Here is a 72,089-nt window from a genome sequence, read left to right as displayed (position 1 = left end):
ATGAAATATGCACATCACCAAACACTTCATTACCATGACAAATCTACATATCGTATGCACAATGTATGCAGCCCAGACCTAAACAGGTGCACACACACATTGACAAAGAAATGGACACACCTAGGAGCTGTTGCACAGAGACACACAATGCAAACACACACACAAAAATGCACATGATTTCCATGATAATTAAAGCGGCTGTGTTGAATGCAGGAGAGTGTTTGCACAGCAGGAGGCTAATGCAGATCCCTGCATGCTTGGCCAGGTGGCTACATCCTCCCCCTCTGCCACCCACACTGTGTGAGGGAGAGACGGGCAGGGTGGGGGGTTTATCAAAACAGTTGTCATTGTCTTTGAGCGGTGCAGTGATAACTATAGACAGTATGATAAGCGGCCTGAGCATGCAGAGTCTGACAAAGTGGCTGCAAACAGAAGTCTTCTTGTCTGTAAAGTTATGAGAAAATGACTCTACTTCTCACTTGATTTATTTCCTTAGTTAGCATTTTCCAAATGAGTTTATGGTCTCCATTGCTAGTCACAAGTCTTCTTCAATACAAAATGGTCCCATTTAGAGAAGAATAGAGGATAAAGCAGGGTATTCTAATTCCTTAGGTTCTCAGTCAGATCCAATCAGCTCCTCCCTCTCATCCACATATGGTCACTTCTGGCTCCATAAAACCATGTGATGGCTATAATGCTGAATTTAAGGCTTCAAAATGGTAGTCCACAATGGCTGATGTCACAGTGGCTCCTTCCCCTATTTAATATACAGTCTATGATGACAACTAGCACCAAGGCATTTAACTCAGGTCATTAAAAGCATCTTAATGTGATGTACATATTTAACAGTGAAACACAATTTTTGGACAGGGTGTAATTAACAGAGGGTTTTGAACCACCAGACATAGTGTTATAAGAGAATGTTCCAAGGGTTGAATTTCAGTAATTGGCCTTATTACAAATATCAATGTGACATTGAATGAAGTTTTCTAACTTCTGGAACAGAGCCCAGAAGTTCTCATTCTGGGCCAGTTAGCTTTGCTGTCGTACCCTCTTCTTTTTGCCAATGTTCATGTTTGTTGTTGTTCTTCTTCATCTTCCTACTAAAAAATGTGCCTTCTCATGCTGGAACACAAAGAAAAATTTGCACACAGGTCCAGTCCTTCGCCAAACTTCCACAAGTGACATTATGGGCTAATAATTGTGATGGTGGCACTACAGCAACCATCTGAAGTTTAAAACTGAAAATTCATAACAAATCAGTTGTCATGCTGCCAGTTTGCAATTTGCTTGGAATAATGGTTTGCTGGTTGGAATTATGAAGGTAACGCTCTCAAAAACTGTTGAAATAATTTTCACATTTCACATTTTCAGCTGAACTGACACCAAACTTGTTACACTGCATCTCAGGGTCAGCTGTAATTTACGGAGCATTCAAGCTTTGAAAAAAAAAATGCAGACATCTCAATGTTGTCTAGATAAAGCAAAGAAATTCTCAGAATTGTAGCGTGAATCAATGTGGACGTTGATGAACATTTGGCATCCTTTATCGATGAAAGAATTAAACCTCCTTGAAGTCGTCGTCAAGATTCACAGATTTGAACACAGGAATGCTGAGCTGCAGTGGAGGGGAGAACCTAAACCAGTTTATTAGTTTATTGCCTGCTTTCCTAGATCAGTCCTGGCACAGATCTACAACTGACCCTTTTAAGAGCCAATTTTCCAGGATCTGGACATCATCAGGGTCTCACACAGGGAACAAAGGACAAAGAAATTGACTTTGCAATGCAGGGCTACATTCAAGATTCAAGATTTCTTTATTGTCATTGAGCATGACATGTCAATGAAATTTGCATTGCAACCCCCATGTTAGAAACAAGATAAGAAAGATTCTAAAATAAAATGACAGTACTAGAATAAAATAAACCAACATGCAATAAAATTATTCGTAAATGCAATTAAAAATATCATAGAAATGAAAATATACTAAGACAAAAAAATATACTCAACAATAAACAATGAAATATACCAGTGAAATGTACCAACAGAATAAAATATACCAGTGAAATGTACCAACAGCAGCTGAAATATACTAAAATGTATATAAACACTAAACAATAAAATATACCCATGAAATGAAATGTGCCAATATACTAAAATGTATGTAATTTAGTTAAGTGTGTGTGTACTTAAATGTTAAGTACACAGAAGGTGCAGGTGGAGGTGAAGGTGTAAAAGTGCGGTGTGCAGTGGCTCATAGTTCTAATGTACATCAACTAGTGCAAAAAAAAAAATAAAAAAGCCCTTTGGCCCCAGGAAGCTCTAGACAACAGGTCAATCAGTCATTCATTAATTGTTCATCTCTGTTGTCTTAGCTGTGTGTGTGGTCACCAGTTTGTGTGTGTGTGTGTGTGTGTATTACAGTCACTGTACATGAGTGAAGAACTCCGTAGCGACCTTCAGACTGAGACTGAATTAATTAATTGGCCATCAGTGGAAGTGAGTAAAAATCTGTTACATCCTCTTAAGAACCTCAAGTTCTTCTCTATAATAATTTAATATCCTTCGAGGTAAAATATGCTACAGAATTTTGTCTTAATAACTGATGGAGTCTCTGACCACTTGAACCATTCACCCATAAATTAAACTGCATCTCAACAATATGTCTGCTGCAGCTCTTATGTTCACTTATCCTTTCTTGTAAGGTGTGTGTGCTTTTACTCGCAAGAATCTTATGACAGGGACAGCTTACTAAATAGACCAAACCATGCAAAACATGATCAGAATGTGCCATTGGTGCCAAGGGGTGTGAGTTCAAGACCCAGGTCTGCAAAACTCTTCTCTGTTCTCTGGCGACTCGGCCTCTTCGCAGATGGGGATGATGGGAGTACAGAGAGAGACTGCTTCCAGATCAATGCAGGGAAAACCAACGAGTGTGTGTGCATGCATTCATACGTTCAGCATGCATTTGTGTATGTGCCATGGGGGGAAAGGAAGTCATGAGCACTGGATTTCAAATTTATTTTTCTGACCAATAGCCTAATATTGGCAGTTTTTTCCAGTGGGACAGAGTTATATCAAGGTGTCTGATTAAAACACTGTATTCACTGGGATCTGGCATTATTCCAATTCAAGACCTGCCTATTGCTATCAGAACAATTTATATGCTTATGGGTGCAGGCAAAATGATTTTTGGGAGTTATTCCAGTAAGCACTGTGCGTGACCCACCGTTTCACTCAGCAGCTGGAGTTTCTGTGGATCATTCAGTCCTTCTAGATGCTCCATTGCCCTCTGATCTCATAGAGAACAGTGAAGTGGAACCCAGGGGCCTCACAGCTGAGTGATAAACCTTCCTACAACAACTCATCTCATCCTGCCACATTTTAGCATTCCAGCAGAGTACCAGGCCCACTTTATCCGCTGTATGCCAAAGCCATCCAAGGCCACTACCAGGAAGTGGACCAAATACACTTTTGACATCCCTTTTGCTCATGTAATTTCCCTGCTGCAGAATTAATAAAGTATTAATTTATCTTTTTTACTATAATATAGATCATACATACATCCATTTATCATCATCATCATTTCAAAATGTTAAGCACCACCAACCTTAGACAGATTTCATCACATTTTAAAAGAATGGCTTCACATTTTGTGTTAATTTCTGATGACTTTACATGATTCATGTTTTTTCTTTGTTTCACCACTTACATTCTGCATAATAATAATGCTACAACTTCACTTTTCATTCAAAGAGTTCTTGTTCTCTGTTGAATGCAACCTCCATAGCCCTCTTCCCCTGCAGTGATAGTGGCAGTTTATCTTGTGTATCATGTGATTGGAAAACAGAAGAATTATGTTGACTGAAGTCAGCTCAAGGCCCAGCAGATAGGAAGATTTCCTCATATAAGAGGAAATTTTAACTTTGAGGACACATACATTTCTTTGACAGTGCAGACTGTTGAGGGTCAGCAGAATCCACAACAAATTAAGCCAGTTGCTCTGTTGCACCAACTACTGTCATATAATCCTCATCTGTATAGTACAGTATAAACTGGACACAAAAGACATATGGTTTGTAGTCAATGACATTCAATAGCCATAAGACTCGGAAGCTCCATCCACTATTTATACAAATACATAAGAAGTACAAAAATATTCTCTAGACAGAAAGTACTTTTCAGCGATAAAAGAAAATAGCACTGAATAGTCGACTAACACATCCTTTCCAGTGGTCCCTGAACGCAACACACATTAGGGGTTATCATGCCAGTGCATCATGGTGACTGTCAAGAAAATGTAGATGTGGAGCATGACGCTCTCCATGATAAATGGAAAGGAAAAGGAAAACCAGAGTGCCTAAGTTGGGCTGCAGGCCAATCCTGAGCATCGTTACAACTCGAAACGGCAAACTGGAGCTGCAAGGACAAATGAGCTTGGATAAAGTTAGCACTCTTCAGCAGAGTTTGGGTGCAGCTTTCACAAGACCACATTCTGACAGAGAAAGTCTTATGCAGGCAAGTATTGCGATGCCAAACTAATAGATAACAAGCTGAAACTTCATTCAGAAGGAGCATTTATGAAGGAGTGCCTTGCTGCTGCTGCAGAATTACCCTCCAGTACAGCGGGTGGCAGTAGTACAACATTAACTGTAACATCTGTTGTTGAGGAGTCATTCACTGAAATGGCAATGAAACAAGAAGAAGAAGGGTGAAATAAATAAATATATATATATATTTATCACACAGAGGGAAAAGCGAGTGAGCCCAACCCTTGTTTCTCTGATATTTTACCACCTCTGATGTGGACGTAAGGGTGGTGGGATAGCCCAAGGCGGGGCATTTCCCTCATCTTTAAATCTTTGTCGACAGGATTGTTGTGCTGCAAAGCAACAACCTACTGGCTGTTCTTTTCAAAACTGACTCTGGCAGAGACTTGGTTCTGCTGAAGACTGACTGACCCAAAACATGGTTGGTGGGAAGCTGCTGAGCCTGTTCCATCACCTATGGTGCAAACACCAAAAGTCCCCCGGTGCTCCAAACTGTGCGTCATGGCAGACTCAGTCAGCTGATAGGGCCACTAACTGCACAGCCTACTGAGATAACTAGCAAATGGCATAGTCGCTACAGCCATAGATAGCTTTGGCAAAGAGTATATTGAGCAACAGTTAGCAGCTACCCTGGAGATATGTTGCCCCCTATTTGTAATCTACTTTATTGAGTACAACATTATCATATCCTTCATTAATGATGGCCTGGGACTATGCAAATAAGACCCCAGGTCCCTTATAGTTCACTTATTAAGCTACTCTCAAACCTTGTATGCAGTATATGCAGGTTATGGTCAAGAATGAACAAAACATTGATAAACCTTTATCCTTTAGCAAATTAATCTGTGTCAAACATTTTGAAGTAAATAAAGTACAAAATCTGTAGGATCCAGTTTGTGACATCTGTTTGATTTAACTGCAGCTGGTTGTTGTGAATTTTGTATTTGCTCCAACATCAAACTTGTCTTTGCTATATGACATTTTGCTGCTGCATATGAGCTAATTTCCTCACAGGGATCACTGAGGCTAGATTGTGTCTAACAGCATAAGGTAAGAGCACTGAGCGTTTGGCTTATCATCTCCAGCTAGCCTTCCTCAGGACTCTGGATGTTGACTCACTGTCTGTGTTGCTGAATAAGCAGTGATCTAATGAGCTGAACATCCCTGCAGCTTCCTAGCAGGCCCATGATTCATTTCCTGCTCACTCTGTGTCATTTTAGACTCATACTTCAGAAGTACAACTGGAATTACTGGGCTGGGATTGACCCAGCTGGAGCTGAATGAACCTGAATACTGGATGGGACAACAGATGAGATGTACCTGAGTGAACTCGAGGATCTTGTGAATCTGACAGGAACGAAATAAACCAACACAAATGTATTGTATAAGCCAATGGGGGTGTACCGCACTGCTCTGCTAAATACGAAGTCACAAATTTGGGGAAAACACAGGATCAGAATAATACATTTAATTTCATGTGTTGATGGCAAATTCTTGGTGCCTATCCAAGGCAGACCCAAAATAAATTGAAAGCTGCACTTGAACCATGTGGAGTACACGCATGATTTTGGTCTCAATTGAAATGCAACACAACAATTTTATCCCCAGCAGTCAGAATCACTGTAAGTGCTACCAACATCGAGTAATAAAAGTTTCCACACACTTAAGTAGAAGGTTTTTATTTCTACCTACATATTTTGCTTTTGCAAATAAATGCCTGCAGATCACTACCAGGGTCTTATTAGCTGGAAAACACAATGAGACCACAGCATGAAGCCTTACTCTAGTCTAAGTCCAATAAAAAGTGATAGCAATACCACAGAAATGAATACTTACGTAACTGAGCCAGTCCTCCGGCAGTGTGGTTCCAACGCAGCGGGGGTCACCCGACGAAAAAGTTTAAACTACCTCAACATTTGCCACGCTGTTGTGTGGAAATGTGTTGCATTGCCTAAGGCAGTGTTTTGCCGTTGGACAAGCCTTTAAACACGTTAATCTGCTAGTCCAAAAATCAATTTCCTGGATCATATTTCGCACACAGCCTCCTGTGTAGTCAACGCCAGGCGCTTAAACCATTGTTGCTCCTGAGACACAACAATCATGGTTCAGTTCAAAGTTCAGTTCTGACAGTGGAAGTGGGGAAAATAAGGTCAGTTTTGTAGCTTTTCCTGATCTTGCGGTCATATAATATGATCATCAGCAGATTTGCTAGTTGTAGATGTTCAAATTTCTATTTTTTCTTTTTCCTAGCGCTTTGAGGACTTCTCCATGTGGACTATCATGACAATATGACAGCTGATGAAGATCATGCGACATGATCAAGAGCCATTATTAGGTTAACAACATCAGAGAAGTTTATCTATATAACCTCTTTCAAGATTGAACGTATGGCGTTATTGCTATAGTCACCACAATAATGTATCATTTTATTGCCTTAGTATATTTTCATATATTTTTAATTGCATTTACAAATATTTTTATTGCACATTGCTTTATTTTAGTGTAATTATCTTAATTTTATTCTTTCTAATCTTTCTTATCTTTCTTATTATCTTGTTTCTAACATGGGGGTTGCAATGTAAATTTCATTGACATCTACAATAAAGAATCCTGAATCTTGAATCTTGATTTAGAACAAAGAGTTAACGGCAAGAATTGCTGTCTTTGGAAAGAAAAATTCTCAACACTCTTAAAAACCCATATGTGGACACTAATGGTTCTTTCTCTAATGGTCGGGATGTGGGGGATGGATTGAGGAGAGCGTGGGAGGGAAGAGAGAGAAAGAAAGAGAGGTGAGAGGGGGAGAGGAAAGGAAAGGAGAAAAGGAAGCCAGGAGATAAGACAGGAGCTACATCTTGCAGTCCCCCCCCCCCCCATTCCCACTTTATAAATAATGCAGAGCGCGGTGCCCCCCGGTGTTGTGAAGTGTTTGTTAATGGCTGTGCTAATTGCAATAAACAGGAGTGGCGTTTGAGCCCTCTAACAGGCACAACACTCCTAATTAGGTTGGCTTGGCCTGATGGGACACTGGGAGAAGAGAGGAAGGAGGAGGGAGACAGAGAGAGGATGAAGGAAAGGACAGGACAGGAGGTCAGATTGAAGGAGGAAAAAGAGATGGAAAGGGAGAGAATCGAGAGAGAACGTTTCATAGAGAAACACTTGTAGACAAGAGGGAGTGGAGGAGGTGGAGGGGGACACTGAGAAGATGGAGAGGAAGAAGGACAAGAGAGGAGGAAGAGAACAATGTTAAGGGTGAGGGAGGCGGAAAGCGTCAGATGAATGGGCTAATGTTTGAGAGGAGGAGGGAAATAATGGCGAGAAGGACAAAAGAGGAAGAGGAGGAGGTTGAGGAAGAGCCAAGGAAAGGTCAAATCATATCTGATCAGAGGTCTGATCATGAAGGAACACTGGGAGGGGAGCTGAACAGTCACCTGATGACCAGCCCTGTGGCTCACAGCTTGGAACTGCTAATCAAATCAAAATCCGTGCAGCCGTAAATGTGCAAAAGCTTCATGATAACATGATAACATCATCATGACGTCATGATAACAAAGCACACTCACACCAATGCACAGTAGTGCTATAAGCCTTTACATTTACACTATTTCAAAACTCATTTTTGAAGCTATTTATTCTCAGCACTGTTTCAGAAATAGCCATTTATGGATTTATATTGTCTGATTAATTCTCTGTGTAGTAGTTTTCATTATTAGTGATGGAGTCCACTATTCATGTGGAGCAGGAGTCATAGGAAACAATGCATGTAATTCAACATGACTGGCTGTAATTTTATGTAATTCTGTCGTTGATAGAAGCCTCGCTCATCACTGATCACTCTCCGACAGGCATATCAGAGCAAAATTAAGTTAGATTGCTAATGCTTAGTCAACATTTCCTACTGCTGCTACTTCTCATTAAAAGCATTCTGGCTTTTATTGTGAAGTGACCGGAAAATGCAATGTATTTTTCAGGTTTAGTGCCGACAGCTGTGACTCCCTGAAAATGCGTCTCCAAATCAACATATGATTTGCTGTGTTTTCATCTGCAGGTTGTGGAAACGGAGGAATCTTGTGATGTGAGAGCCAGCACAACTCCTCCTCCTCATCAAGTTCTGCTGTGCCGAAACTACACAGACAACAGCATGCAATGTGCAGCTTGAGGTCAAAATTTCACTCTCTCACTGTATGACCGTAAAGGGCCAATAAGTGATGAGGCAGCGACAAAGCCCTCTAGTGGACGCAGTAATTATGACAGGAGCAAAAGAGGAAGTAAGTCCATCGATGGAGGAGGTCTGGTGGGTGGATGGACAGGTCTACAAAACATCTGACTTTAACATTATAGACAGCTGTTTGTTTCCACTCAACATTTTTCAACCATGACCACGATTTTTCCCGATGATTTGTTGCAGTTTTTAAAGCCAAAGATGTATAGTGTCAGATCAGAGAACACTATCACGTGTTGCTCTTAAGAGCAGATACAATCAACATATTTTGTCATCCAATCTGGAGAAATTGTTGGCACTCATTGTATTTATTGTTATTAAATGCTCTACTTCTTGGTATTTTTGACCGTCTTTTAGCCTGATTGGCTAAAGGCTGAAAGTTTAAATTTCATTGAAAATCAGATTTTAGGAAGTGTGTGTACGTACATATATACAGTACATATAAATGACACACACTCACATAAAACATGTAAAATAAAAACACAAGCTCACCATCTCACATAAGAGCCATGCACACGTAAGTGCCTGCACCTACATACACAAAGCACTGTTGCTCTTGCTCATACGCACAAGAACATCCTAACACTGTGTGTTTGACACACCCACAAGGTGCATAGCACTCCAGACTAATGATGTCTGAAGGCTTCTCCTGTCTTTTGATGAGCGCCCCGCTCGGCTGCTAGCGCCTTGTGTTCCATTGAGTCCGAGCAGGTAGCATCTCATGGCTTTTTGGCTGAGTGTTTGAACCCCGACTTTGATGTTTAGCAATCAGCGCAGCCTCAAAACTAAAGGTGACATGCTAATGTGAGCAGATGAAAAGCTGCAGGGTCCACTTATGCTGCATTCATGTCATATTGGATTTACCATGAATACAACCTGGAACATCTTTCACACCAGCTTTTTGATGTGTGTAGTTCGAACTCAAGCACAAAGAGGCACACAGTGGAAAGTAGGTGTTTCAAAGGTAGCGTACAGTTGCAGGAATGAGATGATTTTGCAAACCATTATTCTCCTGCATAAAACTAGACATACCATTACTTCCCAAATAAAATGCAGTATTCAAATAATGTCTTAGCTTCAATAACATGGAATAAAGTGTGGGCAGTGTGAGCAAATAAACGCAGATTCCTCAGTGTGTGAATGATGGGAAGTGATGTATGCATACTCTCATGGTTCAAATGGCGAATTCAGTGTAACGTATATTTCCACAGCACCAATTCCATCAGTACAACAGAGTCATGTTATACACACCATTCTGCCGCTCTCACTCCCTCTTCTCTGATGTTTTTACTCACCGCTCCACTGTTTTTGACTGACATACAGCCATCTGTGGTGTAAAGTTTTGTATGACATTAACTATCTTACAACAGGCTTACTTTGTATTGTCTGATGAATTAAGACATCTTTTCACCCATCTATGTACAGAATATATGTTTTACTGATAATATAATTCAGAGTGAATTGTTTTGTCAGGTGAGTACCAGGAGATGGTGTTGGCACCCACCCCATGCATAGAGTGGTCGTGATAAACATGATCTTCCTCACTGTGATCCGCCTCAGCTTCCTGCATGGTAGATGTTGAAGATGTTGCTCCCAGTGAATGGTCGAGCCTCTGATTAGCTGTTTCCATCCACAGCTCAAGAGCTGGTTTGGGGAATGTGCATAAAGTTAACATACAGAACTGGTGTTACATTACATTACAGAGATTAAACATGGCTGGATCCCCCGGATCAGCACTTTGATTTTCTGAGAAATTAACAAGGCCCCCAAACATCACTACTTTGTTTGATTCTGTGCGTGTGTGACACACGCAGGACTATAACATGCTCTGCCATAATGAGTCCTTCTGGATGCAGATGAGCAGATTCAGATGAGAGGAGATGGGCAGAGCAAAAACAGAGGCAAACACAAGACAGATATTAGATGGTCGAAGGAGGTAAGGATGTGACCAACAAGAAAGGACGGTCAAGAGGGGCAGGTAAGGAAGCAGAGGAGCGTGGGAAAGACGGGAGTGACGGTGGCACACTGAGGGAGGGAGGAGGCTATTGAAGAATGGAGAGGAGAGAGGAGGGGAACAGAAGGCATGCTAGAGTAATGGATGAAGAAAAGAAAACAGCAGTTATCGACTCTCATTCTCAAGAAAGTGGGAGTAGGAATGATGGAAAAGGAAGGATGGAAGCAGCCCTGTCATGAAGAGGCGTGGCTCTCACTGCAGTCCTGTCCTGTCGCCTGATGTCTGATGAACTCTAATTTAAATGCGATGAGGGGCTGCTGAGCCTGATGCACGACTCACAACATTGTTTGGACGTGATTATATGCTGAAGCAATTTCCACTGTTCATATTCACATAACTAGCTTTACTACAGCTGCCTGCTCTCTCCGCTAGTCTGAGCAGAGAAGCTAAAATGCCAGATAGCGACACTGTAAATGCAATGATGTTAGCGCGCATGTAGAGATGGTTGACCCCTGGCATTATTCCTGCAACATGCTCATTATTTCTGACAGCAACATGAGAAATCAGCGACTGAAGGTAACGTCAACGTCACATCCACAGCACTTGATATAGTTGCGTTCGCTTACTTTTTGTAACAGATAACATCACTGACAAAGACAGGATGTTACTGATCGCAAGATGCTTCATATGAACAGTAGTGCGACAGATTAAGCAGCTAAATCAACTTCTCAACAAAAGATATTTCTGGTGTTTCATCTACATCTGTGATTGTCGTTGACTGGACTTTTTGTGCAGCACCCTCCAAAATCTCGAATGAATCTAACTGGATTTTTGTTATTACGGTTATTTCTGTATTCCGTCACCTTCATCAAATGTGCAAGCCCAGTTTGTGTCAAGGTTAATTTCTGATGATTATAGCTATTTTACACATCCAGCAGTGGGACACCAAACACAGAAAACACACGGTCAAAAGGCCGATGCACAACCCGTGTGGCAGAGTAGAGATTCTTGGTAATCTTGGTTCTCAAATGTCTGTGTCATGGATTATGAATCAGCCTTGGACTGACCCACTGATTCCCTGAGGCCCATCTTTAAAGAGGGGTCTGGAAGGAGGAAAGGGGGCCACTATCAAAGGAGAATTGAGGAAGGAACTGGTACAATGAAATGATGAAAGGAGGAAGGGAAGAGGTGACAGGATGAACAGAAGAGGATGTGAAGAGGAGGTAAGAGTGGAAGTGACAAGAAGAAAGGGAAAGATGAAACAGAGGAGAAAATAAGGAAAGACAGGACAAAGTAAACAGGGAAGATAGGAAAAGAGGAGGGAGAAGCTCAGGAGAGTCATCAGGACGAGGCATGAAGGGAAGAGGACAAGGAGCAGAGATGATGAAGAAGAAGGGAAACAGAGGAAAAGAGGAAGAAGAAAGAGTGCATAAGAGGGATATTATATGTTCAATATTAACCCCCCCCTTAGCTATGTTTGGGAATGGAGATATCTTTATTACATCCACTCATTAAATTCATTTCAACTCATCATCTTTATTAATGCCATCAATTCATTTGGCAGATGGAAAATACATTTTTTGTCTGGGTGCATTGAGTCACGCTGTGCCAAGTCTTATCAGCCGACATTCGATGCGTTCATGCAGAACTTTGTTATTAGGATCTGTGATGCTGAGAGGTGGTGTGAATCGTGGGGATGAATAATTCTTGCAGTTGTTAATTATTTCCCGAGGGGATTCGGAGCAAGAAGCCTGCAGGTTGGGTAAAAAATCGACAAGCTGACCTGTCGACCTGATGAAGTGAGGTGCATCGTCCCGCATAGTTCCCTGTGCTGTATTAGTGTATGTAGGCCTAGAGTGAGGCTTCACTTCAGGCTCTGAACAGCTGCCTCCATAATATCAGAGATATAATGCCGCTTATATCAGATACAGATTACTCATTATGAAACAGATTTTAGGTCGCTTTAGGATGGAACCATGTGACAGCCATCTTACCTGGATACAGTTTTAAACTTTCTGTAATTGGACGCTATGCTGAAAGTGGCTTTTGTGGTCCAATCGTTGTACTTTTCTACCAATACACCAGCACTGTTTTCTATTCAATGTCCTATCCTAAATCCTAAATAGATCATTATTATGGTCTATATTGGCAGGCATTTAAAATCACAAACATGAGAGAAACATGCATACTATATTGACATAGCTAACATGCTGATATTAAACAGATGTTTACCATTGTCACCATCTTAGTATAGTAGTTAGCACTGAACAAAAAGCACACTTGGGCTAACGGAAATGTCTTTGCTGAACAAATTAATGGCACTAGACGAAAAATCAGTGCAGTCCAAAAGCTCCAGTCTGGACTGAAGCTCTAGGCCATCGCCATCCTCAGAGTCATTGTGCATGTTAAGTGCAAATAAAAACCAAAGCCCCTCAGTCTGTAGATGGCACCATCTATTGAATCCAAACAACGATTAATGTAAGTATGTCAAAAAGTATGGACCATGGACAATGCAGACCCTGCAGACCACATTTGACCTGAAAATGCTGCCTTTCCAGCTGCAGGACTTCCACGTCTGGCATTTAGCATGTACAGGGGAATGGAAGAGGGACAGGTCAAAGCGCACAGCCTCATTTGGTGTGGGGCTGCGGTGTCCCCGGACAGGGACATCAGCACTCGTGGTCAGGCTGTCAACAGAAGAGTTTCTTCTGGAGCTACATTTGGCAGACATCTGGTCGCTGGCACCCCTAAACACCTGGATTCCGACATCTTTCAGAGACTGGCCATTCACTCCAAGAGCCTTACTGTCCCCTCTGTACACAACCCAGGCGTTTGTGAGACTGACATCATTGACATTTACGAACAGATGTAAGTACCACCTCTTGGACTTCATGTGGTGCAGTAGAGGTGTACCAGCATGTCACTCTTATCAATGTACCCCATGTTGGCATTATAACTCCTGATGACAGCTGGACAGTTAACAGGCTCCTTCATCTTGGTCTCACTGCAGTAGCTGATGACTGGGGACATCAGCTCCTCCCCCTTGTCTGTTGATAGCAAAGTGACCGTTCTGTGGTCCCCCCCATCTGACAGCCAGTATCCCATCATCACTGGTAACATAGTCATAAGCAACACAAGGTACAGTCTTTTTCTCCATCTCCCTGATGGACTTGATGGAGGATTTCTAATTCTATTGTCTCGCTGTCCCTGCATGTACCTGCAATTCTGGTCTCGGAGGTACCGCACTAGCTCAATGCCGGTAAAAAAGCTGTCAGCAAAGATGGCTGTGGTGGTGGGGGAGGACATGGTACTCGCCGGGACAGCAGCAATCTGGCTGGTGGCACCCAGCAATTTTTGTTCACGCGTCAGGGGGACATCATGGGCCTCCAGGGTAGCTTTGCCCTGGTATAGCACCATGTCATGGAAGAAGCCATCCTCAGAGGCCCTGCCAACAACTTAAAACCGCACTTGTCTGGCTTGTTTTTGATATACTGCCTCAGGTTGCCAGCTGTCTCCCCTTTGTAGGCAACCATCACCTCATCTACAGACTGTTTGGGGGTCTGTGGCTCACGCCTGGCCGGAAACGGTCGCTGGTGCCAAGGATCTGAGTGTTGTCACTGAAGTGGATAACCCTTTTCAGGGTTGTAATATGCAATATGGTTGGGGCGTCAATGATATACAGTGAGAAATAACGACGTTGCGTTCATCTGTTCAATTGATCTGCTGTTAACAAGTCATAGAATTTATCTAATCACAGAGTAGCCTAACCCGGTACTGCAACACTCCCTTAATGGGAGAAGCAGGAAAGAGAGGTAAAATACGGGAGGGTAGGCAGCTCTGCAAACTGCAATGTCACTGCTGATTTCATTGGAATGAGGATTAGTGGGTCATAAAAACGAATGATGAACAGCGTTTTCTATCTAAACGTAAGCAATTTATGCCATGTGTTTTTGTTGAAAAAATGTCAGCTGATGCAAAATTGTCTTTTTAAACTTTCTAATATTGGTATCAGCCTCAGAAATCCATTATCACTCATGTTCTGTTTAAAAACAAAGCACTTTAGGGGATGGGATGAAAACCAGCACCTAGCTCAGTCACAAATGAATGTCTCTTGATGGGATACGTCCAAGGAAAAGGGTCGGTCCTATTTACAAGCCAACGGAGGATTTTATGTGCTTAATTATGCACCAACAGACCTTCACCTCACCATGCAACCATTTAGCAGCAAAACAATTTTGTAGCACTATAGACACATTTGATATTTTTAAAGACTGAATGAGTGAAATATGAATAAAATACCTAGAATTGGATTGGCCTCCAAAAACTCAGAGCTCGATATTGAATATTGTAGTTGCAGCAGGCAAGAAAAGGGACAAATGCAACATATTGGAGGGAGGAACAGCAAGAATAAAATAATATGCAAAGATACAGGGAGGTGTGGAAATGGAGGGACAAAAGAATAAAGTCAAAATGAATGAAGACAGACAAAGGTCACAGTTACTGGGAAAAACAAATCTGCTGGTAAACTGAGTCTACAAAGAGATCACTGTAAAGACGAGTAAATGCAATGACATTTGAAAAATATTTTGAACGAATTCACTCCTGAAAAATGTTGATTTTGCAGACGGATTTTAGAGACAGAGAAAGCTTAATAGAGAGAAAGACGGACGGAGAAAGTGGGTGGGGGTAGAGAAAGACTATAAATAAATGAATGAATGTTATTGTGATGGAGTATGACTGCATACACAGGTAGCAGGTGGACAAGTGGTTTGGGTTTAGATGCTTTCAGGCCCAAAGCTAATGGAAGCATTGGGGGTGGGGTGAGTCTCATTAGGGAGGCAGCAGTGGAAACACTCCTAATCCCCATGCTGTTGTGTCACTTTATTAATCCCTCCTCTGTGATTTAAATGCTCTCCCATGTTCTGCATGTACGCAAATGTTGACTGTGGCACAGCCTAAAATAAGACTTGCTTCATGGAGCTTTACTGGACTGAGTAGTGAAGACCACATCAACATCAAGGGCATTTTCAGATCAGGCCAGTTGAATCAAACCCTGGTTCGCTTTCCACCTTGACACAATTTGTTTGGGCAGATCTGAACACAGACGGACCAAAACGAAATTTTGCTGTCGTTTGTCAACACATCCTTATACCTAAAGGTAGTACTCCAGCAGCAAGCTTGATCTGACCCAAATTCATGTTCTGATGTGTTCTGCAAGCAACTTCTTTTCATGTCATGTTCACTGTCAGACACTCTCTGACAGCTGGTCTGGACAGTCCCCTTACACCTCTCTTGACCACTGTTCATGGTCAGGTGAAAGGATTAGCAAGACCTGTTGATGCTCATGCCTAAGCAGCAGCTTCGCCACGGGAGCATGAGAAAGATGACGTAATAGCTGCGAGCCGTCACTTCCAACCAGGCCACCATCACAGCCCTCAGCTACAGGGAATGACACCACACTTTCATCTCTAATACTGTCAATAGACATCCTTGTCTGGTCTTTTTGATATAAAATACATTTAAGAATAAATTAAAAATATACATAACAGATCTATTTCTCCATAGGAACCTGCTCACTATACATTATCCCGCTTAGAACACGGCTTACTGCTAAAGGATTCAATAAAGTGACACAAAATAATGATTTAAACATATTTTATTGATTTATCCCAGACCTGAGAGAGACGTAGCTGGCAACAGAGTTTGGTTTACTGCTATTATTTCGTACTGATGGATAAAAGTCCCGCAGCAGCTGATTTAGGCATTCAGCGTCATACATTAAAACATCTGTCTCCAGTTGTGTCTCCACTAAGCAATCTTTTAGCAGGTCGATCGCTCATGCTGTGTTTTTCTTCGTGATTTCGTGATTTGTCTGCTTCAATCTGGTCAGTCTCTGTGTCCTCAAGTCTCTTGTGCCTTCATATCGCTTCTCTTGTTGGTCCAGCGTTGTTCTTTACTTTTCCTTTCTTTTTTGCTGGGAACATCTCTAAACAAATTAAAAGTAATGTCTGGAAAATGCTTCATATTTTGCCACTCAAATCAGCTGTCAATTTGTTATTGAGCTTGGTACATTAAGGGATTGCCTCTGTAGCCAATGACTGTTAGGAATGTCGAGAAATAAACGCAGCTGAATTTTGGCGATTGACCAATCAGAATCGCGTGTTTAAGAGTGCCATGTTCTAATACAGTCACACAAAAACTTTGTGCGCACAACTGAAGGAAGCACTGCACCTTCTGGTCCCCTGTGAACTCTTTACCACTTAGGGAAAGGGCTGGTGCTCTTAAGCTGGTGTACAGGTGGTGGATATCACAGCTGCTCAATGCAGCCAACCAGGCCTGAGATCAGCCACCACTACCTCATCACACAGTGACCGAGCAGCTTTAATGACGTCATCAACAGCAGTTCCACAATGTGGTGGATTGATTTCAAGATATTTTCCAGTCACTCGCTCACTCAGGAAGGATGAGCTGATGGAACATCTGTTTCATTTTTGGAGTCATCATCTAAATACTCTGATCCTTCTGTTTTTTCTCAGAACATTTTTGTCCATATAACTGTGAGAATAATAACTGTGATTTAACTATGCACTAATGGTCACATTTAGTGGCTATGGCCACAATCAGAGCACAGCTTTCTTCATGAACAGACATTTGGACATGGAGGCTACGTTTTTAACATTTTAGCACTTGGCTGAAGATGCTTTACTGTGCTACAAACTATGCAAATATATAATGGAACTGCAAGAAATTGATTTGAAATGGCCAAATAGTTTCTGAAGGATGCTCTGAGGACCTCCACAAAGTGGGACCTCACTGCACACACACACAATGCAGCAAAGATGGTGACCCCATGAGGAGTGTATTCACTGTGGTAGCAGGCAGAGATGAGAGCAGCAAAATGTGGATTCAGAATGTTAGCATGTCTTCTTTTTCTTCAGTCGTTATCTCAGCAGTTCAGGCCTGTATCACGATTCTTTCTGCATTCTCTTTCTTCTTATTTCTCACTGATTGATTTGTAATGCCTATTTTTGTCTCTGACTTAATTCAGTTTCACAGGTTACAGGGCAACTCTCTGAGAACTATTGATAATTACACCCACTTTTAACTGAGGCCTGTCGATGAAACTGGTCTGAGTAGCGACAGCAGGTGAAGAATGATGTTTAAAGGAGAGGGCAACTGCAGTCACATTTGCTAGAGCGCATGCACGTCAAATAAAGGCATTTTATACAGCACCTTTCCTCTGTCTCTCTGTCCATGTATAATCTTTGAACAGTAAGATATTGTAGCATACATGAACGTATTCAACCATGTTGACAGCGGTGCCTTTGGGACATTGTAGACAGGGTCAGTGTGAAAAAATGGCATTAAATGGCTTGTACCATCTACCTGCATTATTATATGAATTGAGAATGTTTAATAATTATAAGGCTCTAATTGTCCATGATGGAGGATGGCACAAAGTTTAAATGTTTTAATCGCTACCGTTGCCGGCCTCACTACATTTTACCATCCTGCTGTCTTCCACTGAAATGATATCTGGTTTGCCATCTCCCATCTGCTTGAATCCATTTAAATGACGCATTATTCCTCTGTGCCATAGAGCTCCATTGCTGTACAAAAGCTATTTAAAAACACACCAGTGACCATTGCACCTGGCAACATATTCTTTCATTATCATGAACATACACACACTGTAGTTTGGGATTGGATTAATGGTCCCCAACAAATGCAACAGATTTCCTCCTGTTTGAGTCATTTTGAGGAAATTACTGAGTATTTAAAAAAAAGCTGTGCATTTCAGAACTGTTTTCAAAATGTTTATTTATTGTCTAACTTTTACTCAACAGCAGCCACTGTGGCCACAACTGACAATTACAGGATACTGCCAAATCCTAAAATAGTGGAATAACAGCAAGTAAAGAGGAGTCTGACTCAGTAATGTCAGTAATAAATTAATATTTGCTAACATTAGTCACTATAAGCTACTGGTCATACCAGACCAAGTAAGGCTGTAGCAGTAAAAGTCATGAGTGCATTAATATAATAAACAAAGTCAGTGGTGTGTCCCTGCAACAAACTGACATGTCACTACCAGGACGCATGCTTCCACCACAGCTCAGAAAGCCAACACATTCTGTGCAAACACAGGGAATTTCCCACTGAAAATATTGCACCTTCTGACAATGCCCACTCAATTTGCATTGAGTGGGTTTGACGTATAGCCGCGCTGTGAAGGGATAGCCTCAGGCTCCATGGACAAATTGGCATGGGATTATTGTAAGGATGGAGTAGGAAAGAAGACCTGATCCTTTGCTTTAAAGCAGGCGTAGAATGTCCATAACTACCAGGTCCACAATGTTTATTCTAATGAGATATTATCATTAAACTGAATAAACTGCATCCTGATTTAAAAACAAAGATCTCTGGTGAGCAAATTATTTCAATTTGTGCAAATCTATTCCATGCCCCCACTCCATTCTAAAATGTAGTAAGTGGGTGGCCACACCAGCAGCTCAGAAATTCTCTCTGTTGTCTGACGGACAGACTTCTGTCTGCTGGGTTGTTTTCTCAAAGTCACTGTGGTGGGCAGAGCAGAAGTTCTGCAAGAAGAAAACACTGATGCCCGTGCTTCTGTGCCCATCGCAGCGTGTTTCATTGACACAACTGAAAGGAACAGAGTAGATGTGAACGATAGTACAGACGACACACAGTGTGATGAAACATGTTGCAGCAAAGGTCATGGGGTCATTAAATCAAAAGGCTTAACGTGTAAGCAAACATAAATGCGCCAAACGAATCTGGATTATGATTTATTTTGCCTACAAAGTTGACATTTTTCCTGTGAGTGGTTTTTGGTTAGGTTAAGAGAAGGACAAACAGCATCGTGTTTCCAGATGTGTCCTGGTTGTTCATGTCTTTTCAGCTAAGAAAAAGCTATTGAACCCTTTTCCCCCTTTTTTACTGATGAGAGTTGTGGCTCATACAGGAAATGTGCATTACACAGTATGCAAAACAACTCATGCAACACATATAGACACTTGTATAATACACAAGATCCAAGTTACTAGAATATTCTATTTCTGACTGAGTATTCCTCTTTGCCATTTCTATTATATATGAAACTGAGTAGTTAAAACAGTCTTAACAAAGCCCTCCATCACTGTGACAGCAGGATGAACACCATGGCTGCCACTCAGCCACCCAAACTGTCAGGCAAAAAGACAAACCCTCAGTTCCAGGGTCCAGTTCAGTCATCTCCATCAGAATAAAGACTGGTCCAAAAGCTGCACACCTGCTGAGAATCAAAACACGTCTCTCCATTTTTACAGATGCATTTAGGCCTATTGTACTAGCCCATGTCTGAATAATACGGTATTTACCACTGCATTATCATTATGTGGGCATGTAAGCAGAGGATGAAAAACAATGGCAGGGGGAAAAACACTAACACAAATACGAAACAATGTGCATGGAGGGAAAAAAGTGGTGCCCTTCAACAGAAAAGCCCCTCTGGCCTGCATGTGGTCTTAATTAGAAGGCAAAGCTTTTTGACGGTAAATTGATTTTTAATTGTTCAGACCCTGCATTCGTCCAGGTGGCCAAGTTCCCCCATTTAATCTCTCTCCTGTGTCTGTCGCTCTCCCTCTCTTTAAGTGGAACATGTTTGGAGCTGCCTGCCACTGTTAGCAGCAATTTCCTGAACAAGAGCGATTCATTCAGCATTAGACAGAGAGACACGGAGAGGAAAAAAAAAAAAACATTGGAAATTGACAAAAACAAGAGTTGTGCCATAATTGTGAGTAATGCTTTTCTACTTAAGTCATTTTGGATGTGGTACAGGGCAAACAGTCACAGTGGATGTTTTCCATTTGCTTTGATTTTTTTTTTTTCCTTCTGTCTTAGCAAGAAGCCACTCAGGCCTGTGCAGGCTAATGGCCATGACAGTGTGTAAAAGCAGTTTGACAGCAGTGATCTACGTAAGCCATTGTTGAAGGAGGCCTGGGGATTGGTTGATCTGATTATTATGCTGCTGCTGGTGGCTGTGCACGGATCCTGACACCGTGCCGGTTATCTGGTGAGTGGAGAACACGGGGAGCCTGTTTTAGCAGGGTTACACCAATAAATCCATATGTCAATACTGGTCTTTTATAACGAATCAGCTGTGATACAAAGCTCCTCTCACATGATGAGGTTCCTCTGTCATATCGACATGTAGTCAATGTGTTTATTATTAGGGAAAGGCTGGTGGAGAAATAAATATGAATACCAAGATATGGTAGTTATTTTTTGCTCACAGTAGGTATTGCTATGCGAGCGACATCGTGTTATGTAGTGGCCAATATGTATGTAAATACCACCCCTCAAGATTGTGTGTCTACGTCAGACAGACGACAGCAGCCGCTATCACTGCAATTACTAAAGCAAGCACAATAAGAGTGTTTATGTGACAATTATCACCTTGGTGCTATTCACTTCACTGCACCCACGAGCAAAAACATAAATCTCGGCCAATGGTTATATATATATATATGTCGGATCAATCAATTCCATCATTTTGCTATGGAAACGAAATGTCATGAAACATGTCTCACCCTGTCTTAAAGGCCTAGTCACTACTGTCCATAAAAATGAAGCATTTCTTTGTCTTTTTTCCTTTATTCCATCCTAACAGACTGAACGTGAGCAGGCTAAGCTGCTCCATGAAGCCTACTTGGAGCTCATTTGAGCAAAACAGTTCAAGCCTGGTTGGTTTCATGCAGCAAAATTACCAGTTAAACCAGGCTCCTTTCAGTATTTCAGCCACGGTCCTCGGGGGTAAGGGATAAAGACGGCTCAGAATGGCAGGGTTTATTATTAGAAGCCCGCCTTGAATGAGCCAAGCAAACTGAAGCTGTTTCATAGTAACAGCTCAGAACTGATGAGTTCAGACTAAGACAACTAGTCGTCTTTCTCACTTGAAAAAACTTTGGGCTATGATCGAGATAGAGATCATGACAAATGAGTATTTGCAGGTCTGGGCTTCAGATCCTTGTGCTGTTTCATCAGTTCTACAATCCTGATTCCAAAAAAAGTTAGGATCCTGAGCCCATGTAGTAAACTCCTTTGTGCTCGCAAAGTGGTGAACCTAGGATGCTCCTTTCATACCCAATCATGATACTATCACCAGTCTATCAGCCTGTTTACCTGTGAAATGATCCAAACAGGTGTTTTTGGAGCGTTCCACAACTTCCCCTCTTTAGTTGCTCCTGTCACGACTTGTTTGAACCGCTTTGCTGCATCATATTTAGAATAAGCATTTATTCACAAAAATCAATGAGGCTGATGAGGTCAAACATTAATATATTGTCTTTGTACTGTTTTCAATTGAGTATATGTCCAAAAGGATTACTAAATTATCATATTTTGTTTAATTTATGTTTTACACAGAATCACAACTGTTTTGGAATTGGGGTTGTGAATCAGTTATAATCCACCTTTGAATTCTTGCAAATTCCAGCCTTATGTTCAAAACATGAACAATCAAATCCAGCTAGCTCTGTTATGTACTGGCAAAGCAAACAGTCTCTATCTGAGCCTGCGAGATTAAAAGTGAGGGAATCATCAAAATCATGAAGAGAGGAAAACCAGCTGACCCACACCGCAATCCGTCGTCCTCATGTGGCGATTTAAAATAGGTGAAAGGACAGTCTAACAAAATGCAAATTAGACAAAACAGAGAAAAGGAAGCATGATTCAGTGTGAAAATGAGCACATAATAGTTTATGTGCAGCAATCAAAATATTAAATATACAGAAAATGTCTTATGAGTCAACAGTGTCCTCCCTCTCTTGGCTTGAGAGCAGCAGAGCAGCACTGCCACAAACACTCCCTCAATCTTTACACTCCCTTGTTAAAGCCAGCGCACTGACCGGTTTGATTTCCACACCTGCTCAGACGGAGCGCACAGCATCGCAGTGAACCCAGACAAAACTCAGCCACCCGTACGGCAGCGAGCTCTCGTCATCATCCCCATCAGAGGCGAGGAAACTAGACGTCTCTTTCCGTCTAACACTCACAAAGCACTAACAACACACCGTCCCGCTCCTCCCCCTCCTCCCCCTCCATTCTCCCTGCTTTCACTGGGAAAGAAAAAGCGGCCACACTGAGCCTTGGAGGAGGTGAAGCTTTATTTTTAAAAATCAATCAGACAGACAAACTGGTATGAAATGGCAGGAAGATAATGCAATGGTGTGGCGTGGTGACCTTTAAACACAGCCTGCCGCTACATCCCAACCACTGAAAAACCCTGACCTTTGTAGAACCATTACAGAGGCCTCTAATCTGAAAGGTGGGGGACGGGGAGACACATACACACACACACACACACATAATTTGCACAGGCACAACAACACATACAAGCATGTATTGCATCTGCTTCATGCATATATATATATATATCAATAAAGACACCCACACAAAGCACGCACCCATGTCGATGTGCACACACACACGTGTTTGCATGAAAACAATTAACACAGGCACACTGAGTACAAACATGCAATGCAACTGAAACACGCACACACACACACACACACACACACACACACACACACACACACACACACACACACTCAGCAGCCTTCCTGTTGGCTGCAAAGGCCAGATGTGATAATGGCTTCCTGTATGTTAATGCTGCTGGCTGAAACGCCTCTGTCTGCTCCTCAGTATTCCGCTCAGGCAGCGCTCGCATCATTTTGAATTGCAAAATGCCAAAAGTGGAGCGACACATTGTTTGTAATGCCATTGGCACTGTGCATTTAGAGAAAATACAGAAAAAATATCCCGTGGAGTGTTTGAATAGATAATTATGTGCGGCGCTGTGTGTGTGCATATGTGAGTGTGTACGTGCGCTGAGTGCAGACTGAACAATCTGACCCAGGCAAGTGGAAGACGAGCGGTAATTGTTACTGTAGAGGAGAGCATGAATCAATAAGTATTGATTATCTTCTGTCCATTAGGAATAATTGGTGATGTTTGAGCGAGCGACATGATGACACATCGACACAAGTGAGCTGGGAGTAAAACATCATTGATTCCAGTGAAAATGCACAATTTGACAGTCAGTTTAGTTGATGCGTCACAACTTGATCATCCACAGCTTTGCTTTATTGGGATCAGTCAATACAAGTGGAGACTCACTGTTTGGAATTTCCCCCCTATGAGTCAAATAAGAAAGGGTTTTCTTTTTTTTTCTTTTTTTCTTTCCATGTAGATAATATTGTTTTCTTGATATATATATATATATATATATATATATATATATAACTTCTCTGAGGTTTTAGCAATTTCAAATGCTTAACTGGAACTACTGCGAATGAATATATCTACACTGAGGAATTGTCTGTCTTTCTCAGAGGATGTATTTGTGTATTCTTTCAGTTTAAGTGGAAGTATACACACACACACACACACACACACACACACACGCACACTAATGCCAATAAAGAGAATGGCCAGTGTACTGTTAGGAACAACCTGAACTCGACCTCTAAAAGCATTTGTAATATTACTTAGGCTTCATTTAACTTCCAGAAAATGCTTTTCTCTCCACTTGTTCAAAAAACTATTTGGCAAGGTTTTGAGCACAGGTGTCTTTCATTCTATCTAATTTTGTTACTATGGAAACATCCCACTAGAAAATTACTCCTATAGATGAACAAATCAACAATCACATATCTTATTATTTTATTTGTTATTAATTAATGAATGATGTGTAGTCAGATAAAGACATACATACGTAAGATAAGCCTTAAAGACAAAGGAATACACATGTTATATCCAGATGGAGCCATAATATTAAAATTATTGTATTATAGCTAGAATGCTCTGTATATAAAGCAACTAATGTACAGCGCACTTGGTGCCTAGCATGCCACATCATGTACAGCAAATCTTCCATGTACATTTTTAGTTTGTGATTTTTTTTGGGAGTATTAACAGCAAAGGAAGGTAGAGTGCATGAAGCTAAACAACACATTATATATGCGTGGACTTCTGTGGATGACAAGAGGAAGTGTCTATAGCGAAACTGACTGATTTGCTTTTAAATCCACTATAAGCATGTGTGTGGAACTGGAGGAAATGGGTTTAGAGCTGTTGGTAAATAGTTGAATATGGGATTCTTTGTATTTACTTAATGTTTGTTTAATTAGCTTTTTTCACCAAAGAAATCTCCTAATTTTTCCTTCCTTGAAGTTATGGTGTACTCGTGAGGACAGGGTGGGGTGTTAGAAAATGCCCCTATGGTGGGATTGGGGTTGGGTTACACATATATACACCCTGACAGTGTGTTTGTTTAAAGAATATCGAAAAAAAGCAATAAAAATTGGATCACAGAAGCAAACAAAAGAAAACATTTTTCTGGTCACTTCTTGTCCTTGGGGAATAAATGAAGTGAAGAATCTCCTACAAAAGCAATTCTTATCATAAGAATATGTGAGAAAAAAAATCTTTTTTTTTCCTTCTGCAAGGTTTTTTTTCCTTCTTCTTCTGTCAGGAATATTGTTTTGTGTGGAGTGGAGGAATGGTGAAGTGCAGTCTGTGATCAATGGCCAGGAAGCGTCTAGCGGGGGCAGACTGAACCGTGACACACTGCATGGCTTGTGCAACAGTGACATCTTTTGGTTTGTCCTCCGCTGGTAAAGCTGAGGCTGTCTGTCAGTGCAGCCTGCCGGCCAGCCACTCTACGGTAAACAGAGATTATGATCACATTATGCAAATGACTGTTCCATCTGTACACAGCAGCTTTGTGTTAGCCTGCGCTCTCTCGTTGTGTTCTGACGCTTATTTGAGTCCTCAAGGCTACAGAGAGTCTGACTGTGCAGCCATGTGTTGACAAGGCTGAAGGTGATAGGAAGTGTTGCTCTGCAAATACGCAGGAATACATTATATATTGTTTCAGGTGCGGCGTGTCGGCTGAGCATAAAATGAGCTGTCAGAAGTGAGCTGCAAATAACAGTCTGAACTTGGAATGGATCACAGGTTGAGACTTTTTGGTTGCCTTTGATAATATTTTATACATTTTTCACACATACAGTGATACATTTAAGGTTCTTCAGTAATGGAAGCATTCTAATGTCAAACCAGAACATTTTGTTTTTCATCAGCTATTGGTTGATGGGCTCTGACCTTCAGTTCCAACAAAGAGAAATCTTAATGCTGCAGCATTACAGCTGTTTCAACATAACAGTGCCACTGTACACAAAACCAGGCACATAACGAATTAGTTCTCCCGGTTTCCTGTGGAAGAACTTGACTTGTGACTGCGCTGAATGGGAATGCTGACTAAGAGCCAGGACTCATCACCCACTATCAGTGCTGGACCTCATTATAGGTCACTTTGACACCTGTAGTTCTGCTCAGTTGATACGGATCAAAGGAATATCTAAAACAAGATACATTGCTGTTGACTTGCTATGAACTGTATTCACAGTGTCTTATTACAAATGAACCGAGAGTGTGCATATGAGGTATATATATATATATATAATGTAAAGGTCTAATAAAATACAAAAAGTATTTTTTTTAACTCACTACCTGTTGCCTTTTCATCAATATGGGTCATAAATGTATCTCACACTTTTCATGGGTCTTCAGGCTTTAAGTGTTTATGAGCATTGCGTTGAAACTGTACAATGACTGCTAATTGTGCAGAAGATCCTCGCTGTAGTTCAGGCTTTAGTGCACACATCCTATATATTTTTATTATTATAATTTAGGGTATTGGCCTACTGTGTTATTCATGCCTTTTTTACATATTGTGCATCTCTGCTTCAACAGTCATGAACTGCAGCAGTATGAGGGTTTTTCTTCTCAATCTGAGGGCAGATTGATAAAATGAGAGATTGTCTCTTCTTTGTTTCACGTTAATCTTTTTTTTCTTTTCTTTTTGTTTTGTCACAGCACAGAACATCTCCAGGATGATTATATTTCCATTGACTCGAATCTTGTGGAAAACTTGCGGGCTCATGACCAACCCCATGCTTTGCACCTCCCAGCTGAGCAGCGAAGGGAGGGATCGCTGCTCTGATCCTTCCGCATCTGCGCTCTCAACATTTCAGCTGCGTAAAGAGGAAACTCGCCAGCACGACACCGGAAGTACCTTGATTTTTCACAAAAATAAAAGCCCACTATTTTAAACGAAGTTTTTATACAAGAACATGCTTCAGTGTTTAGCGAATGTATGATAGTTAAGCAAGACAAAGAACGAAAACAGGACAAGTATAAGAAATAAGTTTTGATAAATAAGGCCTAGTTTGAATTATAAATAAATAAAAGAACAAGAGAAATCCCAAAAGTCTCATGATTCCACACAGTCAGTTTAGAGATTGAAGTATACAGACATACAAGAGTTTACAGTGGATCAATGTGTTGCTGAGCTAACACGTTACCACATTCACTTCCTTCTTTTTGCTGTGTCGTATTGTACACATTGCTTTTCTTTGTGTTATGGACGATACAGGGACTCTCAGAACTGCCACAAAAATCTCTCTCAGTCTCATTATGCTTAATGTCAGATGCAATAATAAATTCAGATTGGAAAAAGCAGAGAACATTCTCTTTGTTTTTGCTACACTGAATTTGCTCTAGCATCCTCTGACCGTATGCAGCCTGGAGAACCTGGAATTTTGGAATTTGGAAAACCAAACCAACATTACTGGCTTTTGAAATATCTTTTCTTCTGTGGAGCTGCAACTGAAATGACTGCTCTGTTCAGACCTATGATTCCAACATGCGCAGTCTATCACAGCATTCAGTACTAGAACCAGAACTCTGAATGCTAAATGTGCAGCATTTTCTGTCTGTATCAGTGTGGTGCTGTGTCGTTGACAGTAAGAAACAATTGCAGAAAAATCCTGGAAAAATGATTTCTTTAGAACGTTGAAACCGACTGCTATCCAAAACAATTTCAGTCGCACTGCTTTTATTTTGAAAAAACGTTACCGGAAGTGCCGTCCTCGTTCGTTTTCGGTGGCTTTCCGCTGCTGTGAAGTTGTGTTGGAAGTTCACCTCCCAGGTCTGTCTGATGCGCCCAGTTCATTTAGAAAGTTTCGGAGAGAGATGAGCGGACTGACCGTCCCTGCGGACTTCTCGGAACACATGCTGGACTTGGACGAGGACGAGGACCTGGAGGTTTTCAGCAAGGTAAGGAAAAGCTGGCCGAAAACAAGGCGAAAGCCTCGGACTCTCAGCTTCAAACAGTGTCGCTGCCTTTCGTGCTACGTGGATCTGACCCTGGCACCAACATACCCGCTTTAACTTCCACTCGTAGAAGAACAGAAGAGTTGATAAGTTTCCTCCAGTCGGTGCAGAATGTACTTACAGTCTGTGGTGTACATCCAGACCACATACTGCCATGTAGAGAAAGAAGGAAACCACATTTCCTGGATCAGCTGATGAGTTGACCTTAGGACCCGACTGTCCTATCTGCTTTTTGCTTGAAGTCTCTTATGGGAAGATTTACGCCAAACTCCGTTCAGTTTTTTAATAATTTAAGGTTCGTTTGTTTCGCTGCAATGAAAACGTTATACTATAAACCTCACTTCAAGTCGCGTTAGCTCCAAAACAATAACCAACACTTAGTTTAGTATATGTTTAGCTCTTAGCCCTGGTTCAACTGTTGCTCAAGCAAAAGCAATTAAACTTAAATCAACAATTACGTTTTAATGGTGTTGAATGGATGCTTATTAGTGAACTGTGTAACAGCCGACTTAAAATATTCCTCCTGATGATTTGAGAAAGGCTCAGAGATACGTTTTGTGGGTCATGCATTATGCACATAATCAAGGCCACATTATATTTTAACATTTGTAAATGCAGTTTGGTGAAACACTTTCTGCATGCCAGAAAGTTGCATGTACTGGGGCTGTTTCTTCCAGTGGCCTCTTATTTAGCACTGTACAACCACTTGCCAAGTCAACCCTGTCCACATGTGGAGTAAGTGTCATATTCTCAAACGTGTGAACGTGGTAAAAGTGAGAGGATCAGGGTGAAAATGGCTTTGTTCTGTGTTTTGCTTTTTTTGTGCGTTTGTGCTGGGCTTGATGTAGGTCAGAATGTGAACAAAGGGAGGCCTCAAACAAATCTGGAACAGAGCTGCAGCTTCAGTCAGCAGTCAGGCACAGGGCCACAGTCCTGAGACACTCAGCGGTCACTTCACTAGGCGCACTTATACAGTCCAGTGTCATGCAATACATATATGGCCTGAAATCTACTTGAATGATGTTGAGAGTGATTGTTTTGGCTTTAGCATTGAGGTCATTGTAAGTGGTGGTGTTGAACTGGACTGCATTATATTCAGAGGTGTTTCTAATGTTTTGAGCCCAATGTGTATGTACATTTCCAGCGATGTCAGCAATATTGAACATTTTAACCTTTGTAAATGCAAATTTTATGACATGGCTGTTGTGTTGAATAGCAACAGATCACACAGGTGTACCTAATAAATTGACTACAAAGTGTGGGTGGACAACAAATGCAAGCTGTAGACCACTGTGAGGCTTGATGTGATAAGTTCCAGGCTGTTGATGGCACCTGTGTTGTTGTGTCCTGGTTGGCAGGAGATGTAATGATGTCTGTTTGGAATACCACAGGAAGTGACCAGCTAATGTATGGTTGTTTAAAACCGTTAAATATTAAATCAGGAGCCAAATATATTTGATGACTTGAACTACTTGATTGGGGTTATGAACAGAATATAGTCTCAACTCTCCACCTCAACCTTCCAACAGGTTTGTCACACTACACTTCCCTCTTTTCTACAGGCACAAAACGGTGAACAAATGTAACGATTAGCGAATCTCGCTCGATAGAAACATGGCTCAGTGCCGTCGTGGGACTGTGATGCTATCGACTGTGACATTGCATGGTGATTTATCATTCTTCCTTGTTGAAATTTGTATTTTATTTTTCTGAACGGCAGAGGGTGCAATCATAGTAGTCAAGAAGACAGACTCCCATCATCCTTTGCGTGCAAGCCAAGCACTGCTAAAATTAAAATCAACGAGAAAATGATGGATGAACGTTCCGTTGGCGAAAAGAGATTGAGGATGCTCCTACGACTTTCAGAGCTGATATGTGTTTCCCTGTTTCAAGAACTGACAATGGCCAAAAGGAAACTGACAAAAACAATTACAAATACTGCCGGATGAAGGTCAACTACACTACGAGGTACACAAACACGAGAAGCTATTTGGCACACCGCTACCCAGAAAAGCTCAAATCACAACAACAACAAAGCCTGAGCCAGGCCAAAGGAGCCTGAAAGAAGCATTTGGAGCTCGCTTCCCCATAACAGTCCCAGAGCTGAAGGAGCAACACCATGCACTGTGGATATACAACCAAAGATTTAAGGCCGTTTTCTTGTGGTTGGCAACGATGGATTTCAGAGGTCACTAAACGCGTTGGAGCCAAAGTATGCAATTCCACCGAGGCCGCACTTTAGTCGCACAGTGATACCGGCACACCAGACACAGAGCCTCAACGAAGCAGAGTGCATCTGCTGCAGCAGAGTGCATCTCAGTAACCACAGATGGGTGGACCTCACGAGCTACTCAGAGCTATATAACAGTCACAGCTCATGCTATGACCAGCGGAAGAGAAATGAGTTTTGTCCATCAGACGAGGCCTTTTTCCCAATCACACACTGGACCCAACATTTAAATCTGCTGTTCTGGAGTCGGGAGCTCGACACGAAGAATATCAACAATCGTCACGGTATTGCTGTCGTTACAGACAATGCAGGAAATATGGATCTAGTGGTGAGATAGGCCGGACTGTCTCCACACATGAAGTGTTTTACACACACTGTAGACCTCGCATCACAAGAGGGTTTGAACGTAGGCCGAGCCAGCCGTCGAGTGAGGTGTGTAGCAGCGTTTATTCACCACAGCTCATCTGACTTGGGCCTCGTCCTTTTTGTGTATGAATTGTTAGGTTTAATAGTGGAGCGAGGCTACACAACTTCAGGATGCTTTGCCTTTCTTAAAAGTTATAGGCTGCATTACCATGTCACAGTTAATTCATATGGGTGCACGATAACTATCGGGCCAATAGATGGAAATTATGACGTCATTCCGATAAGTCTGATATCATGACGAATAGCCCCGATAACATTTATATTTTTGTCAGCAGGGCAGTGCCTCGCTCACACTATGAGACCCGAATGGCCTGCAGTGAATGCTGCGTTCAAGTGACGTCGGCATAATCAGAAAAACGCAGCATGCGGCACAACGTGCTTCTGAAAACAGAGTTCAGACTTCTTCAGAGTTTCCGAAGAAGACAGTTCACTGGTTATTTGTAACAAATGTTCCAAGCGAGTTCCACAAGGAGGGAGAAATAGCACAAGCATTCAATACTTCAAACCTGATCAGCCACCTGACTCATAGCCACCGCTTTGACGGGGTTTGGAAAGCGTATGAGGACGGTCGGCCTGCTAAAGACGCTAACGTTAGCAAGCCAGCCGCAAAGAAGCCACCGGGACTGACACACGTCGGCGAGGCTTTCGAAAAAGAAATTTGCCAAAGATGACCCACAGGCTGAGGTTATTGAAGATTTAATCATGGACATGATGGCGCTCGACTTACTATGGACTGCCCTTTTTTCAGTTTGTTTACCTAGACAAGTCTAACTTGTGTCAGTACATCATGCACTGTGCATTATTTTTTGTTGTCATTGAGGAATGCACTTTTCCATAAATTTCCATTTCCAGAAATGTTGAGCCAGTGCATTAATTTTCTATGTACATTTATTTTTGTAAAGTTCTGGAATGCACTTTTTCAGTTTGTAATCCGGATGCATGTATTTGCATCAGTTCAAGTAACTGTAAGTAAGTAATGAACCGTATTTAAATTGATGTGAGATATCAAATAGGTTTGTTTGATAGCTTTAAGAAAATGTTTGAGAGGCCTGCCAGTAGTTTTTCATTAGAAAAAAATAAATATCTCTTCATTTAAAGAGTCAAAACTCTTTTTGGTTTTGTTCATAGTATTGATGTCATGATCTTAGGTATATGTTTGTGTTATCGATTATCAGTATCAGCCTTCAGGTGCTGAAAGTTAAATCGGTTATTGGTATTGGTTGTCGTGCATCCCTATTAATTCATATCAAGTGAACTCGGCTAGGTACTTTCCTCTGGCGCCAGGATTGACTGGACCTGTCAGCCTAATATGTTTGTGCACATTTCTGACATTATGCTCAAGGGCCTCTCGAGGTTGTGGTGATTCACAGTTTTGGAAAAACCTGTTTTATTCACTGCTGCGTTTTATACAGCCATTGACTCCCCACTCCTCTTAACCAGCCGGTAGGGGCTGCAAGTGATGAGCAGCTGCTTCAGTTTGGAATCTTCGCTCTCATGTTGGCATTTCCACTTTGAAACTGATGTCGACGTTACATCACTGGTGTTTTGGAATCGGTGTGTTGTCTCCCCTTCATTCCACTACTCTCATGAACACACGCTGGACACACAGCCTGCCCTGTACTTCCTGTTCCCCACACCTGGCGGAGATCAGCACTCTACTGAGTGGAGCCTACCCTCGCACTTTTAAGTGGACAAAATGATAGAAACACCTGTGTGTATGACACAATACAATTCAACAGCACCCCAAACTGCAGTCTCCAAAATGATCATACAGTCGAATCAACACATTTCTTAAGAAGTTTCCCCTAAGACCTAATAAAGTGGCGACTTTTTTAAATAACAGACTGAAACAGAAGGAGCAGTCACAACAGTGCCTGTTTGTTATCAGACCTGTGGACCCAGAAATCACCTCACTGTTAGTGCTAGTTCATTGAAGTAAAGTTATTACGTCAATAATGTTAATTCTGTTTGTGTCGCTACAGAGATTAGATTAGCTCTGCGTTCAGTTTCACAGATGTTAACATCTTAACATAATGAAGCATTAGCAATGCACAGACATCGAGGCTAATGATGGGCACCAAACAAACAACAAAACAATAAATGTACACAGTACAAATGTTACTTAATAGAGTGAAAGATTAATTAAAACACTCCATTGTTGCCACAGTTACTAACTGTTAATTATTATTGAGAAAAGCTGGCACTCATTCCTGATTGGCTGACAGATATTCTTTATATGACAGCATGAGGTCATAGAAAAACGTTGTGGTCAACAGTACGACCTAAATTCTGAATCAATGTGTAAGGTACAGCACACTGCAGGTAACCATAGCAACAAATGTAATACCTTATTCTGCATGTATAATGGACTCCATGGGGAAAATACATTCCCTTCTTTGTCTCTGCCTTTTCCATTGTTTTCTTATATTACACCTGGTTGTACATTTTTCTGATGTACACACGCACTGGAGACAGAGGCGGGTCGGAATGACATCAAACAAACATTAACAGTTATTTCACGTACAAAATGTTGATAAGAAAACAATCTCTCAAAATCTGCATTTTAATCTTTAGTGGGATCATTTGCAGGATCTGCTGAATAATCATGTTTTAGATACTACTCATGTTCAAATCACAGGTCTCTTATTTGTCTGTCTTTGAAAGCGGTCTTTAAATACCCCAACATCAGTTGAGTTAGATTGCTCAGTGACTACTGATGGTTGAATTTATAGTTCGTCCAGTCGTAGTAAGACATCATGGATAATATTTAAATAAATGTAGCTTTAGGGCTCTTCCTCACTTCTACTGACACACATCAACACTGTTGCTATAACAACTGAGCTGCTACTGACATGACTCAAAGCTGAACACTAGTCTTAATACAGTTATTTTTAGATGTGGACACATTTGGCTCCGGTTGTCCAACATTTTTTAAATGTAGCATATGTGCAGCATAAAGCCATCTGCAGCTTTCACAACTTTCCACCGTCTCCAGCCTCGTGTGCTACACTTTCCCATGACATTTGTGGTACCTGTAAACAAAGGTAGGAACTCCAGCTTCCTCCTTTCCTCAGGCTGTTCCCACAACAACCAGTTCACCACAAAGGCATAGCTGTTAGTCGTGGTTACTCTTTGCATATAATTTGGTTTAAACAACCTTTAGTTGTTGTCAGTAGAAGTCCGAAGTAGACCGTGTGCTGCCACGTTTCCATTAACACACTGACACTAAACCGTGCTGTGGTTGTTGTTCCTAGAAAAATTGACTGAGAGCTCTCTGCTGCACGCTGTTCGTACGGTCAGATAATAACCAGACTGTCTGAGAGCGAAGTCATCGCGTTTGTCGTCAGTTTCTGTTGTGTGGAGCAGTGAATGTGAGTGGGGCTCTGGGTTGTCTGCTGACCTCAGCAGCTTCTCAGCTGTTGTTACAGAACGCAGACCTGCAGGCAGCAGGTTCACTGCTTTTTGCATAAACTGGATCATTTGAATGCAACAGGTCCGCTGCGTGTTTACAAATGAGTCAGACAGATGCCATATGACCGTTTTATTATTAATAGTTGGCAACCTGTATTGTTGCTGTCATATGCGGTGGCTGTGATTCAGGAGGTAGAATGGATTGTCTACTGATCAACGGGCATCCAACGACGGAGAAATGGGCATGTTGGTTGTAATGTTACTCTCCACATCTTACCAGTTCCCAGAGTTGGTGTTATAGCGAGGAAAATAGTAGTCAGAGATAAGATAAGGCAAGGTATAATAAATGAAAAAATTAATAATTTATTTAAAAAATTAATTAATAATTAGTATACTGAAATTAGGGTGTTACAGACAGCAAGCATATATATATATATATATATATACACTGCTCACAAAAATTAAAGGAACACCTTTTTCATTGGCCCTGGCATGAATTGAATTAAACCTGTCTGATAATTTTCTGGTTGGTTAAGCAGCTGAGGGCCTCGTTAATCAATTTCAGCTGTATTGGTGTTCATGGAATAAACAACAGGTGCACTTCAGTGGCAACAATTAGAAAACCCTCAAAACAGGACTGGTTTTACATGTGGAGGTCATTTCAAGTTTCTCCCTCTTCATCTTTTTCGGCTGGTTTTCCACTCGTGCTGATTTTGGCTTGCGTAAATATCCCTACTGGCAGTATGAGGCGATTCCTTAACCCTACAGAAGTTGCACAGGTTGTCCAACTTCTCCAGGATGGCACATCCACCCGTGCTGCAGCAAGAAGGTTTAATGTGTCTCCCAGCACAATCTCCAGAACATGGAGGAGATTTCAGGAGACTGGTGGTTATTCTCGGAGAGCTGGACAGGGCCGTAGAAGGTCCTCAACCCCTCAGCAGGACCGATACCTGCTCCTTTGTGCAAGGCGGAACAGGCTGAGCACTGCTCGTGCCCTACAGAATGACCTCCAGAGGGCCACTGGTGTGAATGTCTCTACCCAAACAATCAGGAGCAGACTTCATGAAGGTGGCCTGAGGGCCCGACGTCCTGTAGTGGGCCCTGTGCTCACTGCCCAGCGCCGTGGAGCTCGACTGGCATTTGCTCAAGAACACCAGAATTGGCAAGTCCGCCACTGGCGCCCTGTACTTTTCACAGACGAGAGCAGGTTCACCCTGAGCACCTGTGATAGACGTGAAAGAGTCTGGAGAAGACAAGGAGAACGCTATGCTGACTGCAACGTCGTTCAACATGACAGGTTTGGTGGTGGGTCAGTGATGGTCTGGGGAGGCATATCCATGGAGGGACGCACAGACCTCTACTGCCTAGGAAATGGTGCTCTGACTGCCATAAGGTATCGAGATGAAATCCTTGAACCCATTGTCAGACCCTACGCTGGTGCAGTAGGTCCTGGTTTCCTCCTAATGCACGACAATGCCCGGCCTCACGTGGCAAGAGTATGCAGGCAGTACCTGGAGGATGAAGGAATTGAAACAATTGAATGGCCTTCACGATCCCCTGACTTAAACCCAATAGAACATCTCTGGGACATTATGTTTCGGTCCATTAGGCGCCGCCAGGTTGCTCCTCAGACTGTACAACAGCTCAGGGATGCCCTCACACAGATCTGGGAGGAAATGCCACAAGACGCCATCCGTCGTCTCATTAGGAGCATGCCGCGACGTTGTCAAGCATGCATACAAGCTCGTGGGGGCCACACAAGATACTGAAAAGCATTTTGAGTGGCAAAAATTAAGTTTTGGAAAAAATGGACTAGCCCTTAACATCTTCATTTCACTCTGATTTTACGGTGTCTACACAATTGCGCCCTCTGTAAGCTGAAAACTTTTATTTCCATTAAAAGACTTGGCATCCTTTTGTTCCTAAAACAGTGCCCTGTCATTATTGGTATAGATATCCAACTTCATATTTTGATCTGATGTATCTTATGTGTTTCTTTAAGGTGCTCCTTTAATTTTTGTGAGCAGTGTATATATATATACACACACACAAAAGGTGTATAAAAAAATCTTTTTTTTATTGCACATGGTAAAATATGGATAAATAGTACAGTGTTTTGTACTATTGCACAGGAGCTAAAATATATGTAACACGGTAGGAAAAATATGGAAATATGAAATATTGCACAAGATATTGGGTTAGGTGAGTGTGTGCCTCCACCTCTACCAGCATCTGCATGTCATCACAACCACAGTAAAGCAGAATATACGTGTGTGTGTGCGCGTGTGTGCTCGTGCGTGGGCGTGCGTATATCTATCCTCATCAGCTTTTTCAGAATTAGGGTTGTAGAAAGGGAAATGGGAGCTGAAGTCATGCCATCTCCTCTGGGCTAGCAATGCTCCGCTGGGTTTCGTAACTTTGTGCCGTCTCTTATTCAACAATTCTTATGTTGTTTTTTGCGAAATAATGGATTAACTGCAGCCCCTCGGCCCACCCGTGGACTCACCTCTTGTCAGGCTGTGATGTTTAGCCTGCAGATGTGTAGGGCTTGTGGGAGTTTTTTAAAGGCCGCTGATAACACAGAAATATTGAATTAAAAACTAAACTTGAGTTCACTTCAGTTGCTGCCACTGCTGATCTTTGACCTCTTTCTCTCAGTTGCTTGGAATCTTGACCTGTAATCTTGGATCAAAGTTTATTTTCCTTTTGATCTTACTGCGGTGCATTGCTCTAGGTTAGAAAGTAGAGAATGGCAACAGTTTCTCTCTTTATTGCTGAATGTACAGGACTGTCTGCGGGTAAAAGAGGGGATGGACTAATTGGGGATTAATCCAGTCCAATTTTTTTAACTGATCATATTTAGCCTCTATCAAATTTTTAGCCCACACACCATCTGGATAGGTTTGCAAATTGAAAATGCGCCCACAACCCCAGATGGCTCCCACAGTTAGTAATCAAAGATAAACTGGGTGTACCACTATTGGAAATTCTAACTTCTGAAAGTCAGAGCAGTCACAGGCTTCTAGAATGATAATCATATGCTCCATAAAATGTTGTCTAGTTGTGTCTTTCCATGCAATGAAAGGTCAATTTTGGATGGATGTGTAGCAAACTTATTTTTAGGTGACTATTCTAAAGTGTTTGCATTAGTGCGAGAACTGTTGCTTAAAAAAATGCTCAGTCCGTTTCCCTTGGAAAGAAGGAATTTTCAATAGAAAGAAAATAGAAACAATAGAGATGTGAGTTGTGAAAACACAGCGATAGTAAGATAAGAAGAAATATACTCAGTATACTCAATACAACTTGTTGAACTTGTATCTGCTGCGAATGTCACGCTGGGCTAACAGTGGCTTCCTCTCGCCGGTCTAGAACACATCTCTGGCAGATGGAGGTCCCGCGCCCAACTCTCCCACCTCCATGGTCAACAACTACAGACTCGACGAGGATGAGGAGGAGCAGCAGGACGCCAACGCCAAAGACCTCTTTATCACCATTGATAACCCGGAGAGCCATGTCACTGCCATCGAAACGTTCATCATGTACAGAGTCGTGACCAAGGTGAGGAGCTCTTGATGTGCGTGTCTGAATGCATGCAGCATGGTAAAATGGCCCCATTTATCAAGCCAAAAATTCTCTGAGTGATGCATGCAGCATTTGATTCTTCTTTTAGGCCTAGAAGTAAAGGCATGTGTCAACTTTCTTAACTTGAGAAATGAGTCCTGTCTCTGCTGATATTTTGGAGAGCAGCAGAGGAGCTGCAGAAAGAAAGAAACTTTTCTTTGGAGAAGACTTGTTTGTTTTGGCATCAATGCTAAATGAGCTAATTGAAAGATGCCACACTGGTAAAAATAAAATATTATTCTAACTGCCGAGGACCTTGCGACGAATAAATGGCTGAACTATACTCTATACACATCTCCATAACAAAATATGTAAGCAAAGGTCAATACAACGGTACAATAATAGTAGATCAGATGTGCATCGAAATCTGTATAAACCAGTATCTGCATAAATGAGGTCAAATCTTTGCCACATGCATGTTGACTGGGTTTTTTGCTAATGGCGGCTCACTTGGCTGCAGTTATCCTTACCATGATCATGTTTTGATTCAGAGTGTGCATGGAGAGGAGGGGCTTCGCACAGAACAGCAGAGCTGAGTCCAATTCTACGATTAAATAAGGCTTGACCCGTTTTAAATAGTAAAAAAGAAAGGGGGGAAAAAACAGAACATCAGTATGTGGTGGCCAGCGTTGATATTGTGCCACACAAATGTGTTACTAATGTTTACTCTAAGTGTAAAATGCAAATGGTCTATTGGTATGATCATCATTAAGATTTAAACCATGTATTAATTTTAGCTTAATGCTTATGCACATATATCTGAAATAAGTGAGTGCATAGAACTGCCCCTTGCACATGGATTATGTGAGTCGTTAGTTGAGGATCTACTGATTGAAACCTCATGTTGTCAGTGGAAGCAACAGATTGTGTTTTTCTGCTTCGCTGTACACAAAGCAGGAGAACAGTGTGACCAGCTGCAGCGCTTTACAGAGCTGGTCTCGTTTCATAATGACCGACTGTACGATCCGACCGTGATGGAAACGAGGAGAAGGGGGATGGAAAATTTGCAGCAAGGAGGCCAGAGCTTCGCCACGTACGCGTTTCTTCAGCCCCGTTTCTGCACGCTTCAGTGTTGTAGCCTCAAGTCCGGTGCTAAATGCTAAAAAAAAAAGAAGAACTCTTTCCTCTTCCCCTGCGGTCCAGTCTGACTGAGGTCAGATTGTTTCAGTCCTACAGTGTTTTAACTTTTAGTTTAATTCCTTGGACAGGTTCTGGGCTTGATAAATCTGGGCTCAGGTCTGTGTATTGTTAGGACTTTACCAGGTGTAGGTGGCAACACTCTGAGACACCAGGGATGAAGCTTCATGGCGTTTTGGTATCAATTTGTGCCTTCTCTCTGCAGACCACGCGGAGTGAGTTTGACTCCAGTGAGTATGAGGTACGCCGGCGCTACCAAGACTTCCTGTGGCTCCGAAGCAGACTGGAAGAAAACCACCCGACACTCATCGTCCACGTACGTATCAGGTCACATCATCATCATCATCTGCTCAATACATCTGTGGGCTGCAGAGTCCACTTGGACCGTACCAGCTTTTGAATGTTTTAACTCATTTACCACAAGTAACACATACTTCAAACGACTGCCAGCCATTTTCCAAAACACTCAGTGGAGTTTTAGATATATTGAGGTATTTTTCTTACCATCAAGGATTCCTTTGGTTTTCACTGATTTTCTTATGATCATGTGAGAATCAACTTGTAGACCCCTGAAACTTGTATATATAAGTTTGAAAGTAGTTATTAGGACAGGTTATTGGGATGCGTATTAATCAATTAATTAATCATATATGTACACATAATTTTGAAATCTTCTCCCATAATCATGGGATTCAGACTTTTTCCCCAATATCAGAGTAATCCAGGTGATTGTTGGCTGGACGACAGAAAAGTGGGTCTCACCCTGTAAATGTGAAAGTCTGTCCCTGACTGAGTGACGAAGTTGCACCATTGGTTCGGCTGAGTGTTTAAGTTTCCCCACCCATTGCTCTTCACAGTGAGAAGGCATGGACAGTCCTGAATTACGTCCTCTGGAGACTTGTAAGCTTTATTCACCATGAAGGACCTCCACAGATGGCGTGCGAGCTACGAGCGTGCACGCACTGCGTCAAGATTTAACAAAGCTTTATGGCAAGGTGCGGACAGTCCTTAGCTACTTCCTCAGGAGCACAGTGAGCATACACGGTCCATATGCTGTATATATTAGGTTTCAACCTAGTCTTGTTGTCTGTACAGTGTGAGCAGACTCTGCTGATAGCAAAAGCAGCAGGACTTCATGATACAGATGTGCCAGAGTGTAAACAAACAGGCTACAAGCAAATAACATCTGGTGTAATTAGGTTTAAAATGATTGTGTTCACAATCCTCTCTTTGAAAAAAATTATTTTGGACTCTGTGGCCATTTTTTCATGCTTTTTGTTTACACCCTTAACACTTAAGACCAACTTTACATTCATCTGACCCTCCTCATATATATCCTCTTGTATTTTTTTATGGGCAGCTTAACACGTAGGTATATGTAGAGGAGCATACATGGCACTCAAAAATAATTCCCTGTAGTAAATACAGCAGATTAACAGTTTCTAACAACTAGTAGTACAATCAGATAGGAATAAAGATATTTTGGTGGTTGTTTTTTTTAGTTTTTTGGGTAGTTTTGGGACCTGTTGTGCTACTCAGTTTTGTAAGCAGGACTTTTTCTGATGATGTGGCTGCTGTCTGTGCTGTCTGATTTTCAAACGTAGCTGAGCTTGTGGAGAGACATGAAAGCACACGTTTTGGCACCCTTTAAAGTTCCCATGAAATCAAGATCGATGATGAAGTATTTTTTGTCACACTGTATGTCTTGCGCAATACATGACCTATACTCCAGTATCTGTATCTTTGTTGCTTAAGTAGCTATCGTCAGCCAGTTTGCTCAGTTTGCCATACAGTGAGCGGTGCTGTTAGCTGTTAGCTCCTGGGTCCCAGAAGCCAAACCCAGGAAGAAAACCACCTCAGTAGTGTCTTTCCTGCGGTGTTTCTCATGCACAGACTTTATTTAGGCAGGCCACCCAGATATATTCATGACCACCAAAAAAAAAAAAAGGTTTATTTATTTAGAACAATGCAAATATAATCCTGTTGTTTCCAGATCTTATGCATATGCAAGGCCTGAATGTATGTCTCACTGTGTCCTCAGCCCCTGCCGGAGAAGTTTGTGATGAAAGGCATGGTGGAACGCTTCAACAACGACTTCATTGAGACCAGGAGGAGAGCTCTGCACCGCTTTCTCAACAAGATCTCCGAGCATCCCATACTGTCCTACAGCCAGCACTTCAAAGTCTTCCTCACCGCGCAGGTACATTCCCGCAAGCCCATTCACAGCACATCCCCACTCACTTAGTCTTTCCTTACTTTACCTCCATGTAGCCTTTTTTCTAAGAGTAACGCGGCTCCTTGATGGACTAGGGCAGCCTGTGGTGTGTGTGCGAAGTGTGTGTGTAGGGAGGGTGTGGTTGAGAGAGAGAGAGAATGAAGTATGGTCGAATAGTTCCCAGTGAATATCAAGTATGGTTTTGGCTTGAAATGCCCGATAAATGCTGCAGCTCCCTATTACCCAAGAAGCTCTTGTGTCTTGCCTCCCAGCTGCTGGTAAAAGTGAAGGAGCTGACCCCAAAGTCAGCTTTAGGTGAACTTTATATAATACCATTTATAACCACAGACAAAGAATAGCAGCTTCTGGTTCTTCTCACTCAGCAGCTTCCTTTTTGTTCTTGAGACAGTAGCTGCTAACATTGCTCATTGATCTTCGTTATTTTACCTGAGTTTTCTAGAAGACGGGGATTGGAGTGTGGATGAAGTGGGTGTGAATTGTAGGAATGAACTCCTGACCGGTGGGGAAAGATGTAATTCAGACAGCTGGGTTGCTACAGACTTGAGCCACAAACAACAGCTTTTACCATTTTCCCTGTTTTCTTAAATGTACTTGAAAATATTGCTGGAAAATAATAGAGTGGAAGAGGTAATATTGATTTATAATATTTATGGTCATTCGTTTCTATTCGAAGGTATCTCAGATATGAATGTGATGCAGAGGCGTATTGCTGTACTTCAGTGTGAACAGTCCCCTGATACTGGCACTAGAGCTGGGTGCCTATCAGTGAGCTAATAGGCATGCAGCGTGCTTGTACTAAGATCTAATAATGCTGGTGATTGGCTATCTAATGCTACATGTGTAGAGACATGCAGGAAACGATACCTGGTCCTAAATTTCATACTTGGTTTTTTAGTAGGCAGCAAAATGTCTGCATGCATGTGGTCTGGGCCTCAGAGTGCAAAATATTAAATTGGGGGGGTGTGCACAGTACTTTCACGACAAAGTACGCCTGTAAGAAACACGCATTCCAAGTAGTTACACAACAACAGCACATAATAAAGCATCCCATATACCACAAAAAATAAGAAATAGTTCTCCTACAAATATTTCCAGCACCTAACTCCCCCTGAAACCACAAACTGTGTTTTTACATTTCTGCCTGCGTACGGAAACAAATAGATAAGTTACAGCATGTTAATGGTGAGCTTTAGGGGTGTTGGTAGGCGTATTTGGGAACTTTGGACAGAGCCAGACTTGCTGCTTTCAGTCCTTATGCTAAGCTGACCATGTCCTCCAGCTCTGTACTTAACACAGGGACATGACATTGATACACGTCTTCTCATCTCACTCTCAGAAAAATGTGGATCTGCCGTACTCAAGTAATGCTTTTAATATTAAATCAAGCTTGCTGGACTTTTGAGAAGTTTTCTGGGCTGCAGGTACATTAGCCATTTGATTTCATGGAGCCAATCATTTGCAGCTCATCACAAATGTATTCAGCTTTATTCCCCACAGCAGGCATCTTATTTATGGTTTGTAGAAACAAGTTGCATGTATGCATTTAGAACAGTGTGAACATTTAGGAGTTGGGTCAACTTCGACACACAGCTTTATTAAAGCCCTGGTCTGGGACTCCGGCAGGACCTTCTGTCCCACAGGAAACAGGGTCCAGGCTTCCTGAGCAGGATGGGCGAGACCGTGAGGGCAGTAGCCAACTCGGTACGAGGTCTGAGGAGCCGGCCGGAGGAGTTCACGCTGATGCAGGAGTATGTGGAGGACTTCAGCAACAAGATCTGCTCCGTGGACAAAGTCACCCAGAGGATCATCAAGGAGCAGAGAGGTACTCTAGCAGGCACCCTGAGAGGTCACTGAGAGAAAACATGGTTTGTTAAGATTCATAAAAACTCATTGAAATATTATGCTGTGTCTATAGAAAACAGGCAAGGCTAAATGATGAAAGAAAGAGTAACAACTTTGTCCTGTATGAAAACAATTTGAAAACACCAATTTACTGCTATGTAACATGTCTTTAAGTAAATCATTTTCACTTTCTGATTCACATTTCATGGATAGTATTTCCCTAAATTCTTCACATAACAACCGGCGTGATAGTGGGATTAACTGCACTGTTTGATAAAGACAGGGCCCTACCATCATTAGTGAACGTTTTCAACGTTGTTTCTTAATATTTTAAAAGAGAAAAATATTTAATGAGAAGCTGTAATTGTAAAAATTTCACACTCTGGTTAATTGTCTGAGAATTAATGCTTTCAGTTTTGGCTTTGAGCTTTCCATCCATCCATTCATTCATCTGTCCATTTGAAATGTTGTTTCTCCATTTTTGTGTGTCTCCAGAAATGATGGCGTTTAGTCATCAGCTTCTTTAATTTGTGGTGTGCCACATGGGTCAGTTCTTGGCCCGGTCCTGTTCCCTGTGTGCATGCTGCCCATTGGACAAACAAATAATTGCTATGTTTCCTCCGTACATCTGTATGTCTTTTTTAATCATACTTATTATATTAAATTAGACACAGCTGTACAAGAAAATCATTTATTAATCCTTCATATGGCGTTGATCATATCATAATATGCGCAGCGCTCCAGTACACACCATCAGAGCCAAATAACGAGCGAGGTGGGAGGGAGTGAGGTTTTTCGGTGGGATACTTTAAAAATCAAGCGACTTTTGCTGGTTTCTCTCACCTTTCCAACCTCAGGATAAGGATACTCGATAAACAAGTCACAAATTGTTCACCAGTTGTCGAATCCAGCCACCGGCTTTATTTTATGTGTCCTCTGTGCTTCCAGAGTATCTGGACGAACTGAAGCAGTACGGGCCCACCTACACCCAGTGGGCGGGATCGGAGGAGGAGCTGGCGGAGCCGCTGAAGGGCGTGGCCAGCTGCGTGGAGCGGTGTAGTAAGGAAACAGAAGAGCAGATCCACCATCTCTCTGAAGTCCTTGTCCCCGCCCTGCATGAGTACGTCCTCTGTGCCGAGACCCTGAAGGTGAGCCCAGACCACACAGCTCACATCTGACCTCCTCCACGTCACAGCAGAAGACAGGAGAGCAGGAGGAGGCTGTTCTGGTGGTGGATATTAAGGTTTAATCCACTCTGAGTTTGTACGATTCACCGTGGCAGCGGCTAAATGCAAAGCAGGGCCTCCATATCAATGCAGCGGAGTTTGAAATATTAAAGCGTGCCAGTGCCGATTATGTGTGTTTATCTTTAAAAACAGCAGCAGCAGTGAAATAACCTGAGTTGGAGTGGAGAAAAGAGTCATAAAAAAGTAATAAAAAAATGATTATGTTCCATTCTATTGAATGCCAAATGGTAATAGTAATGGCTTGTGTTAAAACTGTAGTTCTACTTGTAGTTATCAGTGGTTCGTCCATCACAGAAATCGTTAGATATTTAGGAATGATCTCTTGGAACCTGGGGCACCAGGGAACAATGGGCTCGTAAAAAGAGCGAGGGTATTTTTCTCCCTCTAAGTTCTTTAAGGAGGAATTATTTTTTTACCAGAGATTCATTTATGTGCTGTTGACCATCAGCAACTAAGTTGACCTTGGATAGGATCAATCTTTCACTTCCATTTAATCCTTTTGGAAATATTTGTGATAATAATGGGCCCTATTTAATTGTGGTTGGCACTTTATGCCACTACTCGGTGGTGTTAGTAAATGTGTTTGCCCCAAACCATGACAATGAAGACTTCACCAAGAAGCTGCTTTCTCCAGCACCCAAATTATATTCTCATTATTCGAAACTTAGGGGTGATATTAACACTGTAATAGACCCCCCATGGATAAATCAAACCCCCCTGTAAAATGGCACAGACTTTATCACAATTCATGAATCTGTGTAGCTGTATTGACCCTTAGTGACCTCTGACCCCAACACATCAGCAGTTGTTTTTGTTTTTTTTGTACATAAGTCTTATTCTTGCATAGATGATTTTTTTCCCTCAGTTGCCTCAGCTGAATACTTGGTGAAGGTAAACTCAGATCATTGGCCTTTAGCTTTAGATATATGATATAGATAAATTAGCTTTTGTTATTAGACAAAAACATTTGGCATCACACAGAATGACAGAAATGCTGATTTTTCTTTCCTGGGACAGTTGGGCAGTTTCTTACGGCGCTGTTGACAGATATGTTAGGATTAGGGATGGGTCACGTTTTTTTGAATATCCATTCAGTTAAAAAAAGTTAAATAGTTTATCCAACTATGATCTTGTCTTAAAAAAAAATCTAGATTTTCTCTTGAACCTGTGTCAGTATGATTCGGGTCATCGGCTGTTGGGGGAAGTGGATCTCTCTCATGTGCGTAAGAGTGAAGAGTACCTGCATATTATTGCAGCCACCATAAATGCAGTGAGCTATAACAGTCAGTTTTAAAGTATCCAGATAAACTCATGTTGCAGCCTAATAGTGTTAAAAGGCCGTGTGTTCCTGCATCACCACAACCTCTCGTTACCATCCTTCATCAGCACAGCGGTCTGCTGCGCTATTTACTAGCTCCGCTCTCCCCTTTGTTATCTAATCCGGCCAGTTGCTAGCTCTGAGTCAGGCTTAATTAGTCTTAAGAAACCAGTCCGCTTCCAACTTATGGTAAGACAGGTAAAGCTAGCTGGTAGCATTTTACAAGCCTACAACAACTATGCACTGTGTCATTTGATAGTGATGCATTCTCTGTCTCTGTCTCTGTCTCTGTCTCTGTCTCTGTGTCTCTGTGTGTCTGTGTGTCTGTGTGTGTCTGTGTGTGTGTGCATGCAAGTGGGGAGAGTCTTTGAAGAATGGTAAAATACTATTTGTGCCTGAAATGCCCCTCCCCCATCCCTAGTTGGGATGCTTTTAACAGCTGTTTGGGGAGATCTGTAGAATCACACCTTTAAAACATTTACCTGTCAGTTGTTCTGGGAAACAGGCCTCAGGGCAATGAGGGAGTTCTGTTTAAAGAAAAAAAAGAAAAAAAAGGCAAGTTATATTAAAAGTAACTCTTTCCTGGTCCGTCCAGGCTGTGGTGAGACGGAGAGACAACATCCAGGCTGAGTTTGAAGCCAAGAACGAGGCCCTGGCATCCAGAAAAGCTGACCAAGAAGCAGTAAGTGCAATTTTCTATCCACGCTCACTGAGAGAAAATGAGACATGCCCTCCTCCCCTCCCAGCCCTGCATCCCTCTGAGCCGGGCCGATGTGTTTGTGTGTCCTGCAGTCATCTTCCCAGAGATTAGGTTTAATAAAGTGAAGCATGGAGAGGGGCCTCTCCCACAGGGCCACCCTCAGCTCATATTGGGGAGGAAAAACGGCTTCCTGGGAGGATTATCGAGATATCCAGGCTTGTCAGCTGGAAGTAAGTCCTCAGCTCAGTGGGCGTAAGAGCTGTCAATATTATTTCACACTGTAAGCCCAGCAGCTAATCACAGCGTAATGAAAATTCCCATATCTTCTTAAGATGACGAGTCGCTTCAAAATGTCAGGAGACAAAGGACGAAGAAGGAAAGTTCGGAAAGCAAAGGACAAGGCTATTTTTAGACACTTTACTTGAGGCGTTTGCATCTGTGTGCTGTTGTGTTAGTGCGTGTGTGTGTGTCGTTTTTGCAGGTGTGTATCCCGTTCACCAAGTTGATATCAAAATCCATCTGTGAGATTTTAATTAAGAAGCAGGACTGAGATGGTACCCCACAGACTTTATGCTGCTTTAATTAGCTGTGTGTCTGTGTGGGTGTGTATTACTGATATTGCGGGGACATAAATCTCTTTACACAGTCTCATTGTGGGGACGCGCCTTCCTTATGGGGACAAAATGCAAGACATAAATCGTTCAGTTGTAGGGTGAAGACGTGGCTTAAGGTTTGGGTAAGTCTCCAAGAGATGAATGTAAGTCTGTGTAATATGTAGTGTGTGTTTGTGTGTGTGTGCGTGCCTTTAACAGGCCTGCACTAATGAGAATGGAAATGTCAAGTAGATTCCTATGTTGCTGTTTCTAACAGGGATGTTTGTCAAAGAAGTGACGTGAACACACACACTGAGCTGAGTGAAAGCTCAGGAAACACACCAGCTTTCATTCAACCTTTATCTAAAGGAGCTCCCTTTGATATCACTCATTTGTTGTTATCTAGAAAAATGTTGATTTGCTCAATAAGGAACTGTGTTGTCTTTGTAACTGGGGCTTGGGGTACAGGTTAATAGAACTGGTTTTAACCTTTTCACCCCTAGGTTTCTGTGGAGTTACCACATATCTTAATAATAATAATATTAATAGATTTTATTTAAAAAAAAACTTTACATTGTAGAAACAATCAAAAGTGCTTCAATTTGGAATTAATTAATTAATTATTAGATCTTAGCTGGGCAGACGTCAGGAATACCATCCATACACATACGCTACATGGGCATTGAAAATCTATTCACACTGCTGCTGTAAATGTTTTTTTTTTTTTTTGCCTGTTAGGTAGTTTCACTTAAAAATGTTCTACACTACTGACGGTACAGTACTTGGTGTAAATATCAATAACACAATACTTTTTCAATACCTTGATTTAAGAACTACAAACGTGTTTTCTACAAAACCATTTTTAAAAACAAAAGAAGGCAAAGATGTCACATGTTAATGGTTGTCTAAGCACAGGCAGCCACACAAGAGCTCATCTCTGATCAAATAGTTTGATCTGATCAGACAATAAGTAAACAACACAACCAATCTGACCAGATATTTGATGCCCTGTGGTGGAAACAGATTTTGGTAAGTTTCTAAAAAGTGCTGAGGCTCGATAACCAAATCTACCCACTCACAGCGTGTGTTCAGTCCATCAGCCCAGAGCATGATACTGTATCGCTTCAACTACTGCACAGTTTGTGTGATTATTCCCAAAGCTTTTGGCCGCCTCCTGACCTTTCATCTAACAGCACGCGCTTTTGTCCATGACGAGGCATCTTGAAAAGAAAACACGAGCATGAGATTTGTCTGTGGCTCTTAATGGTCAGTATGGACATAAGGAGTGATGGCAAGCAGCAAAACCTGTCTCAATTTACATATGGGCGCCCGATGATTGTTTTAAGACAGAACATTTTGATAACTGTGAACCATCCTTTAACCCTGCCCCTACTAATTTATCTGAGAGGGAAATCTGCGAGGGAAAGGCGCTCTAGTAGTTTTTGAACTTCATTCTGTGTGTTGGGTCTGTGTAGGTTTTTGCCAGGTCCATTGTGAACAATAAGGAAATGTTACTACAGGCTGTAGCAGGCATTTAAACGTGAGGTTCTTTTTTTTTTACCTCACATGTGATTCTGATCATGTCTGACATAACTGGAAGGTACATTCCACGACTGAGCTGTCGGGAACAACGAAACGCATGATATTGTCACTTGGTGTATGACAATGATTTCACCTCTTTCTGTTATCATATGTCAGTAAATTCAGTAAATGTCAGTCATTCAGGACTGTCCATTCCAGTATGATGAGAATTAAATTCTTCCCTTTTGTAAACATTTATTTAACCTTAATTGGTCAACCTTTCCAGGCTAAGACCGAATGTGTTTCTATGACACAACACAGCCAGGAGGGGGCAGTATCGCTCTACTTCAGCAGCACATAGTGAGGAACCAGGTGTGTTTCACCAAAGCAGAGTTTTCTCAATATAAAGTTGTGTTTCTTTGAAGAGTTAGAATAGTAGTACTACTTTTGCTGTTTTACGTTGTATAATTTGTAATACAGGACTTTTACTTTTAAATGAATCTTGCTATAATTTTATGTGGGTTCTCTAAGGACCTAATTCTTCCAAAGCTACTCTAAATAAAAATCTAAAAATAATTAGTAAAAAGGAATATTTATGTTAGTTTGACCAAAATGGTATTATTTGGATTAAAATAAGTTGGTGGTGGAGACAAAATCATTTAAATTCTTACTGATTCTTGTCAGTCTAATTTTGGTAGCTTCTTAAAGACACTGATACATTAGTAAGCCAGTGACCCAGGCATGTAGAGAAGCCTCCCAGCATGCACCGGGGTCTCATGGACATAAGCCTTTGTTTATTTGTGTTTGCACATTGTAACTGGTGGGTCCCACAGTGTTTCCAATGTGAGTGATGTGCCATGTCATTGCTTAGACTGGCTGTTGGAGTGTTGATGGGTGCTATCTGTAAGCACATGCCCCTCAATGCAAGAACTTCATGGGTGGATGAAATGTTTTATATGAATGCTTTGAATAGCTACAGTAAATAGCGTCTCAGCTGCAGCACATTAAACAGAAATCCAATCAGCACCCAAGTTAAAACCTGTACGGTGTAAGGTGATTAAATAACTTTAGTTGTTCCGTGTTCTGCATATGATAAAATAATGTTCATTTTCACATTCACAGAGTGAAGTGATGCATACTGAATACATGTTTAGGCTGTTGTACACTGTACACACTGCTTCATGGCCGAAGTTCACCTTGGCTCCTGTTATGACTGGAAACTTTGGTAGGGGAGATAAATAATACACACACACACACACACACACACACACACAAATGCTAGATGCCATTCAGCCATAGCCTTGACAAGGTGGCTGGATCAATATCACTGCAGTAACAAGCAAGCCACTGAGGTCCCCTGTGTGTATGTGTATGTGCATGCTGTGGGTGAGCCTGTGTTAAGCATGCTTTGTGTATTGAACTTGAATAAATGCCGTTGTCAGTCTAAATGTCAGACAGCTAATCCCTGCTCTGCAGCTGCATCCAGCAGTGTGATGATATCTCACTTTCTTCATCGTGAGCAGAGGTAGTATCATGTGTGCCCTGGTCTCTCTATATAGTCTCAGGCTAAATTTACTGTTCACTTTTGCATGTTGAAATATACATAATAGTAGGTGTTGTGCCCAATGTTGTGAGACTAACTCATTAGTCACTGAAACGAAGGCTGCTTGATGCAGTGGGTGTTTGTTCAGTGTCTCCAGTAATTCTCAAATGGTCATCTAATTCTGCTCTAATGGCTTAGACATCACTAACTAATGAACCGTGACATTATGCAATGAAACTTAATGTGCACTTGTTTCTGATTTCCTCCTCTTAATCAGCTGCAGTGTGGTAACTTCATGTATAGACGAGGAGAAATACCACACGAAATGAAATAGATTATTTATCTTTTTAAAAATGGTGAGTAGGTTTGCAAAAGTAAATTCACCTATAATGAGACTCACCGGAGACTGCCAACTGTAACATGCTACAAATAGTACAATACAGACCATCATAATTATGCGTCTGAGGCAAGTTAAAGGTATCCTGTAATGAAGGCTGCTTTGTACAGATAACTTACTCTGTGCTGTGGATTAACATGCAAAAACCATCAGCCAAGGAACTCATGATTGGGCTGAGCTCATTCCAAACTATTTTTAAAGCAACATTAATTGATTTTATGGTCTTTGGAAAGGCAGCAGAACAAGCTATATATACATCATTGACATAGAAATGATCTACTAAAAGACAGAGTTGATACTCAAACATTGCTTATTCCTACATCCAGCGAACACAGAACAATATTAGCATTCAGTCGGAGTGATCTTTGTGTCCACCTGATGGATATACGTTCAATTCTCACTCTCCTTTTAGCTGTGCTGCCTAAAGTGGTAGCTTTCACTTGACACGCAGTCATTCCATAAAGTGTTGAAATAGAATTATTGACTGGTGCAGCTTTAAGGAGCTATCAGTCATGTAGTCATAAATGATCAGGTGCTACTCATTTATTTTGTTTTTATTGTACTGTGTGTGCTTTGTATTGTCCTGGGGCGAGGTTCACCACTTGTGTTCTCTTTGTATAATGCCTCCATGCTGGCAGTTGCCAGAGAATGTCTTCATGTTCTCCGCATGTCTGTACGTCCATCAGTCTGTCCAGTCAGTCTGATTGCAATATCTTAGGAATGCCTTTGGGGAATTTCTTCAAAATTGGCACAAACTAATCCTTTGATCCTGGAATGAATTGGTGCTTTTGGCCATAACTCAAGAATTGAAACTTAAGTGATGACATTTTATATCCAAAAGATCACACATCAACTTCACTGTCACATCATAATGTTCTGCAGAAACACTTTTGTTTCCATTATTCAAGACTGGATTCCACATTTTGGTCCTGAATTACAGATACTGAATTGGTGACTCTAATCTAAAAACCACAAGCTCATTGGTTCTGCTGATATTGAGCTTCAGGTGATTGTCGTTGCAGCATGTGATGAAGCTCTCTATCAGCCCTCTGTACTCTTATTTGTAAAAAAAAAAAAAAAATAGACTGTAAGTGAAGACACCATGTGTCTCACTGGGAATTATTCAGAATCGCACATGTAATAGTATACATGTAATATTAGTACATCATAAGAAAAGGGAAAAAGAAAAATTCTGATAGTTAGAGGTGTTGACTTTAGCTACATGACTTCAACAAATGGCAAAGGCATGATCACCTTTGTTTTGCAGATGGAGGGGTAAGATAAAAGGCAGAGATTAGAGGATCAGAGTGGTTGAGAGGTAGAACACAGAATGAGAACACCACAAATGTAACTGGGGGCCAGGTTACGCAGAGCCTTATGTGTAATCAAAAGGATCTTGTAGTTTATTCTGAGTTTTACAAGGAGTCAGTGAAAGGAAGTAATGTGGGACCATCAGCTAGTGCTAGTTAATAGCCTGGCAGCTGCATTTTTACAATGAGCAGGTACAATGAAAAAAGGACTGGTCCAAGGACTGACCCCTGAGAGACACCACACAGCAGGGGGGCTGAGGAGGACACATGATTGTTGTTTCAAATTGTTGGAGTTCTCCTTGAACTTGCACTTGATTTGTGACTTTCTAACTCTCTTTCATATAACCAGTGACAGAATCATGTTTGTTTTACTGAACAGATGATGTGTTTGTCAGACTGTGATTTGCACAGTCATTGGTTTGTTTGTTTGACTGACAGCTGCAGGAGGAGGTGGATGGTCTGGCGGACCGGGTGGAGCAGGCCAACAACGCCCTGAAGGGAGATTGGTCCCGCTGGCAGAACAGCATGAGAACTGACCTCAAATCAGCTTTTATGTCCACTGCTGAGAAGAACATGGAGTACTATGAGAAGGTAAGCTCAGGATTTATACCACAGAACATTAAAACTCTCCTCAAATATTTCTATCAGGGTAGACCAGGCTTTTTGAAACTAACAGTCAATTGATATGGAATAAAGTTCTTCTCCTGGCATTGAGTAAACCCCTAAAATCTGATGGCTGTTAATCAAAATTACAACCCGTATTTAAGAAGTATTTTTTCCACGATAAAAATCCCTTTATGCCTTGAAATGGCTTGGATGTAACTCTAAATCTTTGCCTTCATTTAGTGTGTGCGCATCTATGAGAATGCAAATAGTCCCCCCCCATATTTCCCCCATTTCTCATTTGACAGCTTTGCAACACATTTCTGCCATCATTTTGAAAATAATGTAGTGAATTTTTCCTTACAAAATAAAAAAAAATACACCTTGCACCTCCTCTGGTACCCTTGGGAAAGCCCAACCTTGATGGAACTTGTTCCTTCAGTACAGCAATGTGATGCACAACTCCTGACTGTGCTGGTGAGACTGTCACTGGTACACTACAGTTCCAAAGTGGAAATGCTCAGCCATGTCATCGACTGCTTATTTCGCTCGTGATAACACCACTTGGACACGTTAACAAGGTTAAGAATTAGTTTTTCATAGAACTGGGTCTATAAATAGAAAAAAAATCCATAAATTGTGCAGGACTTGTGTTAAAAAAAGTAAAAAAGAAATAGTAAGTAACTGTTTAACCAAGTTATCATTTCAGACCCTGTTTAATATGCTTACTTGTTACAACCACTTGGAGATGTAAGCGTGTGTGAATGACAGGCGTTAAGGTTGTCACAAGGCCATCTGTGAAAAGTTGTTAAATCTCCTCGGAAGGGATTAGAGGGCAGCATTCTAGGTGGGGGATAAGTGGTGTCATAGATCTCTGTTGTGGAGTGGTTTCTCCATTTTTAGTGTCCTTTATCGTTCAGGTGGTGGTAAACTGCAGAGTCTTGACCTGAGGAGTTGGCCCTTCTGTCTTGAACCATGCATTTGTTTAATGGAATCTTAGTTTCCTTGATATATTAGCTTCTCCCTGAATTGGACTTTATACACTGGATTGCTTTTCTTGAGTTTGGGGGTGTTACTGGTTTGAAAAATACAAGGATGCAACATTTGTTGAAAAGTAAGTTTCTCATACTCCAGACAACATGATGATGTTGTTGTGTTTGTTCTTCTTTCCTTCACTACTCGCAGTGTTGGTGTTCTTCCTGGATCTTGTGGCTGTTTTCACACAGGTCCATTTCGAGTATCCACAAGCTTTAAGTGTGAGGATTACACTTAAAGCTGTTTGTGCTTCTTCTCTTGGTATGCATGCACCAGCGGCTGGTGAGAGTCAAAGAGTACGTATTGGTCTCTGAGTTTCCAGCCCCAATGTTGAGGCTTCTGTCCGCTTCACTGTGCACAGCACAGCCAAAAAAAGGCCAAGCTGTTGTTCCTGACGTAGTCAAGTTGATGTTCCTGTTCACATGTGTTCTGTGAGGCTTGCCCCATCTGGGTTTAATTTTGACCCATGTGTCGTCCACATACCAGTGGCTCCATGTCAGTTTCCTTCAGAGGAACAGGAGGACCAACTCCTCAGGTCAAGACTCAGCAGTCTACCTCCACCTGAGAACCAAGGGACACTTATGGGAGAACACCCTACATATTTTGAGGACAGATGATGTGAAAGGAGTAAAGGAGGCTACTTACGTAAAGATAGTGAAACCATCCCTCAATGGAGGAGGAGGTCTACGACACCCCCCCCCCCCCCCCCACCTACAATGCTCTCCAATCATCCCTTCCCAGGAGATTTAACAACTTTCCACAGTTAGAAGCATCTGGCTCAATGAATCTCAAAGGGGGAGGATTTAACCTCAGAGAGGAGGATGGAGATATTGACTGAGGAGTGTATGGGAGTGAAATGGAGAAAGGGGAAAACGAGAAAGAGAGAAGTTGCGATGTAGAAGAGACAATCCTTTACGCAGATTAACGAGCAGGCAGCCCAGCAGAGACAGCAGGGAATTAGGCATTGAAAAAGAACAATGGAGCTACTCGGAAGGAGAGAGCATTACAGCAGGATGAGAATGAGACGATGAAGCTGTTACGGTAACAATCACTTACTCTTTTTCTGCTTTTGTTAGTCATGCTAGAATCAAGGCATGCAGCTGGGATAGTGGTACGATTCCACTTGCCTTGGATGTATTTCGGTCCTGGAGACCGGAGCTCTGCCAGCAGAGGGTAGCGGCGCTTTGCATTTATCGTGCCTCAAACAACTGGCTTAGAGGGGTTGTCAGCTGTTGTGTTTCCTGTGGAAGGTGTTGTTGCTTCTTCAACAGTTATACTTTAAAAGTATGCTGATTCTAAAAAACACTAATTATAAATCAGAGTGTTTGTGGGGGGGTGATAGGCAACAAAGGTCTCCTGCTGGAACCAAACTGGGGACATTTCAGTTATGTGGTACTACTTCTCTGCTTAATCACTACTGAATTCTTACTTTTGAAATGAATCTATAGCACTGAAATATTTTACTTTGAACGTTATCCGTTTAAATTTAGCTGCTATTTAAATTCAAATGTCATGTTGTGCAAACTTGATAGTCACAAAGTCATTAAGTGCAATATCAATAACGGTTGTGTGCATTCAGATGTCCAATATTCAAATACTGGAATGTGTGTTAAGATTTTAATGGTAGTAACTCCCTTACCGATAGTGTTAGTGATTTTTTAAAAGAAAAAGCAACATAATTTTTTTTTTGTTGTTGCTTTTGCATTTTTTATTGAGAGACAGAGAAAAGCGACAGCGTGGAAACATTGCAGCATGGGACTAATATGTAAATCACGCTCTCCTTTCCCTTCCCCTCAAACCCCGCCTCTGCACATCAAAGAGATGACAGAAAGCTGAAAGTGAAAGAAGTGCAGGATTGTCATTGAAAAACACATGGAAATACAAAAAAGATATCAAATAGAATGAAATCATTTTTAATGTTTTATTGTTAAGCGATTTTTTTTTTCGGTGTCAATGCATTTTTTTTCCATTTCTAATGTTTCCTTTCTAAATTCAGGTTTTGTTTTTAATGCCAAATTTTATTTTCGAAGCCAAAATTGAAAGTAACTGTTTTAGCTGCACACTGCAGAGGCAGACCGTCTCTTCTGGCGTCTTCTTGCAGCATCCCCGACAAAAACACTCATCACCCACCACATTGGCCGCTGGCCAGCAGATGCAATAGAGCAACTGAGTGCTAGCGTGTGTGCATATGTCTGAGCGTACGTGTGAAAATGTGTATGTAGGAGAAGCCAAAGGGCACTCTGCTTCTGAATGTGAAAGGATTTCTAACACAGCCGGTGAAAAAATGGGTTTGAAGCTGAGCTTTTGAACATTGATTGCACCTGATTTATGGATACGGCCATGGACATCCACAACAATACACAGAAATGAAGCTGCTTGCTGCATATGTATGAGTTATACCATGCATAAATTTAGCTCTTACTTTTGAACATTTCAGAGATTAAATATTAATGATTCTCAAAGGTTCTTAATTTGAGCACTCAGAAGTTAAGAATAGCACTGTTTGTTTATGCTGCATGAATAACTTCCATTTTTTGATTAGTAAATGAATCATAAGCAGAAAAACAATTTTAAAGCATTAAACCATAAGTGTGCTTGTAGCTGCTGTTGAGACATTTATCTTTGTAGTCTATTTCAGCGTTGATCAGGTCAAGCTTTGGATTTCTCCATATGTTGAGGCAATGTGCATTAGGCTGTAGTACAATAGCTACTCAGTACAGAGTATGGAGGATTGTGGCATATTTTTCTTTCCAAAACCAAAAATGCAACAGCAAAAGTCCCAAAAGAAAATGCAGCTTGTTGCTCTGCTAAAATGTAAAGCTGCTAATATTAGCATGCATGATGAAATAGCTTACTATCTAGGTAACATATCATTAACTGACATATTGAGCTTAAAGGTGACATTGGAAAAAGCCCTGCCCTTTAATACTAGGGCTAACACACTTTTGATGAATATGTAGCCTCAACCTCAGTCTCCAGCATGATATGGCGTCTGCCATCAATTGCCAATTATTTAAAAAGCTAGCTCACAGTGTGATAATAAGCCAGCAGTTAACGTCATTAATTTTATGTTATGGCATGTTAAAGTAATATATAATACCTTACATAGTTGTTGCAGAACATGTTAACAGCTGCCTATTTACACATCTGCCAAAATGAACATCCATTATGGAGTCACGTTCCTTCCAATGAATGCCTAAAGTCAAATTTTCACTCTCCTTTTAGCTCTGTTTTGGTCTCTACAAACTCCTGACAAAAATACCTGGCTTTTACGCTTACGCTGCTAAATGCTCCACTATGCCTGCTGCTGCAGGAAACCAGATTGGACACTGAGACCTGTTTGCCATTTGCTCCTATGTGTTTATTTCTGTTTGTGCGTGAGTGAGTATGTGAGTAGTACGATCTGATTCCAAATTTAAAATAGTACAAAGACAATATATTTAATGTCTGACCTCATCAGCGTTTTTATAAATATCTGCTTATTCTGAATTTGATGCAGCAACATGTTTCAAACAAGTTGGGACAGGAGCAACTAAATTGTATGAAGGAGATAAAATTTCGTAAAAAAAAAACATTGTCGGTAAACACATTTTGTTTGCAAGTGATTGCATTCTGTATTTATTTATATTTACAAAATGTCCCAATTGTTTTGAGCGGGGTTATATAAATTCAGTTCTCAGTGATTCTTACCTGGCAGCTTCTTGGAAACCACACTCTTGTCTCAAGCTGTTGTCCCTCCAGCCAGCGCAGACTGCTAATAAATCCAGTCCATATTGATGGCAGAAAAAAACCTGTCACCAATTTTTTTCTTTGTTTGGCCTCACAGCTTGGCAGTTTTTTGGCAGGAAAATCTTTGACAGACAAGTTTGCCTTCATGCAAACAAAACAGATTGTTGTCTGAAGGCTAGTTGGAGTAGTTGGAGGCACATAGATGAATCGTGCAGTGCAAGGTATGTTCCATAACTCATTTTTCACTATGTTCTCTACTTTTCTCAAGCCGCAGCGGCCAAGAGTACTGCTCTGTCACTGAAAGACTGAAACTTCATTACAGTAATTCATGTATTGATGATAAACTTCAAGCACTGAATGGTAAAATGCAAGTTATGCTCTTTCCCTGCTTTGGCATTGCCTTTATAGTCCACAGTAATTAAAATGTTGGACATATGTATTTATATATATGTATATGATATATGATAAGGGTAAAAGTGGACTGCTAATACAGTACTTACATCAGTTTGCAAGCTACATAGCCATTTAGCTGCTCACTTGTAATACATTGAAAAAAGGTAGAATGTCAACTGGCAACATCAGCTTGTTTAGATGGTTTGATTCTAACCCTCTTTAGCACACAACAAACACTTAAGGCACTGCAGGATGCCTTTTATTGTTAATGGAACTGCCAAACAACAGTGTGGCACCACCCTCCATGACTCAAGAATGAAAAGTCTCCCAGCGGCATGACCTGGAGAAGCTGGGACACATTCGTCTTCATGCAGATGCACTTTCATGTGCAGTAGCACCAAACTGGAAACAACCAATCACACAGTTTTCCACTCCAATTAAATATGTAAATGTGCTTTAAACATTATGGTGGAAAAGCTGATGTCACGACCAGCGACTTCCCCATGCTATGTAATGGAACAAGCGATTAGGACTTGAAAAAGAAAAGCCATGCATAGAAACGTATGACTGAGGGAAAAAAGTGCTTTGTCATGTTCTCACTAGTACTGGCAATGTGACAAAATACCCATCAGAGCTGAGTGTATAAATTCTGTGCTCAAAACAAACATGTATGCAAGCTTCAGGCTTGTGAGAGAGCAGAGAAAATTTTTCTTTTACACCACCGCTAACACAATGTTGTGTGTCCTTAGCTTGTGTTTACATTGTCTGTCCATGCCCCTGTTGGCTCAGCTGTGAATCAGACACACACACTGGCCCGTCCACAGGCTAACAGGCTAACAGAACACGTCTGATGTATAGCGGTTATGTTTGACATAACGTCTGTGAGTTGGAGCTCATCGTTTGGTTATTTTAACATTACGTGAATATATAAAAACACAAATGTTCAAAAAAAAAAAAAAACTAGGGCAATCTCCTGAGACTGACCCGCGGCGCAAGAACAGAGCCACAGACCTCAGCTGTGGTCATATAGGCCCGGTGGTTCTACTGGGCACGTCTCTGGTGTGAATGTGTGTAAATAAGGGCAGTGTGAAAATAGAGCATGCCCGATCAGCAAAGCCCTTGTGCAAAATAGTCTGATGAAGCAGAAAATTGCTACACGGAAGATGATTTCATACCTTTTCAAAAGCAGGGTTATACCAGATTTAGACATCAAATCGACTTTTCTTTGATGAATGGTTCCATATTTCCTTTTCTGCGGTATCATTGCATTGTGAGTAAGCTGAAATCACTTCTATTTTCCCCTGTCTTTGGTGAGAACATTGTGTCACTGAGTGCAAATTTCAAGGCCTATTTGAACAGGATTTAGCTCTGTATGGTTGGTTGGATGATTTTAATGTTGCATATTCAGTGATTTCAGTCCCATCCAGAGTGTGTGTGTGTGTGTGTGTGTGTTTGTGTGTGTGTGTGTGTGTTATTTCCTGACTCCTCCTCCCAGTATTAATTACAGTCCCAAATACCTGCTGCTTTTTGGCCCACTTGTCGGTCCGCTGAGAATTCATTCTATCTGGATAATACCCAGTGTTTCCAAAAATATTCAGCAGCTTTGCTTTTTGGAAAATCATGGGAATGGAACAATTGTCTTTATTTTTTCAGAGGAGGGGCCCACAGTGTCAGCTCCTGGTGTAAGGCACACAGCCATAGCCTACCTTCCTGTAGTCTCAGTAATAAGTAGCGAGCTGAGGAAGATGATGTCTATTTACCAACGAACATGGTTCATATTTTCTCACCCACACCTCAATTAAAAATGCTCCTTCTGCCCAAACAAGAACAATTGCTAACAACATCAAACTGATTTCATCACAGTGAGGTGGACTGTACACAGCAAACCAGTTTGAAATGCATTCAGCCCTTTTATTCTACTGACATTCCATAGCACACAGTGAGCAGATGATAACTTCTGAAAATGATCCCAAAGTATGACATCACTCCTTGCTGTGTGCTGATATTGTTATTTAGGTGCAGATGTGGGCTTTGTGGCCATGGGGCCTGTGAATGATTTATTGGACTGGAGCACAGAAAGAGACGGCCTATACGAATCTAATAAGACGCCTGCACCTGGGAGGGTTTTATACCACCTTGGAAGGCTGTTGGGGAAGACGTGGAAATGGAGGGGGAGGATGAATGATGGTGGACGGGGAAAGCGGGGAAGAGAGAAATGAGAGATGAGAAGGAGGCAAAGAGCACCAAGAAGGCAGAATGGGTGATTTTTGGGGAGGTTGGGGGAGAATGCGACAGGAAGACATAGGGTAGTAGGGGCTTTAAACATAGAAATGAGAGAGCAGTGAACTGCAGCTTTTTTAAGTATGAAAACTGATTAATGACCAGTGTCATTTAGTGCTGAAACCTTTGTCAAACATTCACTTCCTGTTTGTCAAATGTGACGATTTACGACATTGTGATGTGCACACTTATTATTCAAAGATCTGATTTTTATTCAAGGTCGGAATTCTGGAATGATTGGCCATAACAAAATAACATTTAATCAATGTGATTGGTCCAGCATGAAATCGAGGCAGACAGTCCATATTTATTTCTGACTCAGATATATTCTTGCAGCTACATTTGCAGTAATTGTAGAAATTGTGCACTTGAGAAAATCAGACGCATTCTGTATCTGCAATTTGGGAGCTGATAGCAAATGATCTGGTGTAACGTTAATGTGTGACATCGGCAGCAACAACACACAACGCTCTCTCCAGCTGTTAATGTTGCCATGACAATGATGACAGGACAGGACTGAATATGAATTACAGACTTCTCGACTCGTTGGCACGGGTTGGCTAGCTAATTGACGATCACTATATACTGGTGAGTAACACTGGAAGTAAAAAAAAACACTGCTTCTGCAGTTCAGTTCAGGGTTGCTATGTCCTACAGTGATTTTTAATGACCACTGCACTAATACAGCTAAACATGCTAAAGAGACTGATTTAGTGGTACACTATATACTTGAGAGGTGTAAGCCCTCCTTTCAGGTATGGATTTAACAAACCTCCTGCTCATTGATCATTTTTATCTATCATTTCAGCAATTATGACCCTCAGCTGTAGTGATATCAGTATACACTGGCCAACATGCCACAGTATGTTCAGTCTAAACCATGCTGTGATCAGATTGCAGTGTGTGGGCAGAGCAGATTGAGCATCTGCCCATACTTGCAGTTCTATTAGCATGTCTACATGCAGTTGTTGCTCTGTCTATAGTCTGTATATTTACTTATTGTACTTAATAAACAGCAGCGCCTCAGGGAAATGTTCAGCCCGCTTAGTTTAAAATTAGCATTTATTGAAATCAGAAAGCTGGTTTTAATGATTCACCGCTTTCATTCCAACCGGGTCGGCAGCAAAATGTGTTTCATCCACCTCAGGACAGGCTCACCTTATAAAAAAACATCAGCAGTTCTATATATTTTCCTCGCTTTAATTTGCCGTCAGACCGCCCTTTCCCTTGGAACTACATCTTCTCAACCATACCACCTCCGAATTCCTACGCATGCGTGCAACCGCATTACATCACAGGCTCAGACTTACAGCAGTTTGAATGAGTGATTATGAGTGCAGCAGCAAAGAAATGGCATCTACTTGTGGAGATAAGAAGATACCTTTATGAACTAGAGCGTACAGAAGAAAAACTTCTGCAGATGGAGACTGAATGGGCCGAGAGAGAGAGAAGGGAAAACTTGTGTGGAAAGTGCATTTCTTTACCGGTTGCTTTTATCAGTTCTTTCATTGATTTGTAGGTATTCATGGCTGTATAAGAGCGGAGCGTTTCAGCCGGGGTCTATGGCTTATTTAGCTGCATGCGTGGAGTGTTGTTTGTATATATAATATATATATATATAAAGGGCTGTCTGACAGCAAGCTGAAAATATTCAAAATATAGCCTACACTTAAACTGATATTGATTATTTTAGGTGGGCCTCCTTTTATATGACCAAAATCTATTTTGCTGCCGCCCCCTTCCACAGCACTTCATTGCTTAGCTTCTGTGCTGGTGCTCCTGTCTCCTTCTCCAAACTGGGGGCGTGCTGACTAATACACCGACTATGAAAAAGTGCCCCATTTCGAACGACCCAGACTATCACTTTAATCCGTGCCCATTCATCCTCATGTGTGGCTTTGGCTCGCCAGGTTCTTTCTCATGTTGGTGGACGTCACGGATGAAGTCAAAGTTCAAAACAGAGCCGAGTTAAGTGTTCTGCCTACACCATGGATGGCAAAGACAGAGCTTTGTCACCAATGCCATGGTTACCTCATAGCAACAGGGACTGAGACTGATAAAAATAGAAGCATGTTGCTTATATTTCAGGTCAACAAATATTTTAGGTTATCTCGACTGTCGGGTTGGACTAGCTGTTGAATGGAAATGCTGTTTTGGGACTGAAGGTGCCAACATCAGTGCCGGTATATGCAGAATGTGCATTTCGATTGCTGACATGTATCTCTGAATTGTGGGCTTGTGAGATGGAAAATCTGCTGATGCAACAATTGCACAATCATAACACATTAAAACTAAAACCAGTGGCAGCTAGACTGAACTTGAGAAGTTTTTGATAGCCTTTGTTTCTTCCTGCTGTGCCTGATGCTGCCACAAACAGGTTAATGCATCATTCTAACTCCACTGCAGATGAACAGTTGTTGTTTATCATGTCACTATGTGATTTCCACGGTTGTTTTTTGTTGTCCCATTGTCCACAGTCAATTTTATGACTGTATTTTATGTCAGCTTTGCGGGCTGAATGTGTAGGTCGTCTCTGGCAAATTAATACGAATCCTGACAAATCCTTTTCTTTTTGTTTCAGGTCTGATGCGGTAGATTATTGGCTGTAATGCTATTTGTCCTTAAAAGTAGCACATGCAAAACAACATGGGACATGTGATCTTAAAGGTACTCTGTAGAGTTTGTTTACAGCTTGCATTGTGTGTGTCATTGGGGTTGAACAAACAGGTTCAGTGCATTTCCTTTTGTGGTGGAGAGAAAGGATCCTGAGACAAGGTGTGCAGAAGCAGCCAGAGCGGACTTTATTTACAGCAAAGTTCACAGCAAAGTCCTGTCTTATCTTCTCTAGAATAGCTTCTATACTTTTGCAGAGGTGACCAAACACACACTTATTTTGAGATGTCCTGCCAGAGACATTAGTTCACTTCAGGTCATATTCCCTAACTGGTGTTGTTATGGCGAGTGTGGTAAGTTATAATGACCTATGCCTTTGTGCTACCTGTCCGATATCCAGAACAGAACTAGGACACCTCCAGGAATTAGCAGTGCATGTTGCAAAAACAAATTCTACACCACTTTTTGTACAACGCGTCCACAAAGCCACTTTTTGAGCGCAGGATTTCTCACATGCCAGAGGAATCGTCGTTCTCCAGGAGAAATCCACATGGTTTGGGTAAGATCAGTAGTGGCGAAAACATGACTGTGGGAGCGTCAGGTTGCTTCAAACTAAATGCTTGTCAGGTCGTTGACCATGTCTGAACCCCTGCACACCTTTCTAAAAGCAGTACAGGGGGGCATTCCTGCCCACTTTGCACAGTGATTACCCTGCTGTCCAGAGGTGTGAACGTAGATAGGGTTTAACATTTTCTCTCAAGCTCACACTTCACAGAACTACTACTAGGAGAGAACGCCTGAGTGCTCTCCCCCGCATTCCTGTTTTGTGTGATTCATTGCATGAAGACTACTAAGACACACAAAGACACAGAGTTGTTGGGATGCAACCAGGAGGAGACCATGATAGGCTTTTAGCGATGTCCATACAGAACAGGTGGAAGCATTTTGACGTAGTTGAACAACATGTCATACGGCGTAGTTTAAAGCATACGGACCACAGATAGTAGCAGCAGCTCTGTGAGGCTGTAATGGACAAAAAGGATATAGATAAGACACCACATCTGTTCCAAGAGTCAAACAGAATTCTGTTTCACGACTTTGTGAAGGTTGCAGAATGCCCCCCTCCCTCTGAGTGTGTCTGTCCTGATTCTCTCTGTTTACCTGTTCAGCACCAGTGGAGCCTGCAGGATTGCTGTCGGCTGCTTTCCTAATGAACCCTGTAATTAGAGCTTCATCCCTTCCAGTGTTTTAGGAATTTTCATATTGCATCGAGACTAGTTACTATAATAGTTTAAAATGAATGAACATTTCTCTCAAGTATGATTATGTTGTACTCATTGTAGTAATTGCTGAGATCTTGAAACACAGCGACATCAGAAGGACAAACAGATGATCGGACCAACAGTTTGTCCAGATTACCTAGAACGTCTCATTTGGAGATCAACCTCAGAGTGAGTGCAACAGTGACGTTGCTAGTAATCCATCATTGCACAGGAAAACTGTGTGCACACAACAACTCTGAATACTGTGGAGGACGGCCTGGGTAATAATATTTGGAACTGTGTTTGGGCAACCTGGAAGTGCATTTACAACCTGTCAGGATTGGATGGGGGTCAGGATTAAATACCTCGATCCCCACCCCAACAGTCAGTTAGATCTGGATGAGAGGTGAAACACCATGTTTCTACAACCAAGCTCAGTTGCATTTATTCAGCCTTCCTTGGATCACATGACACATGATCGCATATTTTATAGAAAGAGAAAAGAGAAGGGTTTTGATACAAAGATACTCAAAAAAAAAAACATGCTTGGTTATATTTGACATATACCAAGTGAAAATGCATCGTTCATCTGACTGTGTCTTTAAAGAGCATTTCATTGTGCAGTGAGCTGAAAGAAATCCAGACTCCAATCAGTCAGAAGCTACAGAACAAACCATGAACTCTCCCTCTGTGTGAACTGCAAAGGAATCCATCTTGTTTCTACCAGCTCTTTCTGTTGTTGTCAGATTAATGTGCTAAAATTTCCTTCGTTCTTGGCTTTCTCTGCAGTCTTCCTTAAACAAGCCTGTGCTGAGTCTACAGCCTGTTAAATCCAGGCTCCTTAGACAGATTTACTGCTCAGCTGGAACATCTGAATCTCCTTTGTTAGAAACTCTTGGTGTTATATCACTTCAGCAGCAGTTCTTTCAAAGGCCTGCTGCATAGACAACATCTGCTACTAACTAATCATGTTTGTTTTAAGATAAACGGGTTCAAGCATTTAAAACATCATCCACAGTGTTAGAATAAAGTCTAAATGTTCTCCAAAGTCATGAGTGGACTGAAAACACGGGCTGAGAGTGATCATCGTGGTGTGCTCAGTAACTTTGTTGATGTCAGGCCATTATGTTAAAGGATAACTTTTGTTCTTTACAACCTGGACCTTATTTGTAGCATTTAATACGCCCATTTACTCACCCAGACAACTTTGGTGGCATTTGAAGTCCTTTTGAAGAAATTAGCCCCAGAGGAGCGGCGGTATATCCGTATAATGCGAGTACTCGGGGCATCCATGCGCAGCCTCTTTCAACGCATAATCTGCGGCGAAACTCGTTCATATTCCAATATTTTGTTGTGATATGCTGGTGCTGTTGCCCTCTGAGCCCGTGGTGGCATGTTATCAACATCCAGTGTCTCTAGACAACTACCTCTGACGTGGATGATGTCATTACCGAACGCCGGGCGCTGCGAGCAGCCAACCACAACACGGCTGACGGCTACGAATACGCAATAACCAACCATAGCTGTGCCAAACTACAGCTAAACTAGCACCAGCATATCATAACAAAATATTGGAATATGAACGAGTTTGCCGCAGATTTTGCGTTATATAGAGGCTGGATGCCCCGAGTACTCGCATTACACGGATATACGCGCCGCTCCTCTGGGGCTAATTTCTTCAAAACGACTCCAAATGCCACCAAAGTTGTCTGGGTGAGTAAATGGTCGTATTTAATACTACAAATAAGGTCCAGGTTGTAAAAACAAAAGTTACCCTTTAAGTCCAGTGCGGACGATGACAATAACCTCTGTTCGTGTTTATGAAGAGCACACACTCAGCTAGTCTGATGTACCTCTTCCCTTCATATTCCAGCCAGGCTGAGACCAGCTGAACAGCCATTGAACTTTTTTTTAATTTTGTGAAGATTTTTAAGTCAATTATTGTTTGTTCAAAGAGAAAGAAAATCACATTTAGGTCCACATGCTGTCATATAAATCACACATCCTGTGTCTTTTTTGGATAATATTGTGTCAGCAAATGGCATCAGACTCACAGTCATTAAAACATCAAAGCCTGCGTACAGTTGCATGAAAAAATCTGGGGACCCGTGGTCAAAATTTATGCAACTGGGAATAGCTAAATGAGAATACACACAAAGTTAAGATGAAACATTCCCTCTAACAACTAAAGCAATTATGTTATTATGATTTTGCACAATTTTACAGTATAAAAAGGAAAGGTTTGGCACCCCCAACAGATCTGAGCTCTCACATAAGTTCAGCGGGGTCTCTGACCTTAATCAGCTTGTTGGTGCTACGCCTTGATCACAGTCACCATCAGGAAAGGCCAACTGATGCAAGTTTCAAAGCTGTGTAAACACTCTGACTACTCAAACCTTTTCCCAGCAATCAGCACACATGGGCTCCTCGAAGCAGCTGCCTAGCACATAGAATTAATGCCCTCAAAGCAGGAGAGGCTACAAGAAGACAGCAAAGTGATTTCATGTTTTCTCAGTTCATAATGTCGTTAAGAAATGGCAGTAAACGGGAACGATGGAGGTCAAGCTGAGATCTGGAAGAACAAGAAGAGAACTGCTCGTGGAATTGTTAGAAAGCTAAAGTGCAAAACCCCTGTTTGACTGCAGGAGATCCCCAAGGTTTGGTGAAATCTGGAGTGGTGGGGCGCTGTTATACTGACATCTGCACAAATATGAGCCATCAGAAGAAAACCTTTCCTTTCCAGACTGTCCCAAGCTGAAATGAAACTTTATGCTGTTTGGAAATTGCTTTGGTATTCACAGTAACAGAAATTTGATTTGTCTTCAAGAAAAAGATTTGGACATTTCTCAACACTTCCTGTACAGATGAGATGGAACAGACCTACTTTTTTTTTTTTTTTTTTTTTTTTTTTTTTTTTACAGGAGTAGAAAAAAAAACGTTGCTGGAACGTTCTGGTCAATGAAATATCACGAAGCCTTTCATTTTCAATGCAGTCACGTTACATTCTAGATAAGACGTGAAGTTTGTCTTCATATTCTAGAAGCATAGCTTAGCATTAGCTTCCTTCTGTCTCAGCCCCCCTCCTTTTCACTGGACTTCTGGTCCTCCTGTTGTGGCTTAACTTGACCAGCGACATTTTGGCCTCCTAAAATCATTTCTGCGACGGAAACTCCAGCCTGCGCTGCCACAGTCCTGCCGAGGTGCTGCGGGTGCAATTGAGAGAAATTGGCTGTTAAATGGAGAGTTGACGGGCTGAGGCTGTGACTTATTGCCGCCTCTAAACAAACTGCTATTGCCTCGGAAAAAGCGACTGCGCTTTATTGATGTGTGCTGACAGAGTGGAACTCAAGTTCACAGATTAGCTTTTGATTGTCTGCACCCGTTGGTGTGTGCTTGTCATTTTCACTTTCTGGTTGCATGGCTTCCTGCCTCTCCTGCTATCTAGATTAATTGCTTTTATGCCATAAAAGTGTGATTCGCTTTGTCAAGTCCTCTGCGACGCACACACACACACACACACACACACACACTCAATGGGAATCTCATGCCTCTGTCGGTGCAATAATGTGCCTTCACTGATGAGATGGCAGGGGAGTTAGAGAGAGACAGAGAAGAGTGAGAGATCAAAAGAGAAAGGGGAGAAAAGTGCTGGGATAGACATTTGGGACGGCTCTGACAGAACACAGTTTTATATCTGATAGTGTGACAAGAAGCATGATGCTTAAAGTGGACCAGTGGTAAAGACAGCTATTATGATGTAAACAACAACCGTGATGATTGCCCCTGATGTGAAAATTTTCCAAACTTGTTTTTCATCTCCAGTGTAAAATGTGATGCAGCAAACAAATAAGAACGAAGTCAACATCAGTCAATAAGCCTCGGCCACCTGTTGGGTGATGGATATGATGCAGCGTATTTGAAGTAGTAGCAGTATCCTGGATGTCAGAGCAGAATCTCGTTGGTCTAATTCCTGTTTCATCATAGATGGTAAGAAGAACCATGCATTAGATTAGATTAGATCAAACTTTATTGATCTCACAATGGAGAAATCCACTTCACATGTCAGTGTGTGTGATGTAACCCACATCATTTGCATAACATTGGGAGTTATTAGAGCTAGATGAAAATCCAAATTCGACTAAAAAGGAGAAAGCTTCAGTGGCTCTGAGGGAGAGGATCAAACACCATAGCTAACTGTCATAGTGATGACACCAGAGAGTGTCGGCAGGGGTGGAGTCTGTGGAGTCTCACCATTCGATTTCTTTCTCGATGTTGTGATTCGATTCAGATTTTATTCCCCATTAAAAATTGATTTAATACATAGAAAATGGGGCAATGTTTGCTTACATGCCTTCTGCCATACTGTACTTTACTGCAGTAATTTCTCCAGCCTGTGTGAGAATACTACAATAAAAGTGGCATTTACTAACCACCACCATTGGCTGGAATGCCTCAGTTCTGTTGTGGACTCAGAAGTTGCTCTGTGGTGATCTCCAGCAGTGGAGGTGACCCTCTCTGCTGCAGCACCAGTACCAGGAACCCACCATTATCCGCAAATAGTATACGTGAAGGTCTTGATGAATGAAAAGACCTTCACGTATACTGTAAAATATACTGTAAGGTGAGAAATTCTACCAAGTTTTTTGTAAATATTACAAAGAGAATAATAATTAATCTCTTGGTGAGAAATTCCAGCCTGTTTATTCAGAACTAGTCTTTCTGGCAGCATTATAGTGGGGTGGGGTGTCTGTTTTTGTGGCTGATCAGAGATCTGTGATGGTGAAGAGCACGCTGGCAAGAGCCAACAGTGGGGAATCGTGGGTGGGAGATGTCCGTTGTTGTCTGGTACCATTTTTGTGGACCAATAGCCAACGCTGCACGTATCCTGTTCACTGCTAAACACTGATCTACCAAAGCAAACACAGTTTACTCATTGGTGCACAACACAATACTACACAAAAACCCAAGGTCATGATATATAGAAAACACTCTGCACTTGTCCTGGCCAATCAAATAGTATGTGTGAGTGAAAAAAGATAAAGTCTGCTGCGCTGGCCGGTGCAGAGTCGCACACATTTTAAACCACACATGACGGAACGATTGTGATCATTTTTTAAAGGCTGTTATTCATTACACCCCCCTAAACTCAAACTTTTGTTGTTTTCAGGGGGATGTCAGGTCTCTTTCATGGAGGCTCACTCCCCCTGGCTCCGGCTGTGAGTAGATTTTTCTCCTCTAGTGTTTGCTAGTAACGCCTCACTCAGCAGCAGGACGTGTGACTCAGTAACATGTTGTGCAACATATTACACGTTTCATAATAACTCTGTTCCTTTGACGTTACTTTGAGGATCACGTTTCCTGCTTTCTTGCCAGGAAGTGGATGGAAGGTTGACGTCAGTTTTGACTGGATATGGGAGGAGGTGGCTCGCCACAGCTAAAAGAGGAGGAGAACGCTGTCTGGTAACAAGTTGTCTCACTGACGTGTTTTATTAGGTGCTAGCTAACCGCTGGTGAGCTGCAAATCGCTTGGTTTTGTTCAGACTTTGAGGGTGAATGAGCCCTGAAGCTTCGCTGTCAGGACAGGACAGGACTTCTGGAGTGCTGCGTGCAGGCACCGGGGTTAGGCTCTGTGTTGATGGTAAATCATCTGTGTCCGCAGACTTCGGAGCTGTTGAAGTAGCAGATTGTAATAGGTGAAAGCCAGCGTAGTTACTGGGATGACGTATTTCTGAGTTACGGAGTGGGGAGAGGTGGCACTCTCAGCCTCTTCAGTATCCAGAGGCCATTAGAAGAAGTGCAGCTTCAGGCTCTGTTGCTGTTTTCAGCTGTCATGGTTACTGCTTGGCTTTCAAAGGCTTTTTCTCCTTGATGAGTGTAAAGGCCTGAGAATGCTTCAAACCATATGTTTGAACGCAACATATCGTCAGAACGTGTTCAGGGCAAAGGTCTCGGCCGATCGCTGTGCAGTGGGAGCCGTCGTCAGATTTTCTCGCTGTCATTGCAAAGTGCTTTTCAGACCATGATACAGACGTTATCTTTAGGAAACCAAATGCATTAAGATGATGATGATGATGATGTGTCTTCTCTTTCAGTGCCTGGCTGTGTGGGAGTCGTTCCTCCTGTCTCAGAGGGTGGAGCCCAGCGAGCAGAGTGATGGGGAAGGCGCCTCTTAAAGTGCGGAGATGGCTTCTCTCTCAAAACCACACAAAGCACACCCTCTGCTGTCTGCCCAACGCATCTAAACCATAGACTTTGAACCAATGTCCATTTATGCGAACATGCATAATGTACGAAACAAGCACACTCTGTCTCTTTTTCTTTCTGTCTGGCCAAAGAGGTTAGTCCCGGTCTCACCATTCCAGTGACGATTGTGCAACACTGTGATCCCAGTGTCCACAAACCAGTGTTTACACACCACCATGTGCATTGCCAAAAGCTGAAAGAAGACTCCTGGCTCTTTTCTCTCCCCTCTGCTGTTTTGTGGTTATTGTGTTATTTTTTACGCGGTCCAACTATACATAGTGATGCTTTCCGTTGTGGATGGAGAGCGGCTGTATCCAATATCATGGGATGCCTCCTTGGAAGGGTGCTGAATGCTCAGGTGTGGCGTCATCATAAGTTCCCACCCCTTATTTTACAGAAACCAAAACTAATGATGCATTCATTGTCATTCATTCAAAATTTCATTTTGTTGTTGCAGTAAACTGTCAGAATAGGAGTTGTAAACTGTAGTGCAAATTTTACAATAAACAAATCTAAAAGGTTCGAATTAAGACTTGGTTGGCCTCAGATCAGTTACAACTAATCACCTGTTTCTTCCAACTGGATGTTTTTAGACTTCCAAAGGTCACGCCCCTGAATTGAGACACAGCTGCTGATACCGATGTACTGCATCTGTAACACCAATGTCATGGAACCATGTGACTCACATAGTATCCATCACTTAACTGTATTACAGCATGTTAGCCATGACCACCATTTTTGCCCAAATCTTAACCAAACTACTTTCATGGAGCTCTGTTAGTGACATGGTTCAAGAGAATTATTGAGTGTATCGAGTGCGAGAGGCCATTCCTGATCTTGGCCACAGTAGTTTGATCAACAGTCTTCACTCAAAGTCCACTTACTAGCCTTTTACACATTGAGATCTATCAGATAGCTCTGGAAAAAGCTAGTAACTGGACTGTTTTAAGATTTTTTGTCAGAAAATTGTTCTTGTCTCTTTACTGTTACTCCGGACAGTATCCTCAAAATAGTGCTGTACAGCTTTAAGACTTGGTTGTTGTAAGGGGCATGGCCATAGTCACAGACACATCTAATGCCGAGCTCAACTTTAAGATTCATAAACCCTGATAACATGCATAAACATTTGATTTTGGGGCTATTAAGGGATGGATGTCCTCCCAACATAGACACTGAGAGTGCAGGTGATTCTGTTGGGTACCTGTAACACAGTTTGTTAACCCGTACAGTCGTGCAGACAAAGGCAGATGGCGAAATTCAGACCTTAAGTCTTGAAGTTTTGGATCAGTGAAGTTCTTCTCATCACAAATGTACATCATGCATGGCGGGCTCTGATTGGTCAGGGTCCAACATGAAGTCTGTCATGTCTTTCAGCCAAGTCACAACAAGAGTTTGTCACCTGAGACACCTGTGACCTTCTAAAATACTGCGTAGTCTGATCGTTGCTATTACACGATCAGACTTTCAACTGATTTGCCCACCTTTGACTTAAAGAAAGTTCAGGTCTTGTGTCTATAATGTATTTTGTCATTAATTTACTGAAGAGGAATAGGCCAGGGCAGATTTATGCAAAGAGTACACACCAAAAAGGACAACATTTCATTACAGAATAGATGACGAAATGCATCAGATTTAGATGATATCTACATCCATCTGAAGTTAGTTTGTAGTTAGACCATGTAAGGTCGGAGTGGTATGAATAACACGCCGTACCATTGATCTCCTGTTAAAATCTGAGCAGTGAAGCCTTAAAGCTTTATGAACTTCTCTCCAGAATGTTTGTTTGTATTGATAGAGATTTCACGTTTACATGTCTGATGAAGACTAGCTACAGGATACGCAATGTCTCTGTAGCAGAATGCTTAAGTAATCTTTTTATACTGATATAATCTTTTTTTTTTCTCTTGCTTTTATCATTATTGAATGTAAAAACAAAAAAGTCTGAATAAAACTGATTTTGAGATGTTGACACAATAATAAAGACAGATCTAACACTATGAACACTTTGATTTTCTGGTATATTTTTATTGCATTTATGAATATTTTTACTGCATGTTGGTTTATTTTATTCTAGCATCTGAATTTTATTTTATAATCTTTCTTATCTTTCTCATTATCTTGTTTCTAACATGGGGGTTGCAATGCAAATGTCACTGACATGTCATGCTCAATGACAATAAAGAAATCTTGAATCTTGAATGAACTATTTTGACTTCTGCTTGTGGACGGTAAAGAAAGGAAAAGCAGCAGAAGTTGCTGAATGTCTCTCCCAGGTATTCAGACTCAAAGTGCCTCAGACTTACCAGCGTTTTGCAGGCTATTTATCCGTAACAAGCATATTGTGTCTCCCTCAGTGTCAAAGTGTCTTATGAAGTTGTGCTAGTTGGCAGGACTAATCCTGAATGCTGCACTTCACCAGTCATTATTTCGCT

The 72,089-nt window shown here is 41.6% G+C and overlaps 1 protein-coding gene across 1 annotated transcript; it reads left to right on the top strand.

Annotated features, from left to right (window-relative positions):
• Window positions 1-27,752: 27,752 nt before the first annotated feature.
• On the top strand, window positions 27,753-71,654 carry snx7 (sorting nexin 7). Its single transcript, XM_041961848.1, has 9 exons — window positions 27,753-27,910; window positions 37,404-37,592; window positions 38,998-39,108; window positions 40,834-40,992; window positions 42,652-42,850; window positions 43,819-44,018; window positions 46,031-46,117; window positions 51,938-52,090; window positions 69,507-71,654. The coding sequence occupies exons 1-9, from the start codon at window positions 27,827-27,829 to the stop codon at window positions 69,585-69,587; spliced, it is 1,263 nt and encodes a 420-aa protein (XP_041817782.1). The 5' UTR covers window positions 27,753-27,826; the 3' UTR covers window positions 69,588-71,654.
• The last annotated feature ends 435 nt before the right edge of the window (window positions 71,655-72,089 follow it).

This window comes from Chelmon rostratus, chromosome 20 (genome assembly GCF_017976325.1).
Source record: "Chelmon rostratus isolate fCheRos1 chromosome 20, fCheRos1.pri, whole genome shotgun sequence".
In the NCBI taxonomy this organism is placed as follows: domain Eukaryota; kingdom Metazoa; phylum Chordata; class Actinopteri; order Chaetodontiformes; family Chaetodontidae; genus Chelmon; species Chelmon rostratus.
This window is presented reverse-complemented; position numbering and strand designations above follow the sequence as displayed.

Coding starts and splice junctions, on each gene's coding strand:
- snx7 (XM_041961848.1), top strand. CDS start 27,827: ATGAGCGGACTGACCGTCCCTGCGGACTTCTCGGAACACATGCTGGAC. Junction 40,993..42,651: donor AAGTCTTCCTCACCGCGCAG/GTACATTCCCGC, acceptor GGACTCCGGCAG/GACCTTCTGTCCCACAGGAA. Junction 46,118..51,937: donor GAAAAGCTGACCAAGAAGCA/GTAAGTGCAATT, acceptor TTTGACTGACAG/CTGCAGGAGGAGGTGGATGG.